General features: G+C 43.3%; 3 protein-coding genes across 4 annotated transcripts in view; 1 reads left to right on the top strand and 2 right to left on the bottom strand.

Moving 5' to 3' along the window:
* rtel1 (regulator of telomere elongation helicase 1) overlaps nucleotides 1-19,830 on the bottom strand; it is a 64,768-nt gene extending 44,938 nt beyond the window's left edge. The window contains exons 1-7 of the mRNA XM_083657224.1: nucleotides 19,770-19,830; nucleotides 17,214-17,289; nucleotides 16,787-16,871; nucleotides 6,193-6,258; nucleotides 4,414-4,561; nucleotides 2,426-2,464; nucleotides 278-353 (exon numbers count right to left, since the gene is read on the bottom strand). Of these exons, the coding sequence (XP_083513350.1) occupies nucleotides 278-353; nucleotides 2,426-2,464; nucleotides 4,414-4,561; nucleotides 6,193-6,258; nucleotides 16,787-16,871; nucleotides 17,214-17,289; nucleotides 19,770-19,824 (545 nt within the window). The 5' untranslated portion in view covers nucleotides 19,825-19,830. The remainder of the gene's footprint in view (nucleotides 1-277; nucleotides 354-2,425; nucleotides 2,465-4,413; nucleotides 4,562-6,192; nucleotides 6,259-16,786; nucleotides 16,872-17,213; nucleotides 17,290-19,769) is intronic.
* A 12,818-nt stretch (nucleotides 19,831-32,648) lies between these two features.
* gmeb2 (glucocorticoid modulatory element binding protein 2) lies at nucleotides 32,649-56,249 on the top strand. 2 transcript variants are annotated; one of them, XM_083656411.1, is made up of 10 exons: nucleotides 32,649-32,779; nucleotides 33,177-33,301; nucleotides 41,501-41,604; nucleotides 42,655-42,812; nucleotides 43,465-43,533; nucleotides 43,960-44,097; nucleotides 45,016-45,138; nucleotides 45,590-45,813; nucleotides 49,266-49,406; nucleotides 55,956-56,249. In XM_083656411.1, exons 1-10 carry the CDS (start codon nucleotides 32,656-32,658, stop codon nucleotides 56,106-56,108), a joined length of 1,359 nt encoding a protein of 452 aa, XP_083512537.1. In that variant the 5' UTR covers nucleotides 32,649-32,655; the 3' UTR covers nucleotides 56,109-56,249. The 2 variants fall into 2 exon arrangements, with proteins under 2 accessions (XP_083512537.1, XP_083512538.1); XM_083656412.1 differs by having other exon boundaries at nucleotides 49,266-49,410; nucleotides 55,956-56,228.
* A 3,842-nt stretch (nucleotides 56,250-60,091) lies between these two features.
* Nucleotides 60,092-67,972, bottom strand: pdyn (prodynorphin; the record flags this gene model as incomplete). The annotated part of the gene is made up of 2 exons (XM_083657032.1): nucleotides 67,841-67,972; nucleotides 60,092-60,667 (listed from the first exon to the last, which is right to left on the bottom strand). The coding sequence occupies exons 1-2, from the start codon at nucleotides 67,961-67,963 to the stop codon at nucleotides 60,092-60,094; spliced, it is 699 nt and encodes a 232-aa protein (XP_083513158.1). The 5' UTR covers nucleotides 67,964-67,972.
* Nucleotides 67,973-72,089: the final 4,117 nt, after the last annotated feature.

Below are 72,089 nucleotides of genomic sequence, written 5' to 3'. Positions count from 1 at the left end.
GATGGTTTCTGCCATTTTAGGTACTTCTTATCACACTGCTGCTGACAGCCACTCTCAACCCTCTGTCAGATGGCAGCACAGCTGAGGGGGCTCAGCCAAGATGGCCGCTCGCTGAAATGAGATATTTTGGCTTCATTTTTGTATATCTGTGGGAAGTGGAGTTGCGTTGTCCAATGTCCATATTATTTACAGTCAATGATAACACTAGGCCATTGGTTCCCAAACTGTGGTCCGCGGACCAGACGTTATCTAACACCAACAGCACCATCTGGTGTACCTTCCAGGTTTTGTGATCCCCTTGTCATTTGGAACATCAAAGGAGTCAATGGCAGCTTCCAGATCCAGGAGGATCTCTGGAAAAGCACAGCAGGGAGGAGGGGAGACAGCAGCAGGGAGGAGGGGAGACAGCAGCAGGGAGGAGGGGAGACAGCAGCAGGGAGGAGGGGAGACAGCAGCAGGGAGGAGGGGAGACAGCAGCAGGGAGACAGCAGCAGGGAGGAGGGGAGACAGCAGCAGGGAGACAGCAGCAGGGAGGAGGGGAGACAGCAGCAGGGAGGAGGGGAGACAGCAGCAGGGAGACAGCAGCAGGGAGGAGGGGAGACAGCAGCAGGGAGACAGCAGCAGGGAGGAGGGGAGACAGCAGCAGGGAGGAGGGGAGACAGCAGCAGGGAGACAGCAGCAGGGAGGAGGGGAGACAGCAGCAGGGAGGAGGGGAGACAGCAGCAGGGAGACAGCAGCAGGGAGGAGGGGAGACAGCAGCAGGGAGGAGGGGAGACAGCAGCAGGGAGGAGGGGAGACAGCAGCAGGGAGGAGGGGAGACAGCAACAGGGAGGAGGGGAGACAGCAACAGGGAGGAGGGGAGACAGCAGCAGGGAGGAGGGGAGACAGCAGCAGGGAGGAGGGGAGACAGCAGCAGGGAGACAGCAGCAGGGAGGAGGGGAGACAGCAGCAGGGAGGAGGGGAGACAGCAGCAGGGAGGAGGGGAGACAGCAGCAGGGAGGAGGGGAGACAGCAGGAGGGAAGTGGGGAGACAGCAGCAGGGAGGAGGGGAGACAGCAGCAGGGAGGTGAGGAGACAGCAGCAGGGAGGAGGGGAGACAGCAGCAGGGAGGAGGGGAGACAGCAGCAGGGAGGAGGGGAGACAGCAGCAGGGAGGAGGGGAGACAGCAGCAGGGAAGTGGGGAGACAGCAGCAGGGAGGTGGGGAGACAGCAGCAGGGAGGTGGGGAGACAGCAGCAGGGAAGTGGGGAGACAGCAGCAGGGAGGAGGGGAGACAGCAGCAGGGAGGTGGGGAGACAGCAGCAGGGAAGTGGGGAGACAGCAGCAGGGAGGTGGGGAGACAGCAGCAGGGAGGAAGGGAGACAGCAGCAGGGAGGAAGGGAGACAGCAGCAGGGAGGAGGGGAGACAGCAGCAGGGAGGAAGGGAGACAGCAGCAGGGAAGTGGGGAGACAGCAGCAGGGAGGTGGGGAGACAGCAGCAGGGAGGTGGGGAGACAGCAGCAGGGAGGTGGGGAGACAGCAGCAGGGAAGTGGGGAGACAGCAGCAGGGAGGTGGGGAGACAGCAGCAGGGAGGTGGGGAGACAGCAGCAGGGAAGTGGGGAGACAGCAGCAGGGAGGAGGGGAGACAGCAGCAGGGAGGAGGGGAGACAGCAGCAGGGAGGAGGGGAGACAGCAGCAGGGAGGAGGGGAGACAGCAGCAGGGAGGAGGGGAGACAGCAGCAGGGAGGAGGGGAGACAGCAGCAGGGAGGAGGGGAGACAGCAGCAGGGAGGTGGGGAGACAGCAGCAGGGAGGAGGGGAGACAGCAGCAGTGAAGTGGGGAGACAGCAGCAGGGAGGAGGGGAGACAGCAACAGGGAGGAGGGGAGACAGCAGCAGGGAGGAGGGGAGACAGCAGCAGGGAGGTGGGGAGACAGCAGCAGGGAGGAGGGGAGACAGCAGCAGGGAGGAGGGGAGACAGCAGCAGGGAGGAGGGGAGACAGCAGCAGGGAGGAGGGGAGACAGCAGCAGGGAGGAGGGGAGACAGCAGCAGGGAGGAGGGGAGACAGCAGCAGGGAGGAGGGGAGACAGCAGCAGGGAGGTGAGGAGACAGCAGCAGGGAGGAGGGGAGACAGCAGCAGGGAGGAGGGGAGACAGCAGCAGGGAGGAGGGGAGACAGCAGCAGGGAGGAGGGGAGACAGCAGCAGGGAGGAGGGGAGACAGCAGCAGGGAGGAGGGGAGACAGCAGGAGGGAGGTGGGGAGACAGCAGCAGGAAAAGACCCAGAGAGCAGGGATGTTACAAATGGAGGTGTAAGGTAGCGAATATCAGCTTTGTCATGACTTGAATCTAAGTCTTGAAGTAGAAATGGTACCCACTCTACTGCACAAATAATTATTCAGGAATATTTTTCTTGTTTACTGTATATACAAAATAAATAAGTACTTACTCTTAATTTTAGCAATGTCGTCTAGGTGGATTTTTAAACCTGCAAGAAAAAACATTATCAGTAGAACGTTATATTACTTAAAAAACCATTTGTGTTTGTTTCATCAAATATTAGCAAGCAGCTTTCATTTATTCCTCCGATCAACTGAGATCCATCCATCTGCAACACCGGAGGGTCCACCGTGTACTTTCTCAGACACGGAAGTGTACGCGTACTCCTTCAAAATAAACCCCAGGTAGGAAGTGTACGCGTACTCCTTCAAAATAAACCCCAGGTAGGAAGTGTACGCGTACTCCTTCAAAATAAACCCCAGGTATGAAGTGTACGCGTACTCCTTCAAAATAAACCCCAGGTATGAAGTGTACGCGTACTCCTTCAAAATAAACCCCAGGTATGAAGTGTACGCGTACTCCTTCAAAATAAACCCCAGGTAGGAAGTGTACGCGTACTCCTTCAAAATAAACCCCAGGTAGGAAGTGTACGCGTACTCCTTCAAAATAAACCCCAGGTATGAAGTGTACGCGTACTCCTTCAAAATAAACCCCAGGTAGGAAGTGTACGCGTACTCCTTCAAAATAAACCCCAGGTAGGAAGTGTACGCGTACTCCTGCAAAATAAACCCCAGGTATTTTTCTTTTGAAATGGCGTAGGTATATGACATTCTATGCTTGTGTGCATTAGTGTATTTAGGATGATTGAATGTTTGTATGATTCATGACCGATGTTGACAGACAATTCCGGGGTTGACCTGACTAGTTAATCGGCTAGCAACTCGTCCAACCTGCCCCTACCCACGCTGGTATGAGCTCCATGGTCGGCCTCTGAGACCCAGGACAGCCTCCTCACCCCACCCACCTTCCATGAATCTGACCAACTGCATACCCACTATTAGCACCCCTCTGCAGGCTACACACAGACGCCCCTCCCCCCCAGGACCTTATCCTCCAGGGACCTAGGTTACCTACTGGCCCACACGTAAGCAGCGCTCCTGGGGTACAGACAGCCACCCGTCCCCTGGGAGGTTGTGTGCTTGCTGATGCGGACTTTGTTTGGTTTGGTTTATTTCGGATCAAGAATGCATAAAAACCATTACAATTTACAATTAATACAGTAGTAAAAAAAGTACACAATATGTAAATCGAAAGTAAAATGATCCAAGGATAGCCCAGTAAAGCAGCTTAAAGTTACAAACTAGAAGCCTGCTTATTTCCACTGGGGTCCTTCAAATATCAAAACCTTAATATTACACGATTGTACTTTATAAAAGAAAAACAGAAAAAGGAACTATCTCTCTCTCTCTGTGTGTGTGTCTCTCTCTCTAGCTATGCTATCTAGCTATAGCTAACATCAGTGTTTGGTCGCTGCAGTCCTCGCCTAACACACTCGCACTAGCTGCTTATATTTTTTGGCTTTTATTTTTGAAGGAAAGTACCTCGGGTCTGTACATGTACACTTCCGGATATGTACGCGTACACTTCCGGGGTCTGAGAACGTCCGCGGTGGGCGCTCCGGCGCTGCAGTTACATCATATTGGATCAACTTTATGTTACGTAAGTAGGCTATGATCACAGAGGCAGCCATGTTATATATACTATACTATACTATACTATACTATAATACTCATATATTATATTACACATCAGACAAATATTTGTTTATTTAATAGATGGAGATGTGTGTAAATTTTATTCTAGCCTATTTCAATAGGCCTATATCGAAATTGCGCTAAGAGGGAATTATTTATTTACCAGACTTGGTGAACGCCAGATTTAATTTGTCGGACTTTGAAAAAGTAATTACTGGCTAACGGAAACGCTGGTATTTGGTCTGACAAGTTTGCAAACCCTGTTTTAGAGTAATCATGATTGGATTATTACATTTGTGTATAAGAGACATTAAGTTGCTGCATGAGGCCCGTTTTAGGCAATTTCAGTGTGTGTCTGATGTGCTACAGGACACTTCATAAGAAAACCAACAGCATTCCTAACCAGAGTTGAGGGATTCCACATTGAAGTCTTCAGTGACAGAGCGTTCTTGAGCAGCCCCGTCTGCCAGCAGCTTGTCCACAGCAGCGATGGCCGAGGCCAGGTCATAAGGAGTCAAGTCAAACGATGTGGCCTCCTCACAAGTCTTCTCCTGCACACAGAGGAGAAGGTCATAAGGAGTCAAGTCAAAGGATGTGGCCTCCTCACAAGTCTTCTCCTGCAGTGTACACAGAGGAGAAACATCTCACAAGTCTTCTCCTGCAGTGTACACAGAGGAGAAACATCTCACAAGTCTTCTCCTGCAGTGTACACAGAGGAGAAACATCTCACAAGTCTTCTCCTGCAGTGTACACAGAGGAGAAACATCTCACAAGTCTTCTCCTGCAGTGTACACAGAGGAGAAACATCTCACAAGTCTTCTCCTGCAGTGTACACAGAGGAGAAACATCTCACAAGTCTTCTCCTGCAGTGTACACAGAGGAGAAACATCTCACAAGTCTTCTCCTGCACACAGAGGTCATACGGAGTCAAGTTAAAGGATGTGGCCTCCTCACCAATCTTCTCCTGTACACAGAGGAGAAACATCTTTCCTCTGACAGCTTGCCAATTGACAGGCTGCTAAATCATCCAGATCACGTGAAGTTCGTGAACTCACATTTTGTTTTGTTCTGCAGGACCGTCTGGCCTCCAGCGGGCATTTTCAGAAACTAGACACGCGCCAATGAGGGACCTGCCTCGTAGTTGACCTTGATAGAATGCAGAGACGTTTGGGTTTTTCTTTTCAAATTCGTCTTGCGACAAAGCACAAAGAAGACGTACAACAACAGTGCAGACACACAACAACACATGACAGCACACTGAGAAAATCAATAAATTATTGACGTTTAAATGTAGGATAGTGTATGTCGATTCAAAAGGGCAGGTAGATGTTGTATATGGCTGGAATTCTGGAATGCTAGCGGTCACATTGGCCTTAAAAAAAAGGTCTAGTAGAACCCCTGATACAAACTTATGATATGATTTGAATGTATGTGGATGACTTCTACAGAGGCACCATTGAAAGCCTGCTGACTGGCTGCTTCACCACCTGGTACGGGAACTGTACCACCATGGACCGCAGGGCGCTAAGAAGAGCGAGGCTCGTGGGTCAGCACGTAACAGGATGTGAGTTGCCAGAACTGCAGGAACTATATAACCAGCGGTGCCTCAGGAGGTCCCTGAAGATCATCAAAGACACAAACCATCGCCACAACAGCCTGTTCTCCCTGTTAGCCTCACGGAGGAGATACAGGGTTCCAAAAGCACGCACAAATCACTTGAGGAACAGTTTCTTCCCGCAGGCCACGAGACTCCTTAACATACACAAATAGTGTAGTAGCCGTACTGTACCGTACTGTAGCTGCTACCATTACGTATGTCTAATGTTTAACTGTATGTTTAATTAGGTATATGCTATTTGCACCTGTGCAAACAGAATGTCAATTATGTTTAAGTATGTATAAAGTATGCACATGCCATGTGCACCTATGTGCAGTGAATATGCCACTGTCTCTGACTTGTCTTATCACTTTACTGCCTTATTGCTTGTTGTGTCTCTTGTTGTTTTTGCACTCATATGCCCTGTTATATTTGTACTATGTTGTAAACGGAGTTCACAGCACAAGAATTTCACACGTGATACTTGTACTACGGAGTGACAATTTGAATCTTGAATCTTGAATCAGTGCATGTCACTTATGACCTCGGCAGATTGCAATGTGTCAGAGAGACGAGGTGTCTTACCACGTTGTGAGCCTCATCAAAGATGACCACTGCGCCGGTCAGCTCGATATTGTGCGCTCTGCGGATCTGTCGGACACAAGCAGAAAAAAGGATACAAGCAGTTTCTTTGGATTTGAGTGCAACCACGCTAAGATCGCTGTAAAACATGCAATTTATGATGGAATACTATTGTTAACACAACCACTCCCTATTCTTGCATTATCATTAACAAATCACAGAAACTAGCTTTTAAGTGGATACCAAGTTAGAAGCAATGTGTACGTATGTGGAGTGACACACCCCAACTACTTTAGAATGTGTTTTTAGGGATCTAAATAATGAAAAAAACATTGTTACAGCAACAAGATACATTTATATTTCTTTCATTGTATTGGTGGTGAACATAGACCTGCTGCCTTGGTCTAGTTGACCAGTTATGCATGTTCAGTGGTCAGGATCATGATGGGAAAAGTAGGAAAATAAGGCCTGGGTAAAAAAACAACAACAGAATTATCCTTTAACTCATTGAGTGCCAGCCACTTTTGGAGAACGGACGCTCCCAGTGCCAGAGTTTCAGAGCGTTTTCAGTGATTTCTCGAGGCCCACAGAATATTGTGTGATATTACTATGTAAACACCGAACACGCACAAAGAACGATGAGACTCTCTTCTATCATCTGCAAAAAAAAGTTTATTGATACCATTTTCCGTTCTTTAGTTATGAGCCGGAGAAGATAGGCTGTTTTGAGCAAAAAGACATCTTTCAAATTAGAAGCTGAGTTATTCCGCCTTTTGTGAAATGCAGCATTTCAAGCACATTCTGAGTCTGAAGGTAATATTTTCTGATGTAGTGACGTGGTGTAGTTGTGTGATGCCCTGCGTGCCCCACCCCCCTCCCCCCTCAGCTGCAAACTCCTCCCCACACTAACACACAGCCTACACGCACCCAGTCTATTTTCGGAGTGCTTCGTTTTTGTGTGCGCCGGGCGGCTCCCAGCGCGACACGGAAATGCCAAACCGGACTGCAGGTAAAGGTTTGGCCCTTCGGCGTCGGGTGCTGCCTTTCTGGCGGGTAATCGTGTGGAGAAACTATATGCAGACAGACAGACAGAGGCAGAGGAGCTCAGTTGTGGGCGCGGATTGACTGCGGTTCGCAGACAACGTCAGCTGCAGACAGAGCAATCTATATGGCTCTGGCTGCAGCATGCATCGGTTTCTCTTTGATCACGGCTTTTTCCTCCTGTTTTCCGGACCTTTCTGTAATCTGGAGAGCACTGTCGCCACCTAATGAGTCCGTAAAATAGGTTATACACCTTCAATAGCTCCCATATTTGTACAGGAGATGCCTGAGGCTTTGATCCACGTCCCACCGTCAAAAAACGCAATTGACGAACATACTCGTCCTTGGCACTCTACGTTACTAAACGAAATGACGAACATACTCGTCCATGGCACTCAATGAGTTAATAGAATACTTGTAGGAGCCATTTTGCTTGTTTTATAAAAAGAACTACAAGGCGCTTAGTTGAGGGCGCGTGATGATGCAATCACTGTGCGTCAGACAGCAAGACTGATTTTTTGATTTGACACACCTGCGGCTGGCTGGGTTTGAGATGCCAGACAGATAATGTTTTTCAACCGCAAGTACCAAGTAAACCGCACGCAAACGCTTTAGTATTTTTGTTTGGAACTAAAGTCGCTTTTTGTTGAACGTTTAAGAAATCCACATCATGTTTTAGATGCATGCATTGAGCCTTAATTTTGTTAATGTAGCTAATAGCATGCACTTCCACACTCATACACCTTGCCAAGACCTATCTACAGACCTTCAATCAAACCATCTCATCAAGTAAGTGAACCAGAGGATTAGCGTGTTGGAAACAAGTCCGTCTTAAAACGTCTCCCTGTTGAAAGTCGTAACAAAAGTTGAAAAACACCTCTGAAGCATACGGACTGGAAAGGAAGGATTGATATTGGACATCGCTATGAATAATAATGGATGTTAATGGATCATAACTGGATGACTGCTTGTATCATTAAATGAAGAAGTTTGTGCACGTTTATGAAGTGGACTGGATGCGCTTGGAAGTTGTGACATTTCATTGTACGGAGAAGCCGTTTGATGTCGCAATTATATCTGTGTTCACTATTAACGTTACGTGCTGGATCTCTCCATTTGGATTGAACGTTGCCACTGAAGTGGTCAATGTTTCAAATTAACGTTAATGATATAGCAGCTGCCATTCTGTGACGACGCCATTAATTGTATTTAACTCGATATTATTTAAAGATGTCTAGTAAAGATGGTAAAGCCGGAGTTGAAGTTGTTCAAACTGAAGATTCTGGGGAAAAAGCTGCTTTGGAAAATGTGCCGAGCACAGACGAGAATGTTGAAGATGTGTCTGCAAAAGATGGGCAAAAGAGAGTACCCAGATTAACTGAAAAGGGTTTGCAAGCAAAAATTGAGAAGCTGAAGAAGGCAAGAAGTGCAAAGTTTAAGAAACTAACAGCTAAAAGGAATCAAATAGAATCTCTTATGGTGGAATACGACAATTTGGAACTTATCCAGCAATTGTATACGTTTTATAATGAACTCATTGATGAATTTGCACAGTCTCAGCTGGAAATGTATAATGTACTTTCAGAAGAAATCAGAGACATTGAACACAACCAGTGGTATATACCAAAGATTGCTCAGTTCAAAGAATTTCAAATTGTTACCAGGAAATGGTTACAAGATGCGACAGCAATTGAGGAGCAACAACCAGACCAAACAGACCACCTTTCTGCTGTTTCTGTTGGAATAGTCAGTAAATTAAGCAAAATATCTACAGCTTCATCTGCTAGAAGAAAGGCCGAAGCAGAAAGGGCCGCTCTCTTTGCCCAAGCTGAAGGTCTTAAAGCCAAACAAGCACTGGAAAGGGAAGAAGCTCAGCTGGCTCAAAGGGCTGCAGAATTGAAAGCAGAAAAGGAAATGCTGATGCTTAATACTGAGCTGGCTGCGGCAAATGCCAAAATTAAAGTATATGATGAACAGGAAGAAAGGAGCAGTGTGCATTCACAACACATGCATGTCACTGAGGCTGACCTCAATTTCGATGATGATGACGACGATGATGAAGATGATGATGACGATGATGACGATGATGATGATGATGATAAAGTGGCTGAAGATTATGGTGATGATGACTGTGATGAGGAAGAGGAGGAGGACGATGATGGTGCTGGTGTATACTTACATGGTAACATTACAAAGAAACGCAGCTATGTCAAGCCAAAACCCCTCCAAAATGCCCCTAGTGGTCAGCAGTTGCAAATGCAAGCTAAAACCACAATGAGCAAACAGCATGGTCTGCTACCGCAAGGTAAAACACACACTACTACGGTCAAGAGCAAATCAGATAGCGATATGGTAAAAATCATGCTGAAGCAGAACGAAATAACAGAAATGCTTATTAAAGAACAACGGCTTTCGACTCTACCATCAAGAGAAATTCCTGTTTTTAAAGGCAACCCTCTTCACTTCATGACTTTCATTCGCACCATCGAGCATTGTATTGAAGATAAAACAAGTAATGATCGAGACCGATTGTTCTTTTTAGAACAATACACAGCGGGCCAACCTAAAGTACTTGTCAGAAGTTGTCTACATATGAAGCCCAAAAAGGGATATAAGAAAGCAAAGCAACTACTGCAGCAACATTATGGAAATGATGTGCTCATTGCTTCTGCTTATCAGGAAAAGGCTTTGAATTGGCCAATACTCAAATCTGAAGACCGAACAGCACTACAGGAGTACGCCCTGTTTATGAGGAGTTGCTGCAATGCTATGATGGACATTGATGCTCTGAGTGATATGAACAATGCATCCCACATGAGAACAGTTGTCTCAAAACTTCCCTTTAAGCTCAGAGAAAGATGGAGGAGTGTGGCTTATGGTCATTATGAGCACACCAAGAAGAGAGTAAAGTTCAAAAAACTTGTTGACTTCATTGAAAGACAATCAAACATGGCGTCTGACCCACTGTTTGGGAATATTCAGGATGTAATACCAAAAGAAGACAAAAGAAAACTTCCTAAAATGAAGTTTGACTCAGTAGCACGTAAGAGCAGCAGCTTTGCTACAGTAACAACAGAAGAAGCCGTTCAAAGCCCAGCTCCACAAATCAAGATATGTCTGTACTGCAAGAAAGATCATATGACAGAAGCCTGCAAAGAGTTAAACAAGAAGAAACACACAGAGAAAGTTGATTTCTTTAAAGCAAACGGTATCTGTTTTGGGTGCGTTAATAAAGGACATATAAGCAAGGATTGTAGAAAGAGACTGAGCTGCAAGCTCTGTGCATTAAAACACCCCACAATCTTACACATTGAAAGAAAGAAATCAGAAGAAAACAAAAAAGAAGATGCAAGCATCGTAGACAAGGAGACATCAGTGAGCAGCGCTTTAGTTTCATTGAAGAAGCGTGCTCATAATGGGGCCGGTGACATTCAGACACTAGCCATCGTTCCTGTCAAAATAAAGCTGTCAAACAGTAACAAAACTGTGCAAACATACGCTTTCCTTGATCCGGGGAGTTCTGCTACATTTTGCACCGAGGCCCTCCGAAAACAATTGAATGCCAAAGGGAAGAAAACACGCATTCTGTTAAAAACACTTGGACAAGTGAAAACCGTGAACATTGATGTAGTCTCTGGTCTTGAGGTATCAAACCTTGAAGGAAATGACTTTATAGCACTGCCAGCAACATATACACAACAAGAAATACCGGTTTCAAAGGAGCAAATTCCCACATCAGAAGCTTTGAAAGAATGGGAGTACCTAAAGGAGGTTGAATTGACCCATATTGAAGCAGAGATTGGACTTCTGATCGGAATAAATGCACCTAAGACCATGGAACCATGGAAAGTGATTAACAGTCAAGGTAACGGACCATATGCTGTTAAAACCAAGCTAGGATGGGTGATCAATGGACTTCTAAATGGCTGCAGTCGCACTGAAGGTCAACTTGAACAGGTTCATAGTCATCGAATCTCAGTAGTTAACTTGGATGAACTCTTGAAACAACATTTCAACCATGACTTCCCTGAGAGGGTTTATGAAGGAAAAGCAGAAATGTCCATGGAAGACAAGCAATTTATGCACATTGTATCTTCCTCTGCCATGCTAAAAGATGGACATTACCAGCTACAGCTTCCGTTTAAGAAAAGTGAAATCTACATGCCAAACAATCGCCAACTAGCGGAACAACGAGCATTAACCTTGAAAAAGAAGCTCCTCAAAGACACAGATTTCCATCAAGAGTACAGTTGCTTCATGGAAGATGTCATCCAGAAGGGACACGCTGAAATAGTACCCCGAGATCAGCTGAGTCAAGAGGATGGGAAGGTGTGGTACTTGCCACATCATGGCGTACGACATCCTAAAAAACGCAAGTTGCGCATTGTGTTTGATTGTTCAGCACAATTTCAAGGGACCTCACTGAACGAAGAGCTAATCCAAGGACCAAACCTCACAAACACACTGTTGGGAGTCCTCATGCGCTTTCGTCAAGAACCTATTGCTGTAATGGCGGACATAGAAGGAATGTATCACCAAGTCAAAGTAACACCAAATGATTCAAACTTCCTTCGGTTCCTGTGGTGGCCTAAAGGTGATCTCAAGCAGAATTTGACCGAATTCAGAATGACAGTGCATCTTTTCGGTGCAACTTCCTCAGCAAGTTGTGCGAGTTATGCTCTAAGAAAAACTGCAGAGAACAACAAGGAGCAGTATTTGGAGGAAGCTGTGGACACTGTCATGAATAACTTTTATGTGGATGACTGCTTAAAATCTGTCCCAAAGGAACAAGAAGCCATACATCTATGTGAGGAGTTGAGATCTTTATGTGCTGAGGGAGGTTTTCGACTAACAAAGTTCATCAGTAACAGCAGAGCTGTGTTGACCTCCATCCCAGAGGAGGAGCGTGCCAAAGAGGTAAAGGACCTTGATCTGGACAAAGAACGTTTACCTGTTGAAAGAGCCCTTGGGGTTGAATGGAGCATCGAAGAAGATTCCTTCAAATTTCATGTGGTTTTAAAACCTCAGACTTGCACCAGAAGAGGAATCCTTTCTACAGTGTCTTCTGTTTATGATCCCCTAGGATTTCTAGCTCCCTTTACGTTCACTGCAAAGTACATCTTGCAAGAGCTTTGTAAGCTGAAATATGGATGGGATGATGCAATTCCAGATGTCTATCAGAAAGCATGGCTGAAGTGGCTCATTGGATTGCAGCAAATGGAGAGCTACAGGATAGAGAGATGCATCAAACCCAAGGACTTTGGAGAGATTACGTCTGCTCAGCTTCATCATTTCTGTGACGCCAGCGAGGCAGGCTACGGCACAGTAACCTACCTGCGTTTGATGAATCCTGAAAATGCAGTACACAAAACCTTTCTTTTTGGGAAAGCCAGGGTGGCACCTTTGAAACAGGTAACCATCCCAAGAATGGAATTGACTGCGGCCATGTTAGCTGTTAAAATTGAGAAGATGTTAAAAACAGAGTTACAGATCCCGCTAATTAAGTCTGTGTTCTGGACAGACAGCACATCTGTGTTAAAGTACATAAAAAACAACACAAAGAGATTCCAGACATTCGTTGCAAACCGCATTGGAGCCATCAGAGAATCCACAGAAGTCGATCAGTGGCGATATGTTAACACCAAAAAGAACCCAGCAGACTATGCAACCCGTAGTATTTCTGCTGAAGCATTCCTCAAGTGTGATGCTTGGAAAAGAGGCCCTGATTTCTTACTTGACACCAAAGAAAGGTGGCCAGTCAATCCTGAGGATTTGGGTTCAATTTCCCACGACGACCCTGAAATCAAGAAAGAACCAGTCACAATCAATGTAATTCAAACGATGGAACAGAGAGCAACTGACATGTTTATGAACTACTTTTCAACATGGACCAAACTCATACGAGCAGTAGCGTGGTTTCTTCATGTAAAGAGCCTCCTGAGACAGTTAAAGGATAAAAGGAAAGAGATAACTGCCAGCATAATAACTAAAGAGCTGGACAAGACCAAGCACGAAGCCCTCATCCAAAAAGAAATGAAGACGCATAAGAGCGCCTTGAGAGCTCAAAAACTCTCATTGGAGGATTTACAGGCTGCAGAGACTGCAACTGTAAAATTCTGTCAAGCACAAGGCTTCTCAGAAGAAATTGAAACGTTGAAAACGGAACATCAGAACGTCAAAAGACAAAGTTCAATTTTTAAACTTGATCCCCAGCTGGATCAGGGCCTACTAAGGGTAGGTGGAAGGCTCAGTAAGCTGGCCATGCCGGAAGAGACGAAGCATCAGACAATCTTGCCCAAGAATCATCATGTGTCTCGACTCCTTCTTGAACATATTCACAGAAAAGTAGGACATAGTGGAAGGAATCACATGTTATCTCACTTACGTCAAAAATATTGGATTCCCTGAGCCAACGCACTGTCCAGAAAAATTCTGAAAGACTGTGTAGTATGTAGACGCTTACATGCGAATGTTGGCGAACAGAAGATGGCTGATATGCCCAAAGAAAGAGTCACACCTGATTTTCCACCTTTCACACAAGTGGGAGTAGACTTTTTTGGACCCATCGAAGTCAGACGTGGAAGAGGCACAGTGAAACGTTATGGAGTAATTTTCACTTGCTTGACCAGTCGTGCTGTGCACTTGGAAGTGGCCCATTCGCTTGACACGGATTCATGCATAAATGCAATAAGACGTTTCATCTGTAGGCGAGGTCAAGTGACAGAGATAAGATCGGATAATGGGACCAATTTCATTTCCTCAGAAAGAGAATTGAAAGAAGCCGTACAAGCTTGGAACAAAGACAAAATCGAACAAGCCTTGCAGCAAAAAGGTGTGAAATGGACCTTTAATCCTCCCGCTGCTGCACATCATGGAGGAGTTTGGGAGAGATTAATCCGCATGCTGAAAAGGATTCTGCTATCTGTTACAAAACAACAAACATTGGATGATGAGAGTCTCCTCACAGTCATGTGTGAGGTGGAAGCAGTCCTTAACAGCCGCCCATTGACAACAACGTCAGATGATCCTAATGACTTAGAGCCACTGACACCAAACCACCTGCTGTTGCTCAAAGTTCAGCCCATGCTTCCACCAGGCATCTTCAAGCAAGAGGATGTATATGCTAGACGCCGTTGGCGCCAAGTACAGTACATAGCGGATCTGTTCTGGTCTCGTTGGGTGAAAGAATACCTTCCCCTGTTGCAAGAGCGCCAAAAATGGAACAGAGTCCGAAGAAACTTTGTACAAGGAGATATTGTGTTGATAGCTGATGCTAATGCTCCACGAGGCTCATGGATAATGGCTAAAGTCATTAATACCAATCCTGACAGAAGAGGAATAGTGAGGAGTGTAAAGCTTCAGACCAAGACCAATGTTCTAGAGAGGCCAGTCACTAAGATCTGCCTCCTGGTTCCGGCCAGCAACTGAAGTCTTACATAAATACACTCACATCTAGATTTTACATTTTATAGACATTTTTTGTTGGCTCCAGTTTTTTGAGTTATTGTTATTAGCACTTCGCCCTTAACAATAGGGGCCGGTATTGTAGGAGCCATTTTGCTTGTTTTATAAAAAGAACTACAAGGCGCTTAGTTGAGGGCGCGTGATGATGCAATCACTGTGCGTCAGACAGCAAGACTGATTTTTTGATTTGACACACCTGCGGCTGGCTGGGTTTGAGATGCCAGACAGATAATGTTTTTCAACCGCAAGTACCAAGTAAACCGCACGCAAACGCTTTAGTATTTTTGTTTGGAACTAAAGTCGCTTTTTGTTGAACGTTTAAGAAATCCACATCATGTTTTAGATGCATGCATTGAGCCTTAATTTTGTTAATGTAGCTAATAGCATGCACTTCCACACTCATACACCTTGCCAAGACCTATCTACAGACCTTCAATCAAACCATCTCATCAAGTAAGTGAACCAGAGGATTAGCGTGTTGGAAACAAGTCCGTCTTAAAACGTCTCCCTGTTGAAAGTCGTAACAATACTAATTTCAGCTCTGAAAAATGGGTATTGGTGCACCTCTACTTGTGTAATGCAACCAATCAGCAGCAGTTTATCACATTACTGACTTCTGTGTCACTCTATGATGTGGATCATTCATTTGAAGTTTAGTCCTGAAGTTGCATCACTCCAGCTAGAAATAGACAGAATACAGCAAGCCAGGCTTTTTAATCTTCAAAATAAAAGCGATAATTTATTACTTGGTAAATAAAAGCCGGAAAACAATCGACTCACTACGGGTTAAAATTGACTTTTAATTGTCTGTGTTCTTTGTGTTCTGTGTATTTCGGATCACACACGAAAACATTGCAACGTGGAGCTACTATTTTTTAATATACTTTTATTTTTAATTGCCATTATTGTGAAGGTTCTAACCAGAAGTTTCCATTTTATTCTGGCTCACTTGACGCTGCTCAGAGCTGGTGCTGACATTTGCGGCTCCAGTCTGCACGTGAAACGACCATTATCACAAATGCCGTGTATAAAGGCGGAATTAAAGGCCAGAACGCAACCACAGTTTGCCTTTTATGCAGGTACTGTTGTCGTCTAAATGAGTCCACCTCAGCACCTTCCATGCAGCAGCTCTTAAAGCCTTGATATATTTCCAAAGCCCTCGCCAAATGTGCCGAGGGGTGCGGTGGGGTTGGCAGAGCCTGCCGGCGCTGCCTGCGTGCAGCTCCTCGAAAATGCGACTTGACGCAGCTGACGCGAACAGCGCGAGTATAATATAATATAGATGGAGAGATAACAGGAGAGAGTGAAAGTTATTAACAAGTATATGCACTACATTCTCTCCTTGTGCTAACTTTGCTGCGGACTCCCCTGCGACCCCTCGTCAAGCTGACGTTCGAGTGTATTCACCTTATTCACCACGCCCACTTTTTCTCTCTTACGCGTTACACGCAATTGTATTTGTTCTTCCGGTTCAGCGCTAGTTGGCGGCCAATTTAAAAACAAAACATCACTATAATAATGAATGAAGTTTGGCAACATTCAAAATTAAGCTACAATGCAGCCAACTTCAGTTACATGTTCTGCTGCGAGGAGCCGATGGCTGTACCCGGTCGGCATTTAACGTTAGTTACAAAAGCAAGTCGACAGTGTTTGCTCACTGCCAGTAGCCTACAGTAGGGTTTGACAGATAGCTATTTCCAAATTGGCATTATTCTGATAAACTGGTCACATATATGTTACGTTCTCACCCGAAAAATATTAAAACTTTAAAACAGTTTGTTGTTGTTTTTTGCTTGAAAACAGCTTTTTGGCAAGTCTAAATGACTGCGGTAGGCGTAATCTTTTCCGTGTCTAAAACCAGAAAGACGATTACAAAATGACGGCATGCAGAAGCGTCCTTTATGGGCAAAGAATAAGGTGAATAGGACCAGCTGCCGCCGGCAAGGCTCCAAGTTGAGGCGATCGCCTAAGTATATTTCCAGCTTTACAGAGCCCTTGAAACTGGTCGACACATTGGACGTTCTCCAAAGCTCACAAAGACAAATGTGGGAATGAAGCCCTGGCTCCTCGTCAGCAGCTATCTGATGTTTACCTTTGGATCCAGGAGGTAGTTGTAAGGCATGAATATGATGTCTGCTTGCTGCTTCAGTGAACGGGACAGGTAGTACGGACAAACCCTACAGGGGAAAAAAGTTCAAATGAATTCAACTCAATTCAATTTGCATGCAACAAATGTTCAGCAAGATCATCTTCACCAATGAGGACCACTTTGATGATATTTGAAGCATTTTCTGAAAATAAAAATAAAAAATTTGAATTTACGCTTCAAAAATCATAAAGTGGTCCTCATTTGTGAAGATTATCTTGCTGAACACAAATTATTTTACTACGGCTCCCAGCCAATCAAAATTAAGAACCGGAACTATCGGTTTTATAAATTGTAGTAAAGCAGGACAGAGATTACCGTACTTCATGAAAAGGCAAATAGGAATACGGGGACAAAGTCAATCAAATCAAACCTGTGCTTGTTGCCAAACTTGACCAGGTCCTCCACATCCAGGATGGAATTCACCAAGTCTTTGTCAGTGCTTTTCTCTTCAGAAAACGAGATACAAATCAAAACGTAAAAGGTGTTTCATGTAGGAATTCCAAAACATGTTTGAGGCAATTTGTATAGTAACCTCCATCCTATAACAGTCACAATGGTCACGTTTCTCTTTATTTAAGACTACGCTTCCCAGAAACCCTGCTGCCTTCGTTCTTTCCGATATGGGCCATTTTACGTTATTGTTTATCATTCCCTGCTTTACCGTTACGTTTATTGCAGCTAACGCTACATCCAGACTGAGCCATCCGTTCAGATAAAGTTGGTCCACAAACTCCACGTAAAGTAAGTCCATCGCGCTGGTTTGTTTCATAATCCTTTGAAAACAGGTGTGATTTATCCAGACTCGACGAATAAAACATTTTGTAAATTAAAATATACTTTGTGTTTAGTTTCAATGACGCAACCGGTATCGATAAAATCCAAACAATACCCATCCCTACTAGCCAATGACATTGCATAACATTGACAGACAGCCAATCACAAGCTGCCATTTAGAAGACTGGAAGAGTTTTCATACTATTAGTGGAGCCTGGAATGAGCCATCTCTCTCTCTCTCTCTCATTCATCTCTGGCCTGGTCCTGCACGGACTTGTCAAGTGGTGTGCAGTGCCAAGTCTGCCGACATAAATCATACATTTTGACTTGCCTCAGAGATATAGTGTGACAGAAAGAAACGTCATAAATGTAAGTTATCATAATTGAAAATGTAATTTATACATTCGAGTAAATTAACACTGTACACACTGTTTCCCCTAGAAGATTTTTCAGGTCTGGAGGGATTTCGAAACGTACCCCGACCACAACGGTGGGGGCCCTCGCTGGCGACGCTAAACTTTTAGCTAACCTGTTCGCATCTATGTTGGCAATGGCATCCCAAGTATCATCATACTATTATGGGATGCAATGGGAACAGTTGTATTATCGGATGTGCGTTTCCCAGGCAACGACACCCGTCGACATGTTTTGGAACAGCGCTGCACGCTGGCACAATGCTCCTAAAAGCAAAATGCTTATTGTTTTGAATGATTTGGCATCTTCTATTATGGTCCACTGTCAACACCAGTATTGTTGTATTGTAATAATATGCCATAAAGGTTTATTGAAATTTTGGGGAGAGCAGGAAAAAAAGAAAAAAAAATGTTTCTGGCCTGGCGGGCCCGCCAGGCCTGTAGAATGGTAGGGGAAACACTGATATAATACAACACTGTGGTGATGCGAGTTCATTCTGGAAAAAACGGCAATTAAGGATGAATAACCTACTTGGAAGAATGGATGCTAGCTAGCAGCTAGATAACGCCCTGTAACACTCACCCAGTATGGGTCACATATAAACTGAAACTGTTTGTCAAAACAGATTTAAAGAAAAAAGAAAAAGAAAAGTCTCATTAAAAGAAAGATGGCGATGATGGTGAGAAGGAGCAGGTTAGCAGGTTAGAAGGTTAGCAGGTTAGCAGGTTAGCAGGGGGAGGGATGTGGGTCTCTGGTGTCTAAATGGAGACAGTTCTGTGCACACACAAAAACCTGCATTCCCCCCCACCCCCACCCCGCTGCAACAGATCCATCCTACGGGAGAAAACACTGCCCATGCATTTGGTGTATTTATTAAAGTGGAACTGAACGTGTTCGTCACGTGCATATGAGTCCGTTTCAGACTGAAAACATAGTTTGTCTAAGATGACAGGTTGAGAGGCGAGTCATAGTATCATGTCGATGATTTTATTTGACAATTCTGGGGACTGGATTGGGCTTTGGCCAATCCTGGCGTGTTCCGCCTCCAAATCAAGTGGGATTCAGTCGTGTTGTGGCACTCCCCTCGGGAAGAGCCTTTTGACGGGAGGAGTGGAGCTCAGCGACCCGCAGGCAGCCAGCTGCCTTCGTGTTGCCGAGCGGAGAGTGCAGCACGTCGGCCTGGAATCTCCGAAGTGCGACCTCTGACAACCAAGCTCTCGGATGCGCGCGCCATTATCGCTGCTGTAAATACGATATCCCTGGAATGCGCTTTTTAACGAGCCAGTTACATTTCTTTGCATTCTTAGAGATTATAGTTTTTGTTTTTTGTTCATGTTTCTAACAATTGGCCAAGTTAGTACGGTAGTTAGTTTATGGGATAGGAATTCTGCCAGATGACAGGCACTACTGTAGGTGCCATTTTCTACTTTATTTGGAAGAGAAAATTATCCTCAAATGAAGATTTGATTGACAGCTGCATGTCGTGATATGATTGGTTGAAATGGGGTAGAAATTTGATAGTACTAGGTGACGTCAGCAAACTGACATTACTGTTATCAATGAAATGTTGAAAAATGAACTTTTGATGTGAAAAAGTGTGAAAAACTAAAGAAATTAGATTGTTGTGATTTTTTTGCATACATTATTAAATGGGGGCACTGCATACCCAGGTATTTTAACTAAAAGAAAAGAAAAGTCATTTTTGGGTTCAGCTCGACTTTAAGTGTTAACACATTACCTTCTAAATTATTGTAGAAGACACAAGACCTGGAGGCAACCTTTGCTCTGCTCATATGAACCTGGAAAATAAGAAGAAATCTTTGTTATGGTGAAATTGGGTCATTTTAAGCAAATACTAATACAGTGCTTCTTTTGCATAGGACCGTCATGTTAGGTGAATCAAATCAGTCTGCAATTGGACCAGTGAAATAATGTGGTTGTATTAGAATAAAATAAAGAAATAAACCTGCAAATTTGAGACGCATGTGGTTCATTTGGGAACCGCCATATTCCCCCCTAACCCTATGAAAGTACTGTATGATATGAGCATATTCCCCCCTAACCCTATGAAAGTACTGTATGATATGAGCATATTCCCCACTAACCCTATGAAAGTACTGTATGATATGAGCATATTCCCCACTAACCCTATGAAAGTACTGTATGATATGAGCATATTCCCCACTAACCCTATGAAAGTACTGTATGATATGAGCATATTCCCCCCTAACCCTATGAAAGTACTGTATGATATGAGCATATTCCCCACTAACCCTATGAAAGTACTGTATGATATGAGCATATTCCCCCCTAACCCTATGAAAGTACTGTATGATATGAGCATATTCCCCACTAACCCTATGAAAGTACTGTATGATATGAGCATATTCCCCCCTAACCCTATGAAAGTACTGTATGATATGAGCATATTCCCCACTAACCCTATGAAAGTACTGTATGATATGAGCATATTCCCCACTAACCCTATGAAAGTACTGTATGATATGAGCATATTCCCCACTAACCCTATGAAAGTACTGTATGATATGAGTGGCAATGTATCCAGTGTCAATGAGAATATGAAGAAAAATATTTCATTCAGTTTCTATCAAATGTGCATACAGAAGGACATAAATCACATAATGTATAAAAACAAAACAAAAAAACATTCACAGTACAGTACATTAAATCTACAGCTGCAGATGATGATACAAGTTTATTCATTTAGGAAAAATAAAATGAATTACTGTTAACTTTATCAGAACCTCCAGATTGGAGAGAAGAATGGAAAGACATGTGATGTGATGTGATGTGATGTTGATGTGATGTGATGTGATGTGATGTTGATGTGATGTTGATGTTGATGTGATGTGATGTTGATGTGATGTGATGTTGATGTGATGTGGTGTGATGTGATGTGGTGTGATGTGATGTGATGTTGATGTGATGTGATGTGATGTGATGTGGTGTGATGTGATGTGGTGTGGTGTGGTGTGATGTGATGTGATGTTGATGTGATGTGATGTGATGTGATGTGGTGTGATGTGATGTGGTGTGATGTGATGTGATGTGATGTGATGTGGTGTGATGTGATGTGATGTGATGTGATGTGATGTGATGTTCAGGCTGTACCTTGGCATGGTTGCTCTCCAGGCGCATGACTTCTGGGTTGATGCAGAGCTGCTCTCTTGAACCCAGCACACACACCTTGGGCCTGAACCAGCAGAGGGACATTCACCCACCGTCAGCATTAGACACTAGGGCTGCAACTAACCATTATTTTAATTATTGTTAAATCTGTTGATTATTTTCTCCATTAATCAATTCATCGTTTGGCCTATATATACAGTAAAATGTCACAAAAATGGTGGATCAGTGTTTCCCCAAAGCCCAAGATGACATCCTCAAATGTCTTGTTTTGAGCACAACCCAATGCTATTTAGTTTACTGACATAGAGACAACCCAATGCTATTTAGTTTACTGACATAGAGACAACCCAATGCTGTTTAGTTTACTGACATAGAGCACAACCCAATGCTATTTAGTTTACTGACATAGAGACAACCCAATGCTATTTAGTTTACTGACATAGAGACAACCCAATGCTATTTAGTTTACTGACATAGAGCACAACCCAATGCTATTTAGTTTACTGACATAGAGGAGCAAAAAAAAAGTTGTTGGTTAATTTTCTGTCGATCGAATAATTGCTGAATCATTGCAGCTCTATCAGACAGAGAGATGGCCTAACAAGTCAGTGTCATCTCCGATATGAAAATATGATGCAGTTTGATATCTGGGGGAAACTATGAATATTTGGAATTTTGGGGCACGAAACTCAAAAAATTGCTATTATTGAAAATCGGCACAAAAAAACTCAAATACTGGCAGCTTGAATTAAAAAAGTATATTGGTATATAGCCCGACCAAAATCCATTTAGGAGAAGCCTACAAATCATACACATCAATGCAGAAGTCATATAGGTTGCATAATCAGTGTTCAGAAATAACAGTGTGTGTTCACCTGTATATAGTGCTCTTTAGTTCACAGTGTGTGTTCACCTGTATATAGTGCTCTTTAGTTCACAGTGTGTGTTCACCTGTATATAGTGCTCTTTAGTTCACCAATGACCTGAGTGAGCTGGGAGTGCGTCCTGGATGCATAGATGATCTTGGGAACGACTGTGTAGAAGGTTATGAGACAAAGAAAACTAAATAAGAGAATCATTTGTGAGTAAACAAGTAAAAGTTGAATCGTTTCTTTCCCCCATCTGCCAGTTTGAAAATGCAACAAGGAGATGATAGCCTACTTTTCTCGGCTACTATTAGGCTACTATCTCGTCGAAAGGGCCTTTCTGTGTGGAGTTTGCATGTTCTCCCCGTACCCCCCAGGGGGTTCCTCCGTACATAACCCCCCACTAAAAACATGCAGACCAGTGACGACAACATCTGGAATTGGTCCAATGATGGTCCCCGGGCGCTGGAAAGAAAAAGCAACCACTGCTCCTGGCCTGCCCCCTGGAGGAAAGGACAAGCCTGGATGGGTCAAATGTAGAGGACATATTTCACCGGCCACCGTCAGCATGAGTGTGTGTTGTGGCCGCATGCATGTGTTGTAGTGTGTTCGTGTGACAATAAAGACGGGCTGCCGTCTGAAATTGTGTTTTTTATTGGGTGGTAAGTGCCCGCTATCAATGTTCACATAGTAGGCTATCATTCACGTATCATTCACGCAATGGCGCATATCCGCACCCCACACATGTATCAGCTCGCTGCACCCTGCACATGTATCAGCTGCACCCCACACATGTATCAGCTGCACATGTATCAGCTGCACCCTGCACATGTATCAGCTGCACCCTGCACATGTATCAGCTGCACCCTGCACATGTATCAGCTGCACCCTGCACATGTATCAGCTGCACCCCACACATGTATCAGCTGGCTGCACCCTGCACATATATCAGCTGCACCCTGCACATGTATCAGCTGCACCCTGCACATGTATCAGCTGGCTGCACCCTGCACATATATCAGCTGCACCCTGCACATGTATCAGCTGCACCCCACACATGTATCAGCTGGCTGCACCCTGCACATGTATCAGCTCACTGCTCACTGCACCCTGCACATGTATCAGCTGGCTGCACCCTGCACATGTATCAGCTGCACCCTGCACATGTATCAGCTGCACCCTGCACATGTATCAGCTGCACTCTGCACATGTATCAGCGGTACCCCCCCCGCCCCAATCGGAATTGGGGGGGGGGGGGGGGGGGGTTTCAATTCCAGCGCACAGCTGGCCGTAATTTGTATATTAATAATGCATAATAGTATCCTTCTTTGCCTTGTATATTTTCTTAATTTTGTCTGCTTTTTGCAAGGTATATTTTAAAAAAAAACTTTAGTTGGCCAAATCTTTGCCTATACTGTATATTCAAGAAAAATATTGGTATCGGCATAATATCGGTATCGGCAGATATCCAAATTCAGGTATCGGAATCGGATCGGAAGTGAAAAAAGTGGATTGGTGCATCCCTAATCAGCGGGCCATCACCATTTAATGACCTTGCGTGCGTGATTTGTGGGCACAGGGCTGAGGAAAGGTGCAGGCTGCACTGCAGTCTGCATGACAATTGCGCACAAATAGTCTCTCCCTCTTTCCATTCTCCCTGCCGCTTCCTCAGCTTTTCTTTCTTTCTTTCTATGAGACCTTAAGCGCACATTATGCTCGAGCGAAACCGACTGCGCCGAGGGGGTCGCCGCAGCTGGGCGTCCTATCGCCGCAGCTGGGCGTAGGGGGCGTGCAGCTCCTCGAAAATGTGACTCTGTGCGCACCGCAGTGTTTGTCTTGCTCCCTTCTACTGTCTTCTACTCATGACATCTGCTCACCCTACTTGAAACTGAACTTGCCTAGCCTTTTCTTCCTTCTTTTCTGCTCCTCACGGAGATTTATTTCTGCTTTACTTCCTGATTTCCAAAACTACGGGGCGGACCAAGGCGCAAACATCACAGAAAGTGCATGCGTTAATCGCACGTTAAAAAAAATTGTGAAAATAGTGGCGTTAAAAGGAATTTGCGTTAACGCGTTAACTTTGACAGCCCTAATTTTGGTACATGTACAGTACAGTACAAATATAAAATTTCGGGTTTCAATAGATAATAGTAAACATATAAGATTTGCATAGCTACTTAAATGTTTTTTACATTAGTTTTTTGTGGGACAGCAGTTTTTTGTACCAATCCCGGAAAACGACTTTTTTAGTGGGTGGTTCCTATCTGGAGGAACCCCGGGGGACCACCGGCAGAACATGCAAACTCCACACACAGAAAGGCCCTTTTGGCAAGTAGGCACTGAGGACATGGGGATGGGGACACACCCTCAGCACCAACAGCGTCCCGATGGGAATTGAACGCAGGACCTTCTTGCTGTGAGGCGACAGCGCTACCACTGCGCCACCGTGCCCGTGGAGAATGACCTCCTCAGTCGGACCACTTGCCTGTTTGTAGCGTGCTGCAGACAGCACACATCAGCCCGGCCGTGTCTGCCTCACTACGCTCTTCTCTTCCGACACGACCAGGCTAGATATCTGTCAGACCTCTGTGACTGGTCAGTGAGTGTGTGCTCCTGGAGGAGCTCCTCGCTCGGCTCTGTGGACAGTTCACACTTAACAAGCAAGCGCGGGGGGGGGGGGGGTGACCCTGAGCAACAAAAACAGCTGGCCGAGGGCTCGGAGCGCCTAGTGTGAACTTAGCTTAAACGAATTCGGAGTCAAATGTTCCCAAGCCACAGACTTCTTACTATGAAAGTAACCTAAGCGGAAATCTGAGGGCAAGATTTCTCAAGCCAGTGTTTCCTGAGATGCAGTTATCTGACTGACTTACTGGCGCAGTCAGGAATTCTGTGCATGTAAACGTAGCTAGTGAAACAACAATCTAAATAGAATTGGAGTGTTGACGAGAGCATACTTGTTGTGTTGCCATCTGTAGCAGCCGTGCCCCAAGACGACAGAGGTCTGTGGAACATCTCCGCCCCGTTCAGCATGTGTGCTATCTTGCCGGCAGAGATGGCGTCTTTGATGTCCTCCCTCCAGGCCAGGGTGGCACACAGCAGACACAGGGTCTTACCAGTACCCGTCGGACTCTCCAGGATCCCATTTTCTTCCTGGAAAAAGCAGGCAGAGATATATACGTTACGTTACGTTACGTTACGTTACGTTAAGATGTACGTATATGCCGGTTGTGTTTTTTTTAAGGTGTTTCATCAGCCGTTCCCAAAATGATCCAATCTTTCACATAGAGAGAAGAGAACGCCATGCAAAACGCCTTTCTGAATCTGGTCATTTGATGTGTCGTAGCTTATTTGCAAAGGTGCATAGCTTGTGTTGTGTATGCACCTACCTTGTAGTTATGCATGCTATGATTCCCAATTAAGATCACAATGAATGGCGAGATCTCAATTCTCAATGTTAAGTTACAAGGTTTTACCTTTGCCAATAAGCATGGCAAAATTGCCATAGTCATCTATGTTTGGTGTTTGTTTCATAACTCATATTATGAACTGTAACAAATGTATGTTATGTTCATATCTTCCAACGACCTTGTTTGACTTGGACTGGGAAAAAACACTTCTGTAACAAGATCACGCTGCGTGTTACATACAACCCGAGCAGAGAGGATCCAGACTAATTTTGTAACGTTACGCTGCGTAACTTACGCAGTTTCACTAAGCTAACGTCAAGGTGCAGTAGAGGATACACATGTCCGTTTACTAAACTTTACTAGCCTATTATGTTGTTTTCGTTACTATTAATGTATTACTTACTTACCTTGTGTAGACATTCAAGAACTTTTTTCATGTAATCCTTCTGGCATTCGTATGGCGTAAAGGGAAAGTCCACTGTCACATCTTTTGTCCTATGGTCCTTGATGTCAACGGTCAGAGTGAGTAACGGCATGGTGGCAGTCTCTGCAGTCAACGTTAGCTGAACAGCGCTTACACAAACGCCTTTATTCACATCATGTTAGCTGTGGACAGTTAGCTAAACCGCTCTATCTCTCTCTCTCTCACGGATGTATCCTCTCTCTGTCAACACATCAACACTGCTTTATTCTTGGCGCCAGGCTTTCCACTTTCCACTCGTGTGCGCATGCGCGCGCAAGCAAACTCTTCTTCGTCTTCTTCCGCTTCCAATCATCGGCGTTGGTGATGTTTCATGCATGATTATCGCCATCTGTGGGCTCTATCTGCGTTTGGTTTTGACTACACTAATCTAGTCCAATATATGTGTTCAAGATATCTACACGATTAAGTCAAATAACATGTCATTTAATATCTGATAGCATATTGATTTATCTCGTCATACTGCTTTAAACAGGTCCCTACTTTTGATTAGGAGTATTGTGGAGATCTAGAGACAGTGGATCACGTGTTATTATATTGTCAGAAGTATGTGTCAGAAAGAGATGTGTTAAAGAACGCACTCGGAGAGATTGGACAGTAGCGTAACTGTTTCCTGCAACGGACACCTGGACGCCTGTTTCGTCACGTCCGGGTCAGAGGTCTCTCGACGTGGTTTCCGGTACTTTAGCAGGCATTTCAGATGCTGGATCGCCTCTTTGTGAAAGTGGAACTAATTTATACATCTATATGTGTCAATATGTGGAATTTCATATGAATATGTGCATGGTAACATGTCAAATTACTTTAGGAAAGTGACTTTGATGACAGAAAGCCATAAGACGTGCTTGGGCGACGAGAGTTACTAGGGGTGTCACAATATATCGTCCCACGAAATTTCGCGATAGTAAAACGTCACGATATGTATCGTTGAGAAGAAATCTCATATCGCAAAAAAAAAAAAAAACTTTTTTTTTTTTTTTTTTTTTCTTCAAAAAATAGACTAAGAAACGTCTTTGTTTGTTGAAGTTCAATGTGTGGAAAGTAGTTCAGTTGAACAAGTCTCTGAAGAGACACATGAGAAGTTATACAGGAGAGAAACCATTCAATTGAGTTTCTGGCAAAACTGTTTACTTGACAGGAAAAACTGAAGATGCATAAAAAATAGATTAAGAAAAGTCTTGTTGTTTGAGTTTGAAGAAAAACTGAAGATGCATAATGAGAATTTATACTGCTGAGAAACCTTTTAGTTCAAAGTAAATCTAAGTGACGGTGTAACTCATTCTATTTCAAGATAAGCCTTATCTCCAATCTCATGTTTTTTCTAGTTGTTATTGTAATAACAATTTCCCACAACAGCATGTTTTGTATTTGTGCATTTCAAATAAAATATTACTTTTCCAGTCATATATTGTCATTATTCAAGTTTAAAAAAATATTGTTAAAATCGTATCGTATCGTATCGTTATCGTGAACCCAGTATCGTGATACGTATCGTATCGTGAACTGAGTGTATCGTGACACCCCTAAGAGTTACTGATCTTTAAAGTTGCTAGCTTGCTAGCTAGCTAACGCTAGCTTTGTCTAAAACACAACAAGGCCAGCTAGGTGGCAATAATGCAGCAAAATGGGACTCAGCGACCACTACAAGCCACTCGCTTTGTTGACTATTACTGGCTTGCTAACCACTGGCTTGCTAACCAGCAGAGCCGCAGAGTGAGCTGTCCGTAACAGGACCAGAGCAGCTTTCAGTTAAGACGCCAGCGGTAGCGTCCGTTCCCCGACTCTGGTAAATCAAAGACACAACTAAAATAAATTATTTCAACGGTATGTTGCTAGAAAGAAGTTCGACTTAACGTTTTCGCCGTTAAACTACACGGAAACATGACATGATCATTGTAGCAGTGTTTGAAGCACAATTTTAACAGGAGTTTTGTAAAAATATTGTCCGTTGCAGGACTCGCTTCCGTTAACATATTAGTAATAGTCTAATGAAATATTCAGGGGATAAGTGTTGGATGCTGGAGTATTTAGATAGATAGATAGATAGATAGATAGATAGATAGATAGATAGATAGATAGATAGATAGATAGATAGATAGATAGATTTTATTTATTTATTTATTCGTTTATTTGTCAGGGACAATGCAAGAATCATTGTAACAAGTTACAAGAACATGAAACATATGCGATGCATATAGGATATCTAGCCAAGGCTAATTTGCAATCCCTGTCCCTGGGTAGGCTTTTCTAATAAAAAACATAATCTAAACAAAGTGCAAACATAAAAATTGTGACACGATCATACAAAATTTACAGTAAAATTATGCTACTACATCATACAAGATTTACAGTAGAATTACACCACTACATCAGTAATCAATGGTCGCAGGTTTGATTTTGCTTCAGCCAGTGTTTCACCTTTTCATTAAAGCTTTTCAGATTAGTTTGCATTTTTATTTCTGTTGGTAGGGATAGATAGATAGATAGAGTACTTTATTCATCCCCGTAGGGAAAATAATATCAACAAGATTAATAAATAGAATTTGAAGAAGTTATTATAGTTATTTGGCTCCTTATTATTTAATTATGATTAGTGAGTTTATTGTTTGATAGGAATTAATTGTTGGTGTGCATAGAATTACAGAGATAGATTTTAGTCTACACTCCAGATCAGTGGGTGGCGGTAATGCACCCGAAAGTTGTTTGCCAACCGCCATTAAGCGCAAAGGAAGAATAAGAAGATTTATCTCGTCACTTCCTGTATGCGCAGTGCGCAGTCTTGACACCCGTGAACCCTTCTTCTTGGCTGCTAGCTAGCGTTAGCAGTTAGCAACAGCTGGTAGTCAACCTTACTTTTTTGGCAGCAAAACGAGTAAACCGTCTCGTTTTCAAATCAAATCAAAGGTAAGGACGCCAGTGTTCTGGTTGCTAACTAACGTTAATGTGGAGTTGATGGTCAGAACGTCACGGCGGCTAACCGCATTCACTTTGATGTGCTCTGTCTGGGCTAGCTATCTTCTTTTTATTATTGTTATATAGATTATTTCCCCCCTCTGTCTGGTCTAACGGCACAAGACCTCAAACCAGGGGTTTTCAAAGCCGGAGAATGTGGGCCTTCCCTCAGACAAAGCTTGGACACCCCCAATCATGATGATGTTGTTTGTGACCATTGCCACTCAACAGTTGTGTGAGTTAGCCTGCTTGCTGTCTGACATAGGTTACTTCAGACTAGACCAGATACAGTAGAGAAGGCATGTCATGGGAAATGGGGAAATACTTGTGAAATTCCCCAAATCTACTGTATCAATGAACTGTATTTGTCAAAATCACACCCATTTAGGCTCTTCTTCTATGTGCTCTCCTTTTGATAACTTATGTAATAACTAATAACTAAATTCACGGAGGCTCCCCTGAAACTGTTTGGAGCCCCCCTAGGGAGGCCCACTTTGAAGACCCCTGCCTCAAAAATGATGACACATTTGACATGTGGATAACTATACTGTACAAGCCTGACTTGATTTCACACACAGTGATCAGTGTGGGTTATTTTTAAAGTTGAGATTTTACTGTAATAAAGTGCTCCTTGGTGGGTCCTCCAGTGTTGGGCAAGTTACTTTCAAAATGTAATATACTACATATTATTAGTTACTTTCATTTGAAAGTAATAAGTTACTTTACAATATTACTGTCTGTGTAGAGTAACTCATTACTTATTACACTACTTTTGCATTACTTTTACCAAAACAACAGCAGCAAAATGACACCGCCGAACCATCCCGAAAAATTATTTCAACCGCCTTGAAGTCAGTGTAAACAATCCAAAATTCGAAATGTTATTCTTTTCCTTTGTTATTGTCATCTATAGTGGTTATTTGCATAAAAAACACATAGGTTGATTAGGAAATGATTGTATCTTTTTTAAATATGTGCTTTGATTAAAAAAGAAAAGAAAAAAAAAGTAACTTGAGTAACTGATATATTACTGAAATCCTATAAGTAATAAGTTATATTACTGAGTTACTGCTAAAAGTAATATATTACATGTAATATGTTACTTTTGTAATGAGTTACCCCCAACACTGGGGTCCTCTATATGCCGAAATGACCAGATTACCCTATCCTGTTCGGAATCGGCCCCTATGACAGAAATAGTGGACTATTTAGTGCAGAGGTTCTCAAATGTTTTTCAGCCAAGGACCCCTTATAAGATAGAAAATATACCGGGGACCCCCTCATTCTGATTTGTGATTTTGGGCTCAGCTTGTTTCCACGGTAACGTGCTTGACATTCAAATTGATAGGTTTGTCAGATTAGAATGTGATCCATGAACCATTTTAGATTTAAAGCATAACATATTTTCGTTGAACTATGAAGCTTTTGCACACAATCCCCCCCCCCCCCCGAAAACTTTTCGCGGACCCCCATTTGAGAACCACTGATTTAGTGTATTCGATGTATGCGATTTCTAGTGAACAGCGAATGTACCCTACATTTTCATCGGTATACCACAATGCAATGCGGTCGTCTTTACTGAAGGAGAACAAGAACGTTTTTAAGTAAGATGGCGAATCTTGTGACGCAATGATCTTCAGAAGAAAATCTGTGTAGTGTCTGAAACTGATTTGATCATTCCCCATATAGTTCACTAATAGTATATGATAAGCACTACATGGGGAATGAGTGAACCCTTCCGAACACGGCGCCTAACATTATGGTTAAATGTCTGAAGACTGAATAAGGGGATGTCTGGTTTGCGCAGTTTAAAATAAAGATTGGCGCAGTGATAGTGGGAGTAGGGTTATGCGAATCCTCCTGTATTGAGAGAGTGTGTGACACACCAAACTCCCTTAAAAATGACAATATAATGTTGACTTAATAATTATCAGTAGGGGGGGTGAGTGATAATTTGTGGTTCACATGCGTGCCGAACCGTGGGGGGTGATCAGTTGTGATCCGTTGCAGCCCTACTTCAAACGTAAACGTAACGTGTTTTTTTCTTCTTTTTTACATTTTTAAATACGGTACTTTTTACTTTTATCTCTGATAGGGATGCACCGATTTGAAAGTTTTGGCCAATACCGATAACCGATATTAACATTGCTGTTATGGCCGATAACCGATATTTACCGATGTCGATATGATCTGTATAAAAACACATTTCTACGATAATACAGTTTTGTACATAGTGAAAAACACATGTAAACTATATGAAAGTTATGCATTTCTTTATTCCCAAAACATTTGGAAAAGCCCATAAATCATAGATTTATCACGATGTTTTCTCTCAATGGGAACATTTTGGCTGATACTGATAACGATATTAACATTGCAACATCGGACCGATGCCGATATGTAAAAAAATTACTAACATCGGCCGATACCGATATGATTGCCGATATATCATGCATCCCTAATCGCTGACAGAGCTCTTGATACAAGGAATATAGATCAGTTTGTAAGATCTAAACATTAGTTTTAGATGTACTTGAAAGCCATAAATGTTTCGTTTTACATTTGTATTGTTTGTCAACATTGGAGCAAATCAGGCTTGTGTGTTTTAAGTTATGGCTCAATAATAATACATCAATAATAACAATTAGAAGAGGACATTGACCATCTAGAAGTCCTACTCTTCCGGAAAATGACTTTAAAAAAGAACAAAGTTTCTTTACGTTTTATAGGGCCCTAAAATGTTAGTATCCCTTTCATCATGTACGTTCTGTTTGTTCTATTTCTACATCTCTTTCTCTGCTGCTGCTACAACCCAGGCTCATCTGGGACGGATATGAAATCCCCGGTGGGCTTATTGGAACATACTTCCCCATCAGCCAACTGACAGCCAACTGACACGTAACACCACACCGCCCTCACAGCTGCTACCATCCCGCCAACTGGTGGAGCTGAGCTGATCCAGGGGCCATGGCTTCATCAGAGGCCTGCATGCAGGATGTGGAGGAGGTGGTGATAGTTACCATCCCCGACACGGGCTCAGAGGAGGTGGAGGAGGAGGAGAAAGCCATGCTGGATGCTGCAGAGCACACCCAGCACTCAGGGTCCGTGCTAAAGTACACACATTGTACACACTAGAGATGCTCACAAGTCTTTTTTTTTTTTTTTTTTTTGCAAGTCAAGTCCAAGTCAAGTGTCATAATATGACACTTGTCCATATTATGGACGAGTGTTCTATTATCTGCAGCATGCCATCCGCTCTGCTTAGAACACATCTACAGCTCAAACAGGAAGTCAAAGCATGTCGTGTATTATCTGCTTTACTCCTTCATTAGCATACAGCAGTGGTTCCCAAACTGTTTAAAGTCCTGCACCCCCTCAAGTATTCAACGTCCTGCAGTGTACGCCCTCTACCTCCAGAGGGTGCTACAGGTTTTTCTTTTTGGCGTACCCCCCGACGTAACTGTGTGGGTAGTGGGTACCCCACTTTACCCCACCCCCCTATCGGTCTAGCTTCCACAATTCAAAATAGAGCAGACTAGCAGTACTGTATTCTAATGTACACAGAGTCTATCACTCAATATGCTGCATGCTAAAGTATGCGGCACCAGAGCCAGCCATCCTCTGGGGACACATGGACAAATTGACCAACAGTTTTATGCTGCATTTTAGTTTGCTCACATCAATCCTGAAACACAGACTTGTTGTTGCGGGCGTGTTTACATGTGTTTACATGTTTACAGGGAGGAAGTCCTTGCTGTAGTAGCACCAATGGAAGTTGAAGCTGAGGCCAGCAGCACAGACTCCCTGTCACAGGAAGAGGCCGTGATGTCACAGGAAGAGGCAGTGATGTCACAGGAAGAGGCCATGATGTCACAGGAAGAGGCAGTGATCGGTAATGTGACCTGCAGTCCTCAGACACAGTACTCCCAGGGTTCCACACTAACTTTTCCAGTGACTTTCGCAGTTGGTCATACCCTTTTTGTGTGTGTGTGTGTGGGTGTGTGTGTGTGTGTGTGTGTGTGTGTGTGCGCGTGCGCGTGCGTGCGTGCGTGTGTGCGTGTCTCTGTGTGTATGTGGGTGTCTGTGTGTATGTGTGTGTCTCTCTGTGTCTGTGTGTGTCTCTCTGTGTATGTGTGTGTCTCTGCATGTGTGTGTCTCTCTGTGCATGTGTGTGTGTCTCTGTGTGTGTGTGTGTGTGTGTGTGTGTGTGTGTGTGTGTCTCTCTCTCTCTCTCTGTGCATGTGTGTGTGTGTCTCTCTCTCTCTGTATGTGTGTATCTGTGTGAGCAGTGAAGTTAACAGAGGAGGTGGACGTGGAAGCAGACGTCTTCTACCCGATCACCTGTGGAGACGCAAAAGCCACTCTGGTCTGGAAGAAGTTTGTCTGTCCCGGCATCAATATCAAATGTGTCCAGGTATGCAGCCTCACAGCCAGCTGACTGTTACAGGCTGGTTAAGTCCACCTGACTGTTACAGGCTAGTTAAGTTAACTTCACCTGACAGTTACAGGCTAGTTAAGTTCACCTGACTGTTACAGGCTAGTTAACTTCACCTGACTGTTACAGGCTAGTTAAGTTCACCTGACTGTTACAGGCTAGTTAAGTCCACCTGACTGTTACAGGCTAGTTAAGTTAACTTCACCTGACAGTTACAGGCTAGTTAAGTTCACCTGACTGTTACAGGCTAGTTAAGTCCACCTGACTGTTACAGGCTAGTTAAGTTAACTTCACCTGACAGTTACAGGCTAGTTAAGTTCACCTGACTGTTACAGGCTAGTTAAGTCCACCTGACTGTTACAGGCTAGTTAAGTTCACCTGACTGTTACAGGCTAGTTAAGTCCACCTGACTGTTACAGGCTAGTTAAGTTAACTTCACCTGACAGTTACAGGCTAGTTAAGTTTACCTGACAGTTACAGGCTAGTTAAGTTCACCTGACTGTTACAGGCTAGTTAAGTTCACCTGACTGTTACAGGCTAGTTAAGTCCACCTGACTGTTACAGGCTAGTTAAGTTAAGTCCACCTGACTGTTACAGGCTAGTTAAGTTAACTTCACCTGACTGTTACAGGCTAGTTAAGTTCACCTGACTGTTACAGGCTAGTTAAGTTCACCTGACTGTTACAGGCTAGTTAAGTCCACCTGACTGTTACAGGCTAGTTAAGTTAACTTCACCTGACTGTTACAGGCTAGTTAAGTTAACTTCACCTGACTGTTACAGGCTAGTTAAGTTCACCTGACTGTTACAGGCTAGTTAAGTCCACCTGACTGTTACAGGCTAGTTAAGTTAACTTCACCTGACAGTTACAGGCTAGTTAAGTTCACCTGACTGTTACAGGCTAGTTAAGTCCACCTGACTGTTACAGGCTAGTTAAGTTAACTTCACCTGACAGTTACAGGCTAGTTAAGTTCACCTGACTGTTACAGGCTAGTTAAGTCCACCTGACTGTTACAGGCTAGTTAAGTTAAGTCCACCTGACTGTTACAGGCTAGTTAAGTTAACTTCACCTGACTGTTACAGGCTAGTTAAGTTAAGTCCACCTGACTGTTACAGGCTAGTTAAGTTAACTTCACCTGACAGTTACAGGCTAGTTAAGTCCACCTGACTGTTACAGGCTAGTTAAGTTAAGTCCACCTGACTGTTACAGGCTAGTTAAGTTAACTTCACCTGACAGTTACAGGCTAGTTAAGTTCACCTGACTGTTACAGGCTAGTTAAGTCCACCTGACTGTTACAGGCTAGTTAAGTTAACTTCACCTGACAGTTACAGGCTAGTTAAGTTCACCTGACAGTTACAGGCTAGTTAAGTTCACCTGACTGTTACAGGCTAGTTAAGTTCACCTGACTGTTACAGGCTAGTTAAGTCCACCTGACTGTTACAGGCTAGTTAAGTTAAGTCCACCTGACTGTTACAGGCTAGTTAAGTTAACTTCACCTGACTGTTACAGGCTAGTTAAGTTCACCTGACTGTTACAGGCTAGTTAAGTTCACCTGACTGTTACAGGCTAGTTAAGTCCACCTGACTGTTACAGGCTAGTTAAGTTAACTTCACCTGACTGTTACAGGCTAGTTAAGTTAACTTCACCTGACTGTTACAGGCTAGTTAAGTTCACCTGACTGTTACAGGCTAGTTAAGTCCACCTGACTGTTACAGGCTAGTTAAGTTAACTTCACCTGACAGTTACAGGCTAGTTAAGTTCACCTGACTGTTACAGGCTAGTTAAGTCCACCTGACTGTTACAGGCTAGTTAAGTTAACTTCACCTGACAGTTACAGGCTAGTTAAGTTCACCTGACTGTTACAGGCTAGTTAAGTCCACCTGACTGTTACAGGCTAGTTAAGTTAAGTCCACCTGACTGTTACAGGCTAGTTAAGTTAACTTCACCTGACTGTTACAGGCTAGTTAAGTTAAGTCCACCTGACTGTTACAGGCTAGTTAAGTTAACTTCACCTGACAGTTACAGGCTAGTTAAGTCCACCTGACTGTTACAGGCTAGTTAAGTTAAGTCCACCTGACTGTTACAGGCTAGTTAAGTTAACTTCACCTGACAGTTACAGGCTAGTTAAGTTCACCTGACTGTTACAGGCTAGTTAAGTTAACTTCACCTGACAGTTACAGGCTAGTTAAGTTCACCTGACTGTTACAGGCTAGTTAAGTTAACTTCACCTGACAGTTACAGGCTAGTTAAGTTCACCTGACTGTTACAGGCTAGTTAAGTCCACCTGACTGTTACAGGCTAGTTAAGTTAACTTCACCTGACAGTTACAGGCTAGTTAAGTTAACTTCACCTGACTGTTACAGGCTAGTTAAGTTAACTTCACCTGACAGTTACAGGCTAGTTAAGTTAAGTCCACCTGACTGAGGAAATGTATCAGAACTAATGTATGGTGATGTGCATGATGCTACTATCCCAGTCAGAGCTATTGAAATCCTCCTCTTCTCCTTCAGATGTTTTACCCACTCGATTTTTGAAAGAAGTTTCCGCCTAATATCTTCAGATATTTTAGCAATTTTTATGCCTTTGCCCGGCGATAGCAGTGGCCGGAGGGATTATGGTTTTGCGTTGTCTGTCCGTACATCCGTCTGTACTAGGGTAGTCTCGCTGGCCAGCCTCCCCTCTCTTCCGTGAGAGGAGTCTAGCAGCACTGGTCCCAATTCTGGAATTGCGAGTGGGAAAAAAATGCTCTGTTTGGTTTAACCAATCACACTTGTCTTGGGCGGTGCTCAGCAGCAGTGCCAAGCAGGCCTTCTTTATTGCACAATCCAACTCTTCGTCAAAACTTGCCATTTTCAGCATGTACCAACCATCGACATAGGTCAGGGCTGGTCACTGCGCACATTTTACTCGCATATGCGACTAAAAATAGAACAGTGCGAATTGTAAAATGCATTTTGGAGCACGTGTGCGAGTACAGAATTCGACCTTCAATATATATATATATTTTTTCAGAGCCTTAAAAATCAGAACGGCATTAAAGTTGAGAGCCTGTGTCCCAGTTCACTTGAAGGCAACACAGCGTTGCCTTGAACCAATGGTGACTGGTGAAAAAAAAGCACGTGATCTCTCGTTTACCAAATGCAACCAATGGAAAAGCATTAAAATGAGCTTGTGAGTAAATCTCGTAACGCCATTCGCCCTCAATCTGTCAGTCAAACCTCGAAATTCGTCCCCTACCTCCATCTGTACCCCCCCACGCAGGACACTAAACCCGGAAAAGTCACACGGCAGACGTGCTGTGTATTTCTCATATCGTTTTGACTAATCCTGGCTTCCTCTGACGTTAATAGATCAATAAAATGTTTTCCAGTTATTCCTAGGCTGCAAACTTGTTTTAACATGCAAATCGGAGTTGTTTCTGACGAGAATAAAGTAACGTTAACGCTACGTTATGTCAGACTGTTCTCATCCCCATGGCAAAGCTTTTGTGTGCTCCTATTTTTTTCAACTTAGGGGCACACGTGCTCCTCTGAAAATGCTAAGTGACCAGCCCTGACATAGGTACCAACGAGCTAGTGTGTAGGTTTCTGCCCTTAGCTTGCTAGCTAGTTAGCGATGTTGTTTTCACTTCGGCGGCCGGGGGCCTTTTACAGTGACACACAGGGAGGAGGGAGTGGAAGCCGCTCTGATTGACATGGTCGGAGCCAATGACAGAGCTTGTAAGCGGGGAGCGGAAATCCGGCAGCGACTGAAATGGTCGCATCCAATGGGAGAGCAGCTGTAGAGCAGGGGAGGGCTTGTGCCAGCAGCCTGTTTCCATGCAGCCAGACTCCTCTCACGGAAGGGAGGGGAGGCTGGCCAGCGGGACTAGTACTAGGGAATGGCATGTCAATGGTTAACTGGTTAACCGCAGAGAACGTCGATTAAGCATGTAGGTCAAACGGTTAATTAGCATACAACGTGTTGCCAATCTGGTGATTTCCCCCCCTCTTTCGTGGGAAGCAATGTTAACCTAACTAATTTATATTAAAACATGGCACAAGCGTTAAACTAGCATTATATAGGAATTAAAAGGTGCACCGATCAAGTTTTTTGCCACCGATTGCCGATCGCCTATGAGAAATATCTGCCCGATTGATCACCGATCACGAATCACAGATTTAAAAAAAAATTGCAACATTTTGTTAAATTTTTACGCGGACAGAGCAAATCTATTTTACCATAAATCCCTCTGAACTCTCCTCAGTCACCCCACTCACAGCCTGTGTTGCAGACATAAGGTCTTGGATGTCTTCTAACTTTTTCAGGGTATCCGCGGGGTCTTGAAAACTATTAAAAGTTGATCAATCAATTTAGGGAAATTAAGGCCCTTATTAAAAAGTCGTAATTGCCATGTGAGAGGTATAAAATGTTCTAGCTAATGTGCTGATGGTGTTAAATGAGCATAATGATATCCCATATCGATCGCAGACCCCTGAATTTAATCGATATCGTATCGTGGCAGACGTTGTGATATCGGAAAATATCGTATATCGTTGTCCAAATAATCTATAATATTGTATCGTGATGAGACATGTGATTTACATGCCTATCGTTGATGTGACGAAAGTGGCGTTGAGGTCTTGATAAAGTCTTAAAAAAGGTCTTAAAAGGTATTGGGGGAAAAATGCAATATTTTATATTAAACTTTTCTGAACAGTACACAAAGAAAACACACGAACAGGCTCGGACACAGAAACAAAGAAAAACATGATCAACATTCAATATTACAACAAGCCGTTTAAAGTCGAGGGGAACTGGAACGGAATGCACTAGCGTGAGCGTCGGAGACTGAAAACAAATTGAGAGGCAGAACCATATACGTGTCGATGATTTGATTTGACAATTCTGTCGACTGGCTTTGGCATTGATCAATCATGGCGTGTTCCACCCCCAAATCGAGTGGGATTCAGCGTGTTGTCGTGCTACGCGAGTGGGATCCGCGGAGTACCAGGCAGCCACCTGCTTCGTGCGGAGCGAGCGGACAATCCGATGCATGGGTGCTGCCCGCCCGCCTGGAATCTCAGACGGGCGACCCCTGACAACCACGCTTTCAAGCGCGCGCCATTTACGCTATTTCTGTAAATACGATATTCCTGGAATGCACGTTTTAACGAGCCAGTTACATTTCTTTGCATTCTTAGAGATTATAGTTTTTGTTTTTTTGTTCATGTTTCATACAATTGGCCAAGTTAGTAGTTAGTTTATGGGATAGGAATTCTGCCAGATGACAGGCACTAGGCGCCATTTTCTACTTAATTTGCAAGAGAAAATTATCCTGAAATGAAGATTTGATTGACAGCTGCATGTCGTGATATGATTGGTTGAAATGGGGTAGAAATTTGGTAGTACTAGGTGACGTCAGCAAACTGTAAATTACTGTTATCAATGAAATCTTGAAAAATGAACTTTTGATGTGAAAAAGTGTGAAAAACGAAAGAAATTAGATTTTTGTGATTTGTTTTGCATACATTATGAAATAAATGCACTGCATACCCAGGTATTTGAACTAAAAGAAAAGAAAAGTCATTTTTGGGTTCAACTCGACTTTAAGGTGCTTATGTACTTATAAGAGATATTGTCCAAAGGATCCCACTAGGGATGCACCGATTGCATTTTTGCAATCGACTTTGTTGGCCGGTTCCGATTCCCGATTTTTGCCGATTCCGATTTTCTTTCTAAGAACAATAATTGACAGCTTACACAAACATTTTTGTAACTTTGTTTGAAAATTAAGATTCATATAACAATTATTATCATTTGCATGAAGTAGGACCATCTCACTCAAACACATCTCAAAATAAAAGTGTTCCAGGTTACTGGACAGAGCTTTTTTGTGCAAATACAATGAATAAAAAATTCAATAAAATCCAATAGCCTATATCCCACAGCTATCATGCATTTACTTAAGAAAACAGGTGCAACAGAACATCAAAATGTGATCCATGGACAAGGGGTTTATAGCCTGGCTCCAGACCAGTCCTCTTGAGTAGAGGGGAAATGAGTTTATGAGTTACAGTAACGATCTTCAGTCTGAATATCAGAGTTTACACACAGTCCGAAATTTCATATGCGTTTTTTTTTTATCTGCCATCCGAAAAAAGATTGTCACGCACAGAAACCCTTGCACACTGAGTCCAATGTATTTTATTATTATGTTCGTCGTTCTATTTGCAATACGAAACAAATAGTCTCTCCTGTATCCACGTTACAACATGACTGACAGGCTGAGGCAGCAGCGATGATGTGGAATGGAGAAGGCAGGTCGGGGAATGGTTATACTGGACACAATGCTCGCGTTCACCTTGCCAACCCAGCTGTGCGCGGTGGCGGGTTGCTGCAGCACTGCTTCCCGGGGAGAGAGAGCAGAGAGAGAGAGGCCAGTGAGGTGAAGCGAGCCGCTCAGACTGGACTCCAGCCGAGCGGGACTCGGCCGCATCTCTGTCTCCACGGCTTATTTTCAACTTGCATGTGTGACAAACTGCGAGCTTTGTCTTCTTCACTGACGGTGAAAAAAATGTCACAACGAGGAAGGTATGCTGGCGTGTGTGGTGTGGTGGCTGCCTGTCTCGCAACCAGCCAGGCGGGTCACCTGTCACCCCTAACCTCATCAACCTTGAATTGGATCAGCTTGTATCTGCTATTAACTGAGCAGAGTTTTACCACAGACAGACTCCTTTCCCATATAATGTCATAAATCAGTTCCAAGTTCCCCCTGCCACGCTTCTCTAATCCGCTCAGTAGAGGCCGTAGTGGAGTGGTCAAACAGACATACAAATCTGGAGATATAAGCTATTGAATTTAACGTCAACATCCCTGCATACCCTGTTTTTTATTGCTGAACAAAGACAAAACTGAAGTGATGGTGTTTGGACCGAAAGCACATAGGGAGGCTGTAAGCCAAACTTTAGCTTCAAATAGGTTCATTTTGTCTAACCGAAATAAATTAACTAAACTAGAAAAGACTTGTAGTAGGTTAAATTGTGTCAAATACCTGACAGTTTTGACTGCTGACTACCGGACAGCAGGGGCGTTGTCATCCCACCTATCCAGGTGGGATGGCCAAACCCACATAAACCAGCCATATGACACGTCACAGCAACATCACGTGGCGTCTCTGAAGAAGACTGCAGGAAGTCAGCAGTCGAAACTGTCAGGTATTTGACACAATTTAACCTACTACAAGTCTTTTCTATACGAACAGTTTAGTCAAACTTTAGCTTCCCAAGGTCTACAGTGCACCACTGAAACCAGAAATCTGCGAGTAATTTTTGATTTGGACGTGCACTTTTCTAAACACTTTAGCAAGATCACCAAATCAGTGATCGGTCAAATCAGGAGTATTGCCGAAATTAGATAATTTCTTTAATTTAGTGATGCACAAAACCCCCATTCATGCTTTTGTCTCCAGAGTCCAGCCATCTGGATTACTGTCATTCATTATTGGCCAGACTGGCCCAGAAATGTATCAACCGCCTCCAGCTTGTACAAAATCCTGCAGCCAGGGTTCTTACAAGAAGTAAGAACTTACACACTTATTAAGAAATATGAGCATATGTCCCCTATTCTCGCCTCATTGCACTAGGGATGTCCTAGATACTAGAATTTCTATTTCAAGACTGATACCCAGGAAAATATCGATAATACTCAATACCAAGGGGGGGAAATGACATCACATCAAGAGGCATAAAAAGAAACAAAAATGGACAGACGCACGCTTCTCCGTAATCTAGCTCCGATAAAACTTGTGAGAAACTTTGTACTTACAGTACACAGCAGATTAGCCCTGATCTACTCATCAGCCTATCACAGCATGTTCAGCTTGTTGAAGCAACAGATACCCACCAATGATAGGGAGGGGAAAATCAGTAGTACGTTTGATTTTTCATTAAGACAAAGCACTGCTGGTATCCATACTGTTGCAAATGACTATTGTATCTGTTTCAAATTTGTAGTATTGATACGTATCGATACTATTGATGCTTTTGACAACCCTGCATTCCACTACAGTAGTTACCTGTATGTGTGTTCAGAATTGATTTTAAAATGGTATTACCTGTTTTTAAATTATTATTATTATTATGATCGTGATTAGCTCTATGGTCATTATTTCTGATTGTCTTCATTTCTTCTGTCATTAGTTCAGCGAGCAGCTCATCAGCCCAAAGGAGTTTGTGACTTTAGCAGGGAAATCCACCCTGAAGGACTGGAAGCGAGCCATTCGCGTCAACGGCACCATGATCAGGTCTGGCCTTGTCCAATGCATTCAGTATACTGTGAATATTATACAGCGGATGTCAGAAGTCTACTTCCCCCTTTCAAATGACCTATCTTTCTTTTAGACCGATTCAAATCACTCCCAAATGTTGCGCTTGTCCTTGGTTGTTTCTCATTTTGTGTTCTTGTGTCCTCCATGACAGATGAGATATGATAAGATCAAATAAAAGATCAGTTAAAATATGTATATTTCCATCTGGAAACACTGGTACAGTGCCTTACTGTAGAATTGTTAAGTGCTCTTATTGTGTTGTTACCTGTTTTATATGTACAGTATTGTGTGTTTTTTAATGGACCTTGTGTCTGACAAATAAAGTGATGATGATGATGATGATGTAACCATTATCAGTCTTATGATTAATGAATAATTAGTTCAGTGTGGCAGATACCAAGAGCTGGATGAATAATTTGGGCACCTCTGCGTTAGACGGACATTCCATGTAACCAATCAGAGACCTAGAATAGGCAGCTAGGCTGTGACGTGCTTTGAGTGAGCACAATGCTGAAATGTTCAGACGTTCTGAGTTCTGAGTGTATCAGGCAGCACATGGGGTTATGGATCACTTATTTGAAAAAACATAACTAATAACAGGATTGCTTGAATTGCAAAAACTACCGCGTTGCGTTGCATGTTATCTTAAAGAAGTAATCTGAGAGTACGCTCCCCAACACTGATGGCATTTAATTTAGTGAGCTTATTTTTTCAGGCACTCACATTTTTCTCAGTATAAGCTAATGCATTGATTTGCAACATTAAATGACTATTATACTTCCATTATTGCATTTCTATTTTAAACTGCCCATTCAGTTTGTTGGCACAAACGCATCATGACTTGAAGCCCAGAGGCACTGTCTGTATAGGTGCAGTACATTTCTGAAAAGCAGAAAACAGAAAGCAGAAAACCTTTCTTCAGTGAACATTGTGCAGTTCACGCATTTGTCACAGGGTGGCACTGTTACACCAGGCACTGTCACTCTCTGTGTGTTTGTGACTTTTAAACCATTTTAATTTCCATAGGAAGATCATGGACTCGGGTGAGCTGGACTTCTACCAGCACACCAAGGTTTGCTCCAACACGTGCCGCAGTACCAAGATTGACCTGGTGGGCAGCAAAGGGTCCGGGAGCAGTGAGCAGTCTGCTGAGGTTACACCTGTCACCCCCTCTTCAGCTGATGGTAAGTTACCCAGCCTTACCCCTGTCACCCCCTCTTCAGCTGATGGTAAGTTACCCAGTCTTACCCCTGTCACCCTCTCTTCAGCTGATGGTAAGTTACCCAGTCTTACACCTGTCACCCCCTCTTCAGCTGATGGTAAGTTACCCAGTCTTACCCATGTCACCCCCTCTTCAGCTGGTGGTAAGTTACCCAGTCTTACACCTGTCACCCCCTCTTCAGCTGATGGTAAGTTACCCAGTCTTACCCATGTCACCCCCTCTTCAGCTGGTGGTAAGTTACCCAGTCTTACCCCTGTCACCCCCTCTTCAGCTGGTGGTAAGTTACCCAGTCTTACCCCTGTCACCCCCTCTTCAGCTGGTGGTAAGTTACCCAGTCTTACCCCTGTCACCCCCTCTTCAGCTGGTGGTAAGTTACCCAGTCTTACCCCTGTCACCCTCGCATCAGCTTGAAAATAAATATTTGCATTAAAAAAGTAATCAGAAAGCAATGGGATTTGATTTATGATTTTTTTCTTTTATCTGTCCCAATCCGGCACGTATCTTATATCTGGTCATTGGGGGGGGAATAGTAGGCTAAGTGAGGTTTGTGTTTGGGCCCCGGAGGATTTTCAGATTTCAAAGGAGAATGTCTGGTGTGCTGAATGTCTTCCCAGTGAACGGATCAGCTGCCTCACTTCCAGATGGAGCAGAGGAGAGCTCAGAGTGGGTCACAGCCATCGGAGGTAGATACGCCTCTGGACTTTGTGTCCTTTTATGAAATATCAAATAATACCACTCAATCAATGTGAGGAGGAACCTGCATACGTACTGTACAGCTGCTTCACAACAATGGACTGTTGCCATCTGTAAGGTGTGTGTGTGTGCGTGTGTGTGTGTGTGTGTGTGTGTGCGTGTGCGTGTACTTTGCTACTATGCACTTTATATCTACTGTGCACTTTAGATCGTTGCTACTGTTGTAATTTGCACTTTAACTGTTGTGTTGCACTTTAAACTGCTGCTCTAGACTGTTTTTATAATGTCCTTTTTTTTTTTTTATATTGTCCCATTTGTTTTTATGTATGTACTTTGTACTACGCTTTTTGCAACCCAATTTGCCCTTTTGGGACACTTAATAAATCTTGAATCTTGAATCTTGTGTGCGTGTACAGAGGACACGGTGGCATTGTGGCGTGGGGTGAAGGAGGCGGGGCTTCTGGAGGAAGTGGTGGAGCAGTTCCGTGCAGAGCTGCAGGAGACGCTACAGAGCATGCAGGAGAGGGTCTCTGAGCCCCCGCTACAGACCAAAGGTTACATGAGCATATCACATTACCACCATATATGGACCTGATATCTGATGGTTATTGCAACTCTGGAAAGCCCTTAACCTCAAGTGATTCTAATGACACATTTGGATCAGATTCCACACAAACGCAAGCTCCTCTCCTAAAGGGATAGTTGTGGTTTTTGGAACCCTAGTCCTATTTGCTACTTACCAATGATGATGCTGATGAAATGATGAAAATCTTCTGTATTATCACTAAGTAATACAACAAGCTAATAAACCGTCCCTTCATGAACCAAAAACACAGCCCCGACTCGAACGTTAGATCCCCATATTGCTGCCGTTTGTCCAGACGGGCTTCATCACTTAAAAGTTTTTTTCTTTTTATGCCTCCGCTGGCAGATAGCCGAGACAGAGGCATTATGGTTTTGGGTTGTCTGTCCGTCTGATTACATTTTGGTGGTCAAAGTTCAAGGTCACTGTGATCTCACGAACGCCATTTGTAAGCTCGTTAACGCCTTGACGGAATTTCTTGACATTTGGCTCAAACGTCCACTTGGACTCAAGCATGAACTGATTACATTTTGGTGGTCAAAGGTCAAGGTCACTGTGACCTCACAAACGCCATTTTCAAGCTCGTTAACACGATATCTCAGGAACGCCTTGACAGAATTTCTTTTGGCCCAACATCAAAGTCTGGACAGACATGGATGTCGACTGCTCACTTGTTGGCGGAGGCAAATATCCACGATGCGGTCGTTCTACTTCTGCTTGGTGGACTTTTTAGTAGAGTCTGTTGTTGTGGGTCATTTGCTGATGTTAGCGTACTCAGTTTCTTAACTAATGCTAGCCCTCACATTCTTCTAGCTGAGAGGCAGGCTCAGCCATCACATGCACCCGATTTTCCGTGAAAGTTGCGTTACGGAGCATTTTTTTTTTTCAGATGCTGTTTTACTCAATAACATTGTCCAGAACTTTGGGATGTTGGACCTGGTGAAGAAGGTTTTGGCCAGTCACAAGAGCCAGATGGATCGCTATAGAGAGCAGTACACGCGCAGCCTTGCCGGTCAGTACAGCCATCCTCACAAGATCCCCTCTGCTCATAGAATCTCTTCAATAACAGTGGCAACTGTCTGTCTGTCTCTCTGACTCTCTCTCTGTCTCTCTCTCTCTTTCTCTGTCTCTCTCTCTCTCTCTCTCTGTCTCTCTCTGTCTGTCTCTCTCTCTGTCTCTGTCTGTCTGTCTCTCTGTCTGTCTCTCTCTCTGTCTCTCTCTCTCTGTCTGTCTCTCTCTCTGTCTGTCTCTCTCTCTCTGTCTCTCTGTCTGTCTCTGTCTCTCTGACTCTCTCTCTGTCTCTCTCGCTCTGTCTCTCTCTTTCTCTCTCTGTCTGTCTCTGTCTGTCTCTCTCTCTGTCTCTCTCTCTGTCTTTCTGTCTCTCTCTGTCTCTCTCTCTCTGTGTCTCTCTCTCTCTCTCTCTCTGTCTCTCTCTCTCTCTCTGTGTCTCTCTCTCGGTGCAGCTCTGGAGCAGCAGTGTGACGAGCACAGGAAGCGAGCTAAAGAGCTGAAGAGTAAATCTCAGCACCTGAACAACGTGCTGATGACCCTGGCCCCGGCCCCCGCGCCCCCCACCGCCAAACGCCCCCGCCTCACTCGGGCGCTCTCTGGCCCCGCCTCGGTAAATGCCACGCCCACCCAGATCACACTGCCTCTGAACCAGCTGGCCGGCCTGCCACTCGCCAAGGTGACTATTCTTTTTTCTCTCTCTCTGTCAATTAAAATAAAATTGAGCGCATCTTCATAGTGCTTTTCCAAGTATTAAAAGCTATAAAGCGCTTCACATTCGGCAGGGGGGCTTGGGACTGAACTCATCCACCACCGATGTGTAGCACCCGCCCTGGGTGATGCAGGCAGTCAGTTTGCGTCAGAACACTCACCACACACCATCAGCAGCTATCACGGTGGAGAGTTGAGGACTGAATGTGTCAATTAAGTAACGAGGGATGATTAGGTGGCCAATGATAAAAGGAAGGCCTGTGTGGGAATTTAGCCAGGACACCGGGGTCACACCCCCCAGGACACCGGGGTCACACCCCCCAGGACACCGGGGTCACACCCCCCAGGACACCGGGGTCACACCCCCCAGGACACCGGTGTGAGAGTCAGGACCTCGGTTTAATGTCTCATCTGAAGGATGCTGCTCACTCACAGGACAGAGTCCCTGTCTCTGCCCTGGGGCATTGGGGAGATCATTCATGAGACCAGAGGGGAAGAGCACCTCCTACTGGTCCTCCAACAACACTTCCAGCACCAGTCTCCCATCCAAGGACTAGCCACAGTCAGCCCTGCTTAGCTTTCCCCAGCAAGCCAGCGATGCAGGTCTAAAAGAGAAAACAATGAAAAAGGAAAACACGGTACATGCATAACCTATACTGATTCACATCTCCTGATAACAGTATATTTTATACTGATTCACATCTCCTGCTAACAGTATATTTTATACTGATTCACATCTCCTAACAGTATATTTTATACTGATTCACATCTCCTGCTAACAGTATATTTTATACTGATTCACAGCTCCTGCTAACAGTATATTTTATACTGATTCACATCTCCTGCTAACAGTATATTTTATACTGATTCACATCTCCTGCTAACAGTATATTTTATACTGATTCACATCTCCTGCTAACAGTATATTTTATACTGATTCACATCTCCTGCTAACAGTATATTTTATACTGATTCACATCTCCTAACAGTATATTTTATACTGATTCACATCTCCTGATAACAGTATATTTTATACTGATTCACATCTCCTGCTAACAGTATATTTTATACTGATTCACATCTCCTGCTAACAGTATATTTTATACTGATTCACATCTCCTGCTAACAGTATATTTTATACTGATTCACATCTCCTGCTAACAGTATATTTTATACTGATTCACATCTCCTGCTAACAGTATATTTTATACTGATTCACATCTCCTGCTAACAGTATATTTTATACTGATTCACATCTCCTGCTAACAGTATATTTTATACTGATTCACATCTCCTGCTAACAGTATATTTTATACTGATTCACATCTCCTGCTAACAGTATATTTTATACTGATTCACATCTCCTGCTAACAGTATATTTTATACTGATTCACATCTCCTGCTAACAGTATATTTTATACTGATTCACATCTCCTGCTAACAGTATATTTTATACTGATTCACATCTCCTGCTAACAGTATATTTTATACTGATTCACATCTCCTGCTAACAGTATATTTTATACTGATTCACATCTCCTGCTAACGGTATATTTTATACTGATTCACATCTCCTGCTAACGGTATATTTTATACTGATTCACATCTCCTGCTAACGGTATATTTTATACTGATTCACATCTCCTGCTAACGGTATATTTTATACTGATTCACATCTCCTGCTAACGGTATATTTTATACTGATTCACATCTCCTGCTAACGGTATATTTTATACTGATTCACATCTCCTGCTAACGGTATATTTTATACTGATTCACATCTCCTGCTAACGGTATATTTTATACTGATTCACATCTCCTGCTAACGGTATATTTTATACTGATTCACATCTCCTGCTAACGGTATATTTTATACTGATTCACATCTCCTGCTAACGGTATATTTTATACTGATTCACATCTCCTGCTAACGGTATATTTTATACTGATTCACATCTCCTGCTAACAATATATTTTATACTGATTCACATCTCCTGCTAACAGTATATTTTATACTGATTCACATCTCCTGCTAACAGTATATTTTATACTGATTCACATCTCCTGCTAACAGTATATTTTATACTGATTCACATCTCCTGCTAACAGTATATTTTATACTGATTCACATCTCCTGCTAACAGTATATTTTATACTGATTCACATCTCCTGCTAACAGTATATTTTATACTGATTCACATCTCCTGCTAACAGTATATTTTATACTGATTCACATCTCCTGCTAACAGTATATTTTATACTGATTCACATCTCCTGCTAACAGTATATTTTATACTGATTCACATCTCCTGCTAACAGTATATTTTATACTGATTCACATCTCATGCTAACAGTATATTTTATACTGATTCACATCTCATGCTAACAGTATAATTTATACTGATTCACATCTCCTGATAACAGTATATTTTATACTGATTCACATCTCCTGATAACAGTATATTTTATACTGATTCACATCTCCGGATAACAGTATATTTTATACTGATTCACATCTCCTGCTAACAGTATATTTTATACTGATTCACATCTCCTGCTAACAGTATATTTTATACTGATTCACATCTCCTGCTAACAGTATATTTTATACTGATTCACATCTCCTGCTAACAGTATATTTTATACTGATTCACATCTCCCGCTAACAGTATATTTTATACTGATTCACATCTCCTGATAACAGTATATTTGGCCCATAATGTACAATTGATGACGTCATTGTGAGTGAAAAGGAGTAGGCTGAAGCCAGAGCGTATGATGCTTTATCTTGACGCTACCCTTACCACAGCAACAAATACTCGATCCATAGATTCACCCCCTTTATTGAAATGCATTGGGTTTGTTTGTTTGTTTGTTTTTCATCCTAAATCAATATTCCTTTAAGTTCATATTTGCTGTCTCTTTTTGCAAACATGTTTAGAATTTTGCTGCGTTAGGTAACAAATTATTATGCACTTTATAGATTATTTGTCCTGTATAGGACTATAATCAACTAAATCATGTAGTTTAAGAAACAAGCCAGGTTGTATGTCATGTAGGGGTGTCAAAATTAATCGTATAATCGATGCATCGCGATGCGGATGTGTGAATCGAATCAAATCGAATCGTTGACAGATGAATCGTTGAATCGTTTATGTTTAAATTTCTGTTGACATTCAGATTTTAAAGCACTTTCTAAGTAAAAAAGGGACTTTGATATTTATCTGACTGCTTGTATTAATTGATGAAAAAGTAGCCATGTGCAGTAATAATACAGAAAATTGAGGATTTGATACTTGGATCTGCAATAGTTTGAGCTGTATCGAGAGATGCATCGTGGAATCGAATCGAATCGTGAGGCCAGTGAAGATTCACAGCCCTAATGTCATGTGATGTAGTGATAAGTGTTGTGTGTTTTAGGTGCTGAGCGTGGCCCCCGGCCTGAGTGGGTACACGCTGCTGACCTCACCTCTGGGAGGGGGGGAGCTGACCTCTGACCCCTCCAACCTGACACTGCTCTCTGCCCTGCAGGAGGGCTCCAACGTCGGAGCCTGCATTAAGGTAGGTGTGTGTGTGTGTGTGTGTGTGTGTGTGTGTGTGTGTGTTAGAGATGCACGGATGAGCTTCTATGCCACCCTAATCCACGTGTATGCATGAACCATCCATACTGTTTATAGATCCGCGCCCGACATATTCACAACGCTATAAAGGAGCGAGTCTCGCATTGGGAAGACGTAACGTACTTACGGATTCTGCTGTCGTCAGTGCGATCGCTGCAGTCCCAGACTCCAAATAAACGTCCATGCTGTATAACGTCCAGTCAGCACTTGCCCTCATGTAGCTTACTAGTCTAACGCTATAGCTTTAAGTTTAGTTTACTGGATTCAGTGGATTGGCCTCATCGTAAGGCGTGTTCAGAGGACCGCAATGGAAATAAGCCTGTGGCTTTATTGTGTTTTTATCCTCGGTGATTGTCTGTTTTGTTGACATCACCAAATAAAGTCAATCAATCAATCACTCCCGTGAGGTTCTGGTGACATCAATGACCATATATGGAGCAAGAGAGGAGGCATGTCCCTTCACGTAGTGCATGGCTCTTGTTTACTACTGCCTTGGGTCCTTCGGGGGTCCTGCTCAAGCCCCCAGGAATAGCGCTGGGCTTTGAAGCCATTTGAACATGCTGGCGAAGCTCTGTATTGCAAGTCACGTGACGCCATGCAGCCCAGAAAGGAAAATTCCCATCCACTTGCATGGGGACTCCGGCAGCTGTTAAACCCAGGGGAATTTTTTCCGGGTGTCACTCAAAGTATAAAACGACTCTTTTAATTATCAACTAATTTTTTATGGGCATTTTTTTCTTCAGAAGCCACTAAGAGCCGTATACGGGGGTATTTTCTTCTTGTAATACAATCCATGGGTGGGAGGGGTGGGAGACGTCATGGAACACGTCATGGCACACATGCGCACTTCGCCTTGGGCTGCATAGTCAGGAAGTAAAACCAGGAAGAAAAAGCCCCCATGATGGCTTCATGCGCCAATGAGCTACCTCCGTCCGAATGCATGGGTGGGCGTGGCAGGTCCCCTATCCAGTTCTTTTAATACATCCATGGTCCTGCTATCCAACAATTGACGGCTAAAAATCTGCTTGACGAAATATGAAGCTTAAAATACGTTCATAGACTAGAGAACGTAATTAATATACATTTTCCTCATTAATGATACGTCATTTCACCCATCCACTATTAACACATTCACTGCCAGCCTTTTTTTTTTACTGTAGGTAGGTTCTGCCAGAGGGTTTTTTTGAGGATTCTGGCTCATTTTACAAGAGCCGAGGATTATTTTCTGCTTGGAGTTTGTGAACACAAAGTTCACAAAAGTACTAATAGAATGTGTGCTTTCTCTGTCTAAAAGAGTTAGTTTGTAGAGTTAGTAGTTATGTAGATATTAGCCGTTGAGTACAGCATGGTTTCAGCGTCTGAGAGTGAAAGCTGAGATAATCGCAGTTTTGTGAAATTCAATCAAACAGGCAGAACAGTCACTTTAACCATTTATTTTTGGCATCAGTGAGAGATCAGACATCTAAACAATATAGTTCTGAACGCCCTCTCCTTCAAACTCCTCCCTCCGTGGGCGTGTCTGGTGGCTTTCAGCCTGCGTTTGTCACAAGCGAGTGTTCTGCTGCTGCTGCTGCTGCTGCGAGTTTGAGCAGCCTCCCTCCCTGGCAGCGAGTGTGGATAGGGCTCACTTGTTTCTTGGGTTTGAGAGCTTTGATGAAGCTTTGTGCGATTCTAGGCTTTATGCTGCGTGTTTCAAACTGTGTTTTCCACCCAGTCTATTTTTGGAATCCCCCACCGCCAGCTCCCAGCGCGATAATGCGCGAAAGTGAAAGCGTTTTCGCCAATCCATTTTACAGTAGAGAATGGTTTCCTCGCGCGTTACCCTACAGTTTTGGCTCTGCTTTTCCTAGTGTGGAGAGCACTGTCGCCACTTAGTGGGTCCGTGGAATGGGTTGTACACGTTCGCTGACTCCAATATTTTTATAGGAGACGGGGGGAGCGTCTCTCGTCTTTGGCAGTCAACGGTTGGATTCTGTAAGACGAGATATCTCGTCATTGGCAGTGAACGTGTTAATCAGAATGTTTCTCTTTATGATCCATGATTCGCCCCGGTTCTAACTGTGGCCCGCGCATCACTAGTGTGTGTATCTTGTAACCCGACGCAAAGACAGTATCTCATGTTGATCGTCTAGAGCTGCAGGGGTTTCAAAACTGTTCAGACCAAGCACCACTATGTACCGAACCAAATTTCCCAGGGATTTTCCACTGCGGATACAAACAATTATTTCCCATCAAATAAAATGTGCTGATTTAACCATGCAATACAGTAGCATCAGAAATGCTAAATAAAAACATAAACACACACACTCCCACATTTAGGCTGTGAAAGAGGAACCCTTTTAAAATGCTTTTCCCCCTCACAGAAATGTGTAGTTGGCCCAAGCCTACTCCTCAGGGTTCCTCTTCTTCTTCTTTTTGGTGTTTTATGACAGTTGGCATTCTTAATGTTGCATTACCGCCCGCCTTCTTCTGGATCTATATCCATCCACTGTTTCCCTACATTCTCGATATTCCTCCTCAGGGTTAATATGTATATGTAAAAAAAAAAAAAAAAAAAAAAAGCAATGCCCTGGGGCAGCACAGTTTTGGAACCACTGGTCCAGATTGGACAGTCACTTTCTTTCCCAGGCTCTGCCAGGACTGCTCTCTTCTCTTGCCTATTTCTATTGTTTAAAGACCCGTTTACACCAGTGATTCTTTAGAATATTGCAGCGGTGTAAACTGTCCCCTCTCATCTCATCTCCAGCCGGCTGATGGCGTTGCCAGCACTTCAGCTTGTCAAGTCCCAGGGGCTGGTTGCAAGTAGTTGCAAGCAGTTGCAAGTTTCAACTAGCCTTGTTGTCAATCATTGGTGTAAACTGGGTTTTAGTCTCTTGTTATGCTTTTATAGGAACTTTGATCTGTAGCTTCCTATCGTCCTTCCTATGCACGCTTTCCCAACCATGGATACTTGAGCAGCTTTCAGGGAGTACGTGGAAAGATTGGGGATTACAATTGATTTCCAAAATAATAATAAGAAATATTAAAATTCATTTGATAAGCACATTGTTAAAATGGTACGTGCAGGTAGTTCTCCCCCTGGCAGGTGTCAACTGTTACACTACTCTGTGAAGAGGTTGCGTTCACGCATGTCAAAACTTCCTGCAAACAAACAAACTAGCTAGCAAACATGGATACATGGCTTCAATCATAACTGTCAGAATTGTTCATTCATTTAATAATCAGTTGTGTTAGAAACCAGGGTAGGACATTATTTTATTTTTTCAACAAGGGCTTTTTTGCCGTTGTGAAATTATGTTTCGGGGCATTTTGGATAATTTCCAGGTAATTTTATCAAATGTGGGAAATACGGTCTTCTATTTTGCAGGACAGACCAATATTCAATTACGCTTATCCAACCATAGCCTATTTTAGTTCTAATTTATAAAAGTTCATAACAATCACACACAAAAATCTTAATTTCCTATCATCTCAACCACACTGTTGCTTGTCTATTAGGCATGTCAAGCATTTAAACGTCAACCGATTAATACTATCAGTTAATCAGTCAAAAAAGTGTACTTTACCCCAAGTAATTATGCATGGTAAAAGAAAAGAAATAACCTATACAATCTATTTCTTAAAGGTCCCATTCCGTGCAAAAGCTGTTTTTACTTGTAAATGCATATATACTGCTGTCATCCCTCCCTGTAATGAGTGGTCACAAGCTCAGAACTGCCACAGTTGGATTTGTCCCTATCCAGCTTCCCCCTGCAGTCTCCTTCAAGCCACACCCCCAAACGCTCTGTTCCCCAGACGGGGTATCGGGACGTCACGATGGTCCTCAAGCATACTGCGCGGGTCTCTCTCACACAAGCTATCTGCACCATTTTGTCTATAGCCACAAAATTAACACTTCTAGCTGGAGCGACGCCAACTGTACGTGATCCAGCAACTGCGGAGGTGCATTCGGAAAGTCTAGGCATTTTGAGATGTCCTCTTTAGCGTAGCAACCGTTAAGTTAGCGATAGCTCGTTGCTAACGTTAGTTGAGGACACAACCTAGCGTGCTGGTCCACAGACGCTAATCTGATTGGCCGCTGGGAGCCTGGGGCGGGCTCTCCCTCAGCGGCCAATGGGAACTGTTAGTTCTGAATATATTATAGAAACAGACCATTCTTGGGACGCAACGAGATGAGGAAGTGACAACTCCGTCAGAACAAACGGGGTTGCTATATTTTCGACAAATTAATCCAGAATCATGTTTTATGGACCAGAGACACATGTTTTTAAGAGGTTACAGCTGCACGAATTGGGACCTTTAAATAAGTCATGCAGGCGACATGGTGTGTACTGCTTACCGATGTCTTGTGCCCGTGGAAACAATGGCACGACAATCTACTCGTTTATTTCAGACTAAGTTCTTTACAGACGAGGGGAGACATCTCACCTGCCGCTTGGATCAGCAGGGTCTCCCTGTGCTCCTCCTCCACATGTGCAGGGCAGACAGGCAGACACAAAGCATGGAGCCTACGCTCCTCCTCTACATGTGCAGGGCAGACAGGCAGACACAAAGCATGGAGCCTACGCTCCTCCTCTACATGTGCAGGGCAGACAGGCAGACACAAAGCATGGAGCCTACGCTCCTCCTCTACATGTGCAGGGCAGACAGGCAGACACAGAGCATGGAGCCTACGCTCCTCCTCCACATGTGCAGGGCAGACAGGCAGACACAGAGCATGGAGCCTACGTTAGTGCGCCTGCTGAAAGACACGATCCGCACCGCAGAGGCAAACGTGAAGTCTTGCGCCAACTTCACCAGCCAGGGGAATGCATTAGATGATGCTATAAATAGTACATTTTAATCTTGTCGCTTATTTCGGTTAATGAGCGTCAGTTGTCGGTCAGAAAAGGGGGGGGGGGGGGGGACATTTTCACCATCCCTATCTGGTATGTTATGTAATGTACAGTAGGCCTACTTTGCAAAAACTTTCAAATAACATGCCTATGGCAAAAGACAAAAAACATATCACCATATCAATCAAAATAACATGTATTGATATGCATGAGTGAAGGGGTACTATTGACATGAGTTAGGGGTACTATTGACATGAGTGAAGGAGTACTATTGACATGAGTGAAGGGGTACTATTGGCATGAGTGAAGGGGTACTATTGACATGAGTGAAGGGGTACTATTGACATGAGTGAAGGGGTACTATTGGCATGAGTGAAGGGGTACTATTGACATGAGTGAAGGGGTACTATTGACATGAGTGAAGGGTACTATTGACATGAGTGAGGGGTACTATTGACATGAGTGAAGGGGTACTATTGACATGAGTGAAGGGGTACTATTGACATGAGTGAGGGGTACTATTGACATGAGTGAGGGGTACTATTGACATGAGTGAAGGGGTACTATTGACATGAGTGAGGGGGTACTATTGACATGAGTGAAGGGGTACTATTGACATGAGTGAAGGAGTACTATTGACATGAGTGAAGGGGTACTATTGGCATGAGTGAGGGGTACTATTGACATGAGTGAAGGGTACTATTGACATGAGTGAAGGAGTACTATTGACATGAGTGAAGGGGTACTATTGGCATGAGTGAGGGGTACTATTGACATGAGTGAAGGGTACTATTGACATGAGTGAAGGGGTACTATTGACATGAGTGAAGGGGTACTATTGACATGAGTGAAGGGGTACTATTGACATGAGTGAAGGGGTACTATTGACATGAGTGAAGGGTACTATTGACATGAGTGAAGGAGTACTATTGACATGAGTGAAGGGGTACTATTGGCATGAGTGAGGGGTACTATTGACATGAGTGAAGGGTACTATTGACATGAGTGAAGGGGTACTATTGACATGAGTGAAGGGGTACTATTGACATGAGTGAAGGGGTACTATTGACATGAGTGAAGGGGTACTATTGACATGAGTGAAGGAGTACTATTGACATGAGTGAAGGGTACTATTGACATGAGTGAAGGGGTACTATTGACATGAGTGAAGGGTACTATTGACATGAGTGAAGGGGTACTATTGACATGAGTGAAGGGGTACTATTGACATGAGTGAAGGGTACTATTGACATGAGTGAAGGGGTACTATTGGCATGAGTGAAGGAGTACTATTGACATGAGTGAAGGGTACTATTGACATGAGTGAAGGGTACTATTGGCATGAGTGAAGGGTACTATTGACATGAGTGAAGGGGTACTATTGACATGAGTGAAGGGTACTATTGACATGAGTGAAGGGGTACTATTGACATGAGTGAAGGGTACTATTGACATGAGTGAAGGGGTACTATTGGCATCTCAAAACAGCTCAACGGGTACAAAAGATTAAAAAGGTGGGAACCACTGCTGTAATGGGCATGTTGGAAGCTACTGTGCACCAGAATTTCCTTCTGTATCAATAAAGTATATCTATATATGTATCTATCTATCTATCTATCTATCTATCTATCTATCTATGTATCTATCTCTCTCAGTACCAGCTGGTGACGCTGCCGGCTGCGCTGCAGGGACACGGCGGCATGGTGTCGGTGGGTAACATCAGTTTGGTGCAGAGTCCAGACTGTGGCGACGCAGACGGACAGCCGCCACACACGGATGACCAGGAGCTTAAAGACGAGCAAACATGACAGCAGAGGGAAGTCTCTGGGAGCCTCCTCGCTACTAAACAGGAAGTCTCTGGGAGCCTCCTCGCTACTAAACAGGAAGTCTCTGGCAGCCTCCTCGCTACTAAACAGGAAGTCTTTGGCAGCCTCCTCGCTACTAAACAGGAAGTCTCTGGGAGCCTCCTCGCTACTAAACAGGAAGTCTCTGGGAGCCTCCTCGCTACTAAACAGGAAGTCTCTGGGAGCCTCCTCGTTACTAAACAGGAAGTCTTTGGCAGCCTCCTCGCTACTAAACAGGAAGTCTTTGGCAGCCTCCTCGCTACTAAACAGGAAGTCTCTGGGAGCCTCCTCGTTACTAAACAGGAAGTCTTTGGCAGCCTCCTCGCTACCAAAGAGCGTGGAAGGAAAGAGACGACAATCCGGCCATTTTTGGAAACAGAATGCGCCTCGCAGTGGTCAGCTGCGGTAGCGCTGGCCCCTATAATCAGCCTCTCTAAACAGTAACTCAACGGGAGTTGAACCTCGGGTCCTTTTCATTAGGTATTTATCTTGAAAAAACTAAACAAAGAAAACGAAAAATTTTGCTTAGTTTCCACAATATGGTTGTTGTTTTACATCCCTGCACTACACCACTTCAATCAAGATTTGCAGTACGCCCGGAAAAGATGTGAATCCCCAAAGTTTAGAGTGCTCTCCCGTTGAGTTACTGTTTAGAGAGGCTGATTATAGGGGCCCGCGCTACCGCAGCTGACCACTGCGAGCCTGTGCGAGGTTCTTTTGGCGCTGTCACGCTTCCAAAAATAAAAAATGGCGGAGGCTGCTGGGCGCTGATGTTGCAATGGGGCAATATGGAGCTGTCATTTCTTTCCATAAAAGTTCTTTGTCGCTACTAAACAGGAAGTCTTTGGCAGCCTCCTCGCTACTAAACAGGATAATGCCCTCAGTTTCCTAGCCTGGTTAAAACCATCCTGATATGTGACCTCACATTGTGTTTTGCTCTACGTATCAGTCTGGACTTCAGCCGTCTTCTGACTTCCGCCTTGACAGACAACTCCTTCAGCCAATCAGCATCGCCACATCCAATCCAAATCGACAACATATTTTCTGCCAAGAAACTCCACTCGTGCAGACTCTTGTTCATGTTTAATTGTTAACTGCACTTATGGCTGTGTTTACACCACCGACGTTAACGCTACCCCCTGTTGCTTCAGGGAGCCGCCATTATTGTTTATTGTCTGATTGGTCCAGCCTGATCCAGAGAAGGAAAGAGAATGTGAAGTCACATGGTCAGGATAGCAGGGAAAGGACATGCATGGTTCCAGCACCTCGTCCCGGTGTGTCAGTGGACTGTTACAGACAAACTGTTGTTTCAAATGTCAAGGGAAAAACGACTGACCACAAATATGTCAACAAGAATCTGCATAATATGAATGTAAAAAATCTGTCAGTTGCTCTGTTTGTTGCTCTTATGAGTAACTAGAAATCTCGCACGCTATGCGTGCTTGATTCCTAGGCTTGCGCGCTGCGCGGCCTTGCCCGCAGCTCGGCTGCTGCGTGGCCTCGCCTGCTCTATTGGCACGCGCAGCGCACAACTGCTCAATTTCGCCTCACTGATGACATCACATTATTGTTCGAGTGACCATCACTGATGGAGTACTCTCGAGTGATGTCACTCAATGCACAATTGCTCAATTTCGGCCTCGCCCGCAGATCTGCTGCTGCGTGGCCTCGCCCGCAGCTCTGCTGCTGCGTGACTTTGGTCAATCAGTCCTGGCCTACATTCATGCATATTATATAACGGCTGATTTAAACTGTTGAAATCAAAAAGCTAAAAGATCACGCAAGAAAATAACTATCCTAAAAATCCCAATAAAAACGGACGACCCTTCAGACGCAATCCATACATCACTGATGATGTCATAGACATTGTGACATCATCAGTAGAACAAAAATTGAAACAGACAAACAGCCCACTTGCTCCCAGGCCCAGAGGTCTCTCCTCGTAACTCTACAATAACCCAGTCCCTCCAGGAAATTGCGATTTTGCAATTAATTAATGAATTAATTAATGCCCATTCAACCAATCTCCGTGATATTTGTGGGGGCGTGCAATTTTTCAATATTCCCGCAATTTCACTGCAAAAATGGCAGATTTCTCAACTTACAATTTTTGCCAGTTCCCGCAATTGTACCACCCAAAAAAATCACATACAATTTTGCAAATTACATTGCAATTTTTGAGAAAGTTGTCATTAGGTAGTAGAGGTAAAAATACCCCTCAACTTGCTATTTTTGCCAGTTCCCGCAATTTTACAGCAAAGAAAATCACATAAAACTATGCAAAGTGCATTGCAATCTTTGAGAAAAGCCGCTGCAAAATCAAGCCTTTTTGATTGCAACAATCAGAAAGAACTCAGCAAAATCTTGGAGAGACTGATAACTGCTGTTTGAAGTATCAGACTTGGAGTTACTTGCTACAACATTCAGTTGTCATTTATGACAGTTTTTCTGAAGATGCCCTCAGACTTTCAGCATGCATTTGCATACATTTATATTAGTTTTCTATGTCAGGAATTATTTGTATTTCACCAATGATTTAACTGTAAATTGCTATTTTTTATCAAATGTATTGTAACTGTGAAACCCTTAATACAAATATTTCTCAGTGGATTTGTGCCATGTATTTTTGAAGGAGTCTTTAATTTAATTATTTTGTAGACTAGTTCCATTTTCAAGAATAAACATTATTGATCATACATTTTCTTATATTAATAGCACATGCGATTCTGTAGCCTACGATGTCTGCATTAGACCTATTATGACGAGCAAGTGCAAGCAGAACCTTTGCACTTCTCTTAATGTCCACAAGATGGTGGAAGAACATCTCAAACAAAGCATTCACTGTTCATTGTAGGTATATGTGATCATGCATCTTTAGCCATTTATTTCATCTGATCATTGGGAGGAATAGTTCTCTAAATCTCAGGTCAACTGCTTTTACAGGCCTGTTAGATTTATCTTCCAATATAATCCAAGGCCTCTTTTTCTCAGTATAGGTTAGGCATTTTGACCACTTGACACCAACTAAAAGCACAACGTGTAGAAAATGTTCATTGTTGGAAAATAGCCTAGTCTGTATCTTAATGTGGTTATTCATTTTCGACGCCTCAATTAGACCAGCATTGCACTCATGCCAAAATCTATTTAAAAATGTGATAATTTAGGGATATAGGGACATACAGTAGCCTATCTGTTAATTTTTATGAATCATTGGTGACCCACTGCTTAATTTAGCATACAAGTAATCCACCAAACACTAAACTTTGAGAGTTGTTTCCCAATGCTCGTTAACACCCCTCGTTAACACCCTCTGCGGTGTATTTTGATGAAAGAACAGTCCAATCAAATAGTGTCCCTTATTGCCGCGGCCGCTGAACTGGCAGTGCTCGGTCCTATTGTGTCTCGCCCGCCTTCCCCTCCTCCTCATCACTCATTTCTACCTCGTTGGTTTGCCCTCGAGGTCAAGCCGGCCTCGCAGACGCAGCTCGGTTACTGTGCAGCAGCAACTGAGCAATTGTGCCTCGTGCCATGCCGCTGCGCCATGCGGTTTCCAATATAGTTTGGTGAGCCTGTAGCCTGTTGCATGTATGCCCAATTGCCTTGTGTGTGTGTGTGTGTGTGTGTATACAGGAGAAGATGGACACATTGAGGCTCAAAACAGCCAAACAAGTATGATTTCCTTGCAACTTGGACAAAATAGGGAAGTTAATTGTTTTTTATTACATGTTTTATGAAACAAGCATCATTTTGTATGATAAATAAACAATGGTTTGCTAATAGTCTAACACTGATGGTTGTTACAGAGTGGCTTTTACTTCCTGCCGCATCCATCTGCAACCAAGTAAGCAAGGCAGGTGTATGATATTATATAATGATCTTATTGGATAAATGGTGGTAATTGAAGTGAATGTGCCCAAGTTCTTTAGCTGTTTTCACTGGGGTTTCATCTATCGGCCGAAGCCGTCGTAGGCGTTCGGCTCCTCATCTGAGCGCACTGAGATTTTGAAGTGTCGGCGCAGGAAGCCTCCGTATCTTTTCTGCTTCTCCCACCTCAGGCTGTTGATCTTGGGCCGGATCCTCCTCATGAAGCCGCCGTAGCGCTTGGTCAGCTCCTCCCCCTCCTGACTGCTTCCGCCGAGCTCCGCCCCCCCGCTGCTCCTCCTGGACTTCGGGCCGAGTCTGCGTAAAAAGCCTCCGTAGCGCTTCACCTTACTGTCGAGCCTCTGGTCCTCTGCATCCGCTGCCTCTCTCTCCTCCGCTGCCTCTCTCTCCTCCACCGCCTCTCTCTCCTCCGCCACTTCTCTCTCCTCCAGCTTCTTCAACAAGTCCCTCCGTTTGTCGACTAGCGGCGCCCCGCCCTTCACGATAACGTTTTCACGCCACGGGAAGGAGAAGACTTTGTTTCTGTTTCTGTCGATCCTCTTAATGAATCCTCCGTAACGCTTAACCAGCCGCTCCCCCCGCCCGGCCGCCAGGACACCGCAGCTCTCCGTCTGCTCCAACTCACACTCCGCGCTGCAAGACTGCAGAAACACACGAGACATTCAACATGTTTATTGCCATTCGGGTTAGCTTGTAGCTACAAGTAGCCTACACTCCTGCCTACACTCCTGCTGGTAGGCGCCATTACAGAAACAGGTTTATATTTATACGGCCAGTGTTTCCCATTAGTTGCCTCCTAGCCGCCCTAGCCGCCATAGTCTAATTGGTAACGCTTTACAATACTGTACCACAAAAACTGGCATAGTTACCCATGAAGGAGTCAGAAACTAACTGCTAGTTAATGAATAGTTAACAGGGAGTTCCCGAATGATAAGTTACTTAAGAACAGACTATTAGTTGTCATGGGCGCACTTTTTGGGGCGGTCTGAGCAAAAGTATGCCGAAATTCGACACTGCACCAGGGCCTAAAATTCACTTTTCAAACTGAGGGGGAATTCCCCCCTTATGTTCTTCAGATAGGGGGGATTTATACACTTTGCGAGGGATTTTTTTCAGCTGATACGATAAACGACACATCTGCTTCTCCTGTCCGATAAGCCATAATTATTTCACATTTTTGTATTTAAAAAAGGAAGTTCTTAATCTGTAGTTTATGCACCTGAGTCTGAATTACTATGGCTTTTGTCAATGTGTTTTATCTGCAGACTAGGAGCCATAGGCTTTCAGTTCTATCAAAGCCTTTATTTTTTGTATTGAGTGATACACTTTACTAAGACACACATATTATATCAGAATTGTTCTTTGTTATGCCTCCGCCGGCGATAGCCAGGCCGGAGGCATTATGGATCCGGGTTGTCCGTCCGTACGATGTTCGTTAATGCGATATCTGAGGAACGCCTTGATGGAATTTCATCAAATTTGCCTCAAACATAGACTTAGACTCAAGGATGATCTGATTAGATTTTGGTGGGCAAAGGTCAAAGGCCAAGGTCACTGTGACCTCTGAAACGCCATTTTCAAGCTTGTTAACGCGATATCTCAGGAATGCCTTGACGGAATTTAATCAAATTTGTCTCAAACATCGACTTGGACTCGAGGATGAACTGATTAGATTTTGGTGGTCAAAGGTCAAGGTCAGTGTGACCTCTCCAACGCCATTTTCAAGCTTGTTAACGCAATATCTCAGGAATGCCTTGACGGAATTTCATCAGATTTGCCTCAAACATTAACTTGGCCTCAAGGATGAACTGATTACATTTTGGTGGTCAAACTTCAAGGTCACTGTGACCTCACGAACGCCATTCCCAAGTTCGTTAACGCAATATCTCAAGAATGGCTTGATATAATTTCTTCTGATTTGGCTCAAACATCGACTTGGACGCAAGGATGAACTGATTCCATTTTGGTTATCAAAGGTCAAAGGTCAAGGTCACGGTCGCCTCTCGAATGCCATTTTCAAGCTTGTCAATGCGATATCTCAGGAATGTCTTGATGGAATTTCTTCGAATTTGCCTCAAGCGTCCACTTGGACTCAAGGATGAACTGATTACATTTTGGTGGTCAAAGTTCAAGGTCACTGTGACCTCACACACCCAATTTCCAAGCTCTGTAACGCAACATCTCAGGAGCGCCTTGACGGAATTTCTTCCAATTTGCCTCAAATGGCGATTTGGACTCAAGAATGAACTAATGGCGGAGGCATAAGTCCGCATTGCGGTCGTTCTAGTTTTGTATTCACAATAGTGATGCCAGTTAGATTTGGTTCAGTCCGAGCTATGGAATATTAAATCATCCATCTTTGCTCACTACATCTGCCTTTCTTACTGCCATGTTACCATTAAAATGTTGCATTGGGGACATTTCTATTGAAGTTAATGGGCAGGCATGGAAAGTCTGGCCAAATTGTGGACGACGAGGTTATCCACCAAGCCATCATCCCAGGTGAAGTGGTCTGTAAACAAATCATAACAGAGCTGAAAAGACAAAGAACACTGGACATCAGAACAAAGAGATCCACACCCTGGCACCTGCTCACCTTCTAACAGACTTCTTATTTGTTGTTAAGTACTCCCTTCTACTGTTTATATATATTTAAAAAAATGTATTACTGTAAATGTTTGTAACCCCTGACTGAATAATTGAATAAAGTATATTTAAAAAGGGGGGGGGGGGAGTCTCACTATAACCATAATCATCTGTCGTTTCACTTTTTATTGAAAAATGTTTCCACCAGATTCAAGAAAAGACATCTGATATTTACTGATGTTTTTATGTAAATGTGCACGTTTGTTTTCCTTTTTATTGGTCTCCAAACAGATCATGGCTCTGCTCCCCTATAGCTCAACTCAAGTCACTGTTTGGTCCTAGAGCTAGATTAGCTAACTACACCATGATACATGACCGAACAACAGAGCATCAGTCAACATCACATTAATGTTTTCTTTAAATTAGGTGGAAGCATTTTTCAATCAAAAGTGAAACGACACAGATATTATGGTTTATAGAGGGACTTACCCTGCCCGCAATTTAACGTTAGCTCCGCCGTAACGTTAGCCGGTTGTTTTTTGAGCCACCGACCGACACAAACCCTGGACGTTTAATTTAGGATAAAGCATGAGGGGTTTTATATGGATTACGCCAGCTCTGGGAATAACAAGTGAATGCAGGGATGTTTGGTCACACTTGCCGAGCGGGGAGGCTATAATTAACACTGCTGGCTGAGCGAACGTTTGCTAACAGTCCGCCGTGTAATGTGTCCGACCAGTCGTCTGTATTCCTCAACATTCGTTCTGCACCGTCGGCTTAACCATAATATAGACATCGGCGCTCAAACTATTGTGGGACTTGTCCCACATTATAAATTCCAAATCTGCGGGAATTACCGAAAATATGCACGAAAAGTTTGAAGTCGACTGGATGAACGGTTCTCGAGATATGTGAAAGTCATGTTGTGATTGGGCGAATTGCATGAAATTCGACAAGTTTGAAGACGAATGGTTCTCGAGATACATTTTTGTGTGTGTTGCCAGTAGTTGGTGATATGACTATTCATGTGTCTGAATTGCACAGAATCTGGCACTTTACTCTATCTGGTCCCCACCAGCGCACCCCCCAAGTTTAAAGTAAAAGTTTGAGGATGAAACGAGATAAACTGCTTTTTGTGTTGCAAGTAAGTGGCGCTATGCTATGACTATGTCCGTGTCCGAAATTGACCTATCGCTAAGTCCCGCCTCGAACGCAGACGAGCCAATCACAGTGCGTACCAGCTCCACAATACACTTGGACAACCTGAGCCTAGAGCTCCATAGAGAAGCACTAGAAAGTGTTATTTTCCTCCAGTTTTATACATTTATAAGTTGAAAAAATGGTCAAACGATGTGCAAGGGGTAAATGCAACACTGATACGAGGTATCCTGAGTGGATATTTGATCCAATATCTCAAACCGCACCTAAACCGAGTCAAATGTCTCCAGTCGATTAAGCTGTGTGGCTACAGAAGATAAACAAGGATGCAGTGTATAAACAATGCTGCTCTGGGACGTTGTTATCTGCAATCGTGATGACAGCGATGAGGCTTCTCCCTCTTGCATTGTCACCTGTAAACTCTCGCCTTTAATTTAAGCTTATCTAGCTTAAAATGTTGTACATATCCCTCCATGGCATAATGGCCTTTTTGATGGCTTCGAGATGATATCAGGTCCTTCTGTCTGCAAAAGTGTGTAGATCCTCTTGAGGTATAGCGCTCACAGTGACGGCTGCGAGCTAAGCTAAGCGATAGGTGAATTGGGCACTGCACTCCGTCGGGTTCTCGGCAACGCACTCCCCAAGGTTGAAGTCTATCGGATAAAAGGTTCTTGAGATAAACCGCTTTCTGTGCTGCCAGTTGGTGGCGCTATGACTATGTGCATGTCTGAAATTCGGCATCGACTCCTTCGGGTTCCCGGTAGTCCAGTCTCCAAGTTAAAAGTAGATCGGATGAACAGTTCATGGGATAAACCGTGTGGAAGTACCGTGTGTTGGAAGTAGGTGGCACTAAAACTACCGCATGTCTGAAATTCGTCACTGCACTCAGTTGGGTTCGCAGCATGCAGTGCACTCCCCAAGTTAGAAGTATCAGATGAACAGTTGTCGAGATAAACCGCTTTTTGTGTTGCCAGTAGGTGGCGCTATGACTATGTGCGTGTACGAAATTCAGCGCTGCACTCTGTCAGGTCCCCGTAAGTGTCCTCCCCAAATTTGGATGCAATAAGCGCACGGTGCACCTTGCAACTCCAGACATACATATACTGTATACAGACCCACATACAGTACATACAGCTCTCTAATTATAATTAAATAATACATAAAATAATAATAATAATAATAATGTATTGTTGCTAAATGTTATGTAAACAATAACAAATCATTACTTCACACATTAGTTACTATTTTTGTGTTGTCCCAGGCAATGTAGTGCATCATACTGAGTGGCTACTAGGAATGTGATCAGATCACCATTAGTTACTGTTTTTGTGCCCCTTCAAGTAAAGTAGGGCATCATACTGAGTCCGAGACTCAGTATTCCGGATTTATCATTGCTTCATGATTATCTTTCCATTTGTTACCATTTTTGTGCCCCCTCAAGTAAATCAGGGTATCATACTGAGTAGTTATTATGGAATGAATCATTACTTCATGATTTCTTCACCATTAGTTACCATGTTTGTATCACCCTAACAAATAAATGAGATCTGCTCAGGGTGAAATTGAAACACACTCTTGTGTTTGTTGGGAGTCTGGTTCTCGACTGACTGAGGCTGTAGAGTCAGTTCAGTCGGGATTCCATTTATTTGTTCCAATAAAGTGGATTCAGTTCTAAAAGGAGCTGACTAAACAAGTTGTACGTCACTTTACGGAAGGGGGTTGCTAAAGTAATATAGTAAAGTAACAAGTAATGTAACTAATTACTTTTTATATCAAGTGATAAGTAAAATAATGTTATTACTTTGTAAAGGAGTAATCAGTAATAAGTAAGTAATTACACCTCCTGAGTAAGCCCAACACTGCTCATGAATGTGGGCACCCGAGTTCAAGCCCCACACTGGGTGCTTCTTTTCATTTACCTCACCGGACTTTTCTCCCTCACCCCCGGTCATGTGTAATTAGTTATTTATTACTGATTACTCCTTTAGAAGTAATACAATTACATTACTTACTATTTGTTATCAAAAGTAATTAGTTACGTTACTCATTACTTTACTATATTACTTTAGCTAACCCCTTCATTAAAGTGACGTACAACCCGTTTAGCCGGCTCCTTTTACAACTCAATCCACTTTATTGGAACAATAATTAACCTTACAGGAGGAGTCAACAATCAGCCAAACTCCATAGCCTACTTTTAATGTATTTGCCTACCTAGGACAAAAAACAAAGTCTCACACACCTGTCTCTACACTTCGTTTTAGCGCTGTGCCAGCACTGGAGAAAGTAATGCAGTAACTTGAAGTGACGTGGATTAGTTACTGTAATATAATTACTTTTTTACAAATTGTGATCCTTACATAATTGTCAAGTCATCATGCATTCCCAAATAACAACTCAGTATGATGCCCTGCTTCACTTGAGGGGGCACAACAATGGTTAGTACTGATGAGATAATCATGAAGAAATGATGCATTCACCAGTAACCACTCAGTGTGATGCTGTACTTTACTTGAAGGGGCACAATCTAATCAGTAAATAATGATGCATTCCTAGTAGCCACTCAGTATGATGCACTAGGTTGCCTGAGACGACACAACAATAGTAACTAATACGCGGGTAATAAGGAAGTATTGATGTTATCGTTTACATGACATTTAGTAACTAACCAGGAATGATGCTTGTTTTTTAAGGTAAGTAATTATTAGATACCGGTTCATTAACATGGCCACTAATAGTATGTCCTTAAGTAATTTATCATTAAAGAGCATGGTGCAGGTTGGAGACCACACTGCATTATGTGGTGGGAGGGGTCTATAATAATGGGATTTGGGTCAAAGAAATATTGTTTTTAAATCACACATAGCTGCATTTAGACTAGTTTTTGTAACCTGCAGGGGGCACAATTCCATTTCATGGAACTCGCTCTTGTGATGTCACAGGGACACAAACCAGTCACCTTTAGGTGACAGTCACACCTTCTGAGTGTCTGCCCTGGTATCTGTCACCTTCTTCCACTCACCATGACTTGCCTTTGTCAGCAACCAGCAGAACGTAATCCCTCTTGTGATGTCACTCCTCTTGTGATGTCACACGCCCATTTAAAATGCCACCTTTTGCTGCATGTCTACCCTGGGGGCCTGTGATTTGTTTTAAATCTTTATTTTTATTTTGTTTTAATTTTATTTATTTATTTATTTGTTTGTTTATTTCTTTCTTTCTTTCTTTTTCATACTAATCATGAGCCCAAAATGTAAATTCCGATTTATTTTTACCTGCACAATGCTGTTTAAGTACTTGATGATTCAGAGTCATCCACTAACTCCATGTTAACTATTCATTAGCATTTAGTTTCTGACTCTTTTTTGTGGTGCAATATTGTAAAATGTTACCGTCTCATTTGTCCCACCATAGTCTAATTTGTTAATTTTGCTCTTAAAGTAGGGTACAAAGTTTTCTTTCAGGGTGCCATGCCCCCCGGACCGCACTAGAGGGTCTGAGGTCCACCTCTCACAGTCTCACTAAATCCTGGGGGAAATACTGAGGGCACATCGGGATAAGAGATTGTAAAGCGCAATATAAATCTCAAAACTGGGTATAAAAACTAAATGTTAACAAGTATCAATAGAAGGGGCAAATGCAATCAAGATAAAGGTATGTATCAGCAATGGGCAAATAGTGTTAATAACAGCGCTAAAATCTTTATAACTTCGTTAAATGACGGTAATATGCCTACATATATATATAATATATTGCAGTAGGTGTAGTAGGAACTAACAAATGTATGCAGAATGGGTATTTTGAGGAGAATCGACAAACAAATGCTTCTCAGCAAATAAGCTATAGCCTAATAATCAATAACCTATTATTTAGGCCCTAATTGATTTTCTTTCCTACTGGTGGCTATTAACCCTATGATGATTACCAACCTTAGGTCATAAGAATTCACAATTCACTCATAATCGTAATTCACCCACATCTATATAGAAACTACCCCATCACTGTATATATAGGCTATATCTGAATAAAAGCAGTGCATTTTTGGTGATGTCATTGATGAGTGAACGTACCAGGCTTTGGGAAGCGGCTTTGTCGGCACTGAGGCAGCTGAGACACTGCTCCGAGCTGCAGCCTGTGTCTGTGTGCACGCAGCACGGCAGGCTCAGCACCAGCACCACCACGTACCACTCCATCTCAAGATCCCTGACACACACAGACAGAGAGACAGAGATATCAGCACTAGAGCAGCAATGATTACTTGATTAGTCCATCGACAAAATTAATCGACAACTATTTTGATAATCGGTTTGAGTCATTTTTGACGGAGAAAAAAGTAAAAAAAGAAAAAAAAACTCTAATTCCAACTTCTTAAATGTGATTATTTTTCTGGTTTCTTTACTCTTCTATGACAGTAAACTGAATTTATTTGGCTTGAGGACAAAACAAGAGATTGAGGACGTCATCTTGGGCTTTGTTCCACATTGTTTCACCATTTTCTGACATTTTATAGAGCAAACAACTAATCGATTAATCAAGGAAACACTCAACAGATGAATGGATCATGAAAACAATAATGCTTAGTTGCAGCGCTGTTCAGCACCAGCACACAGCGAGCAGGCGAAGCTGGAGAAGGTTAGTCTGGGCGTTAGATTATTTAGTTTTCTAAATCTCAATATCCGAGGGTAACTTCACCTTCACCTGTGAAAGCCGCCACATTTTTTAAGAACCTGTTGGAAATGCATTGATGCATTTGACCATTTTATGACTTCTATCATTTAGACCTGTGCACAGTCCATGTTTTCCTGGGCTGATCACTTAACGGCAGGTATTTAGTATTACCAGAGTACATTCTCTTTTTTTTCTACAACAGTGGTTAATCTAACTTTAAAGCAGGAACTGTCTAAATGAAGTGTTAAATGTGTACCTGAGCAGGTGGGCAGATCCTTCCAGCAGAGGTGCATCCGCGTCAGTGGAGCGTGCTGTAGCAGCTGTTTCTGTGCTCAGAGCCTCGTCCTCTGTGTTTTATCTGGAGGCTTGCCTGTGTGTGTGTGTGTGTGTGACCACACCACATCACAACAGATACTATTAGACCACCAATGGGAAGGAGATGCTACACAAATAAGCCCGCCACCTCCCGGAGATTTTCAACGCCCACACAAGAAGGCAGCATCAATTTGACAATTCACGATCATATCACCATCAGCCGAGGGTGTAGTGGTGGTGGGGGGGAGGGGCACACAGTGGATCAGATCATGGACTGTAAATCACACATAGATAGCAGAGCAGTGGCCTAAATAGCATCCAACTCCCAAAACAGAAACACAAGATTGACGTTAGATTTACAGAGAAAAGAAGGCAGGTTTGAGAGAGAGAATTATTATTGGTACACTAAGACTTCTAAACTACTAGATTATCAGCCCGCTATGCGGCCTTCAAATCTCTTCTGGTGGGCCACAAAACAACCGTCAAGGTCTGTGTGTGTTTGAGCTTTTATTTTGAAGGTCTGTGTATGTTTTGGGCTTTTATTTTGAAAGTCTATGGGCTTTTATTTGGGCGGGGGCTTTTATTTCGAAGGTTCGTTGCTTTTATGTTGACGGGTTCTGTGCTTTAACTTTGAAGATTTGGGGATTTTATTTTGAAGGTTCTGGGTTTTTATTTTGAACGTTTATTTGTTTATTCGGATCCCCATTAGCTGCCATTAGCAGCTACTGTTCCTGGGGTCCACTCCACAGTGCACACACAAGATAACAAGACATAGAACACAAATCTCAATCAAAAACTAAATCAAGAAATAGAAGGAAACAAAAAAAAAATCACAACACATGTAACAAATCTCAATAAGGACACATTCAAGAAATAAAAAGAAATGACAATAAGGTTGTGGGCTTTTATTTAGTGCTGTGTGTGTAGTGCTGTGTGGTATGGTATCCGTAAATAATGTTTGAGGCGCTGACCATTCCTCTTTCCTAGTATTGATTGGAAACCTCCTTCCCCCCACTTGCCTCCCAAGGTTCACCTATATGTCATGAGATCCATTCACGTGGCCTATCTGCTTGGAATGTCATTTGATGAGGTCATCAATTTGAATTGTGTTTGAGTTGAATGCATGCGGGCAGGAGGCTCAGGGCTCTCCATGTCATTCAGTTTCATCCCATCTCAAGGCTGAGTCCTTTAGAGCCTGTGAAAGCTACGCTGTCTCTTCTTCTTCTTTAGAGCCTGTGAAGGCTACACTGTCTCTTCTTCTTCTTCTTTAGAGCCTGTGAAGGCTACGCTGTCTCTTCTTCTTCTTGAGAGCCTGTGAAGGCTATGCTGTCTCTTCTTCTTCTTGAGAGCCTGTGAAGGCTACGCTGTCTCTTCTTCTTCTTCTTGAGAGCCTGTGAAGGCTACGCTGTCTCTTCTTCTTCTTGAGAGCCTGTGAAGGCTACGCTGTCTCTTCTTCTTCTTTAGAGCCTGTGAAGGCTACGCTGTCTCTTCTTCTTCTTCTTGAGAGCCTGTGAAGGCTACGCTGTCTCTTCTTCTTCTTCTTGAGAGCCTGTGAAGGCTACGCTGTCTCTTCTTCTTCTTTAGAGCCTGTGAAGGCTACGCTGTCTCTTCTTCTTCTTCTTGAGAGCCTGTGAAGGCTATGCTGTCTCTTCTTCTTCTTGAGAGCCTGTGAAGGCTACGCTGTCTCTTCTTCTTCTTGAGAGCCTGTGAAGGCTACGCTGTCTCTTCTTCTTCTTGAGAGCCTGTGAAGGCTACGCTGTCTCTTCTTCTTCATCTTGAGAGCCTGTGAAGGCTACGCTGTCTCTTCTTCTTCATCTTGAGAGCCTGTGAAGGCTACGCTGTCTCTTCTTCTTCTTCTTCTTCTTCATCTTGAGAGCCTGTGAAGGCTACGCTGTCTCTTCTTCTTCTTCTTCTTCTTCATCTTGAGAGCCTGTGAAGGCTACGCTGTCTCTTCTTCTTCTTGAGAGCCTGTGAAGGCTATGCTGTCTCTTCTTCTTCTTGAGAGCCTGTGAAGGCTACGCTGTCTCTTCTTCTTCTTCTTGAGAGCCTGTGAAGGCTACGCTGTCTCTTCTTCTTCTTGAGAGCCTGTGAAGGCTATGCTGTCTCTTCTTCTTCTTTAGAGCCTGTGAAGGCTACGCTGTCTCTTCTTCTTCATCTTGAGAGCCTGTGAAGGCTACGCTGTCTCTTCTTCTTCATCTTGAGAGCCTGTGAAGGCTACGCTGTCTCTTCTTCTTCTTCTTCTTCTTCATCTTGAGAGCCTGTGAAGGCTACGCTGTCTCTTCTTCTTCTTCATCTTGAGAGCCTGTGAAGGCTACGCTGTCTCTTCTTCTTCTTCTTCTTTAGAGCCTGTGAAGGCTACGCTGTCTCTTCTTCTTCTTCTTTAGAGCCTGTGAAGGCTACGCTGTCTCTTCTTCTTCTTCTTCTTTAGAGCCTGTGAAGGCTACGCTGTCTCTTCTTCTTAATCTTGAGAGCCTGTGAAGGCTACGCTGTCTCTTCTTCTTCATCTTGAGAGCCTGTGAAGGCTACGCTGTCTCTTCTTCTTCATCTTGAGAGCCTGTGAAGGCTACGCTGTCTCTTCGCCTCGCTTTCTACCATCTTGTGGCAGAATGAGGAGAAACCTTGGGGACTTTACAACAATGAGTAAGCGCAATTATGACCAAAACTCACTGTTACAGTACAGGCTCACAGTCTGTTCATTCTGCTTAAAGATGAGATTGTACTGTATATCTTCAATATACGTTGATATTTCTGATCCTATATGGTTTAGACTGATTTATTGGTTTGCCGATATTGCTGTTTATCTAAATATCAGATATCAGGATATTCACTACCAAAATGGGTCCATTGGTATCGGCATGTTAATGGTGCCAGTAGTAAAAGAAAAAAAAATGTGGTCACCATTGTAAATCTCCATCTCACTGTCTGGCTGAATATGCTCATACAATTTATATCCACTTTGACAAGAATCACAAGTATCTCTTTGCTAAAGCTGTGACAGGGGGCCTCTGACAGGGCCTTGCTGCAGCCGCCCCCTCCCTCTGGAATGCCCTCCCCAGTCACATCTGACAAGCAAAAAAACTCATAGTCTTTCATACTCGTATGTCATCTTTCCCAAAAAGCCTTCAAAACCCACCTTTTCACTGTTGCTTTTGACCTATACTCTCACTCTCTCTCTCTCTCTCTCTCTCTCTCTCTCATATATTTTAATATTTCTCTCTTTATTAAAGTTATTTTATCCTATATTTGTAAAGTGTCTTTGAGCACGGTCAAAAGCAACAGTGAACAGTGAAGCACTATATAATATACATTACATTACTAAACATACAATAATGAGTA

The sequence above is a fragment of the Poromitra crassiceps genome (assembly GCF_964638095.1).
Source record: "Poromitra crassiceps genome assembly, chromosome: 20".
NCBI lineage: Eukaryota > Metazoa > Chordata > Actinopteri > Beryciformes > Melamphaidae > Poromitra > Poromitra crassiceps.
The sequence above is the reverse complement of the archived record's forward strand: the minus strand, read 5'-3'. Positions and strand labels throughout refer to the sequence as shown.

Coding starts and splice junctions, on each gene's coding strand:
- gmeb2 (XM_083656411.1), top strand. CDS start 32,656: ATGGAAGTTGAAGCTGAGGCCAGCAGCACAGACTCCCTGTCACAGGAA. Junction 33,302..41,500: donor TCAATATCAAATGTGTCCAG/GTATGCAGCCTC, acceptor TTCTGTCATTAG/TTCAGCGAGCAGCTCATCAG. Junction 43,534..43,959: donor GTGGGTCACAGCCATCGGAG/GTAGATACGCCT, acceptor GTGCGTGTACAG/AGGACACGGTGGCATTGTGG.